Below are 63,601 nucleotides of genomic sequence, written 5' to 3' on the forward strand. Positions count from 1 at the left end.
TGACTTGGGGTCTGGGAATGAGGGAGTCTGCTCACCACCACAGAGGAGGAAGCATCCTACCTCGGTGATGTAAAGAGAAATGGACAAATAACCAAATCCTGGTCGTAGTAATTAAAAATAACATCCTGACACAGGAAATTAAACCTCTCAGAGCACCAATGAGCTCTGTGAGCCTGATTTACAAAGGAAAAAGGGGGGGTGGGGGGAAAAGGAGATGCTGTGTCAATCACAGACTCAGAGTCACTGGGTTGGAAAAGACCTTTAAGATCATTGAGTCCAACTGTACCTGTCCTCTACTAAACCACATCTCTAAGTACCTCGTCTACCCATCTTCTAAAGACATCCAGGGTAGGTGACTCAGCCCCTCCCTGGGCAGCCTGTTCCAGGCCCCACAACTCTTTCAGGGAAGAACTTTTCCCTCACATCTGCTCTGACCCTGCCCTGGTGCAGCTTGAGGCAATTTCCCCTCATCCCATCTCCTGTCCCCTGGCTGAAGAGACCATCGCCCACCTCTCTAAGGTGGTCATCTGAACCGTGGGCACTTCTTGCTGTGCCTTTGGACTTTGTTCATTCCAAGATTCCTCTTTCTTTTGGGGTTCATGTGTCAGGAGCTGTAGGAAGCCTTTGATGGCCCAGAGCACTCTGGGCTGAGTGATGCTATGGAAAGGGAGTGGATGTGGGTTCCCGTGCACTCTGGTGCTCATCCTTTCCAGAGCTCCTTTCATAGCTCTGAGTGACTGCTTGGGCTCTAGCTGGGCAAGCCGAACTGCTGCAGAGCTTGTTCTGTCTTCTAAATCACCTTCCGTAGCTTAATGTTCAAGTAGCTTAACATCTAAGGAGAAACATTGCTTTGGGTTTTTCTGATCATGTCTGGGGACACACATCCCCCATCTTCTGGATGACTCTCTCTGGCATCCTTTGCCTGGTGGGAGCAGTGGCCAGGAGCCCATCCCAGCGTTGGGGAGGCCTGCAGCTCCCGATAGCAGCCGGAGGGGTCCCGCAGCAGGGCGCGGGGGGCAAGGCTGCGAGTGGCTGATGCCGATAAGCGGCAGCCCGGGGGTGTGAGGGAGGGAGATAGACATGCACGGGGTGTTTTGGTGGCTGTTACTTGCTCTGGCGAGGGCAAACTCAGAGCATGTGTCAGGGACCTGGGGCTGCAGCTGGAGGAGGGGAAGGGAGTGATTTCCCAGTGGGCACAGAGCCCTGCAGTGCCTGGGAAGGAGCTGGTTCTTCTGGGTGTTCAGCTCCAAGCAGGACTGGTGCTCCACATGTGATTTCCAGTTGCATCCCATCCCAGGGTGAGGCCAATGTGAGGCTCTAACCCTCCTCTCTGTGCAAACCAGACACTGCTCTCACACCCAGCACAGGTCCCTTTAGAGAATGCAATGTGGGCATGGGGAAGAGTGGCGGTTGCTGTGCTGGCTCCCACCTGTGGATGCTGCATCTCAAGTAGAAGCAGCCACGCACAATGAGGTGTCCTCAAATCTGTGCTCTTGCTGCCAGTGTCGGCTCTGACCAGGACACCTCGGCTGTTCCACCATCAGAGAAGCAGGGATGCAGAAGCAGGAGGGTTAGGGCTCTTCGAGGGGAGCTGACCCTCCTCCCTCGGTGCCCAGGGCAGGGCTTAAGAGGATGCTCAGTGGGCATTTAGGAGGATGCTCCATTTAGGCAGGGGCATTGCCCTGTCGCTGTCCCGTGCCCTCCATACCCACCTCCTGTAGCCCTTGAACCCCGGAGGTAACGAAACAAATGGCCTTCCTTCCCTTTTCCCTGGTTATTTTGGGTCTTTGTGTCATTTTGCAATAGTAAAACAAACAAACAAAAATAATAACAATAATAAAAGAATTACCAGCCACATCAACAGCAAAATGCAAAAGCCTTGAGGTGCTTCCAGTGCCTAATTTTACCTAATTGTGCCATCTTCCCATAGCAGAGGCTGGTGGGGATTAAATTGGCAAAGCAGAGAGGTGGGACGCTGGGGACCGGCGTTGCTGAAGCAGGAGTGCAGGGCGATGCTCAGCACCCCAGTTTGCTGTCATCCAGCTGCTCAGGCTCTTCAGGGCTGGGTTTGGGCCGCTCCTCTGCCAGGCTGACTGCGGCGGCGGGTCGAGGAGAGAAAAAGACATTCACAACATTAATGAAAGCTTTGACAAAAAGGAAGTGAGGGGAACTATTGTCTCCTTGGCCTTACTCTCATAACGTCTGCGTGTAATAAGCCTTTGGGTTGTGCTTGTGGCTTCTGTGACAAAGCAGTGATTTAGGGGGCTGTCTGTGCAGAGGCAGAGCTGCTCACACGGGCCAAAGTGCTGGTGAGTAATATTTTACCACAAATTGGTGTAACTGGAGCCTGACAACGGCAGCAGGAAGGAGGGTGGGGGTTTGCTTTTGATTTATGAGATGACTTAGTGCGATGTGCAAGGGGGAGCTGTGTGCTGGCACAGCCGTGGATTTGCAGATCCTGCAGTGAAAGTCCCTGCAAGTGGAATTGGGGGCAGGAGTGAGGGGGTAGCAAACCCTGTGCTTGGCAGCCAGAGTCCCTGGGGGTCCCCAGGATGGGCGGGAGGCTGTGAACCAGCTGCTCCTTGGCACCTTGGGATGCGCGGGAGCCTTTCCGGCGCCGCCGGTGCCGCATGCCGATAGGAACCAGGGTCCTGTCCTTTGAAGTGACATCAAGTCTAAAATCACCCCTCTGGGCAGCAGTGCTGGCTTTCCCAGCCTTCAAACCGAGCCAGAAGCTTAGAGGGATGTTTTCTTGAACCTGACCTGTGAAGGCTCTTGAAGATGAGCTTTAAAGAGGGAGGAAGGCTGCTGCCCGGGCTTGCATCACTCACAGAATTCAGGTCATGTTTACTACGGGCAGCTGGAAAATGATGATCTCAGATGCTAACCAGTAACATCTGAAGGGAAGCCTCAAAACATCCAAGCTGTTTTGTAAGCACCTAGTTTATATTTTTCCCCAAAAAACCCATTTAGCTATTTTTAAAGCTCCATTTGTCCCATTAAGTACCTGATGCCCACTTATCCCAAGTGAAAACAAACAAGAGATTAACCTTCCTCTTCATTTCAAATGGAAAAAGGGGTTTGTCCTATTGCTGTTTGGTTTGGTGGGTTAAAGACCCCAAAACAGCAAACCAACCCTGTGCTCAGCTTTTCTCCTCCAGAGGGGACAGATGCCCAGGCTCTGAGGGGCTGATGTCCTTCTGCAAGCTGACCTTGTGTAATTTCCTTTATTTACACTGGGCTGGCACCAGCCTCATTGACTGAGAGTTTGTAGAGCCACTCTGGAGAGGGATGCAGAGGCTTGCACAGTGAGCCCTGCCCTGTGCTGCCCTCCTGCCTGCTCTTACAAAGCACATCTACAATGCTGTGGATGAAACAGAATTATTCTGACTTAATTGTGGCTTTAATGTCGTTGTACCAGGGTAACAGAGGGGGTTTAATTCATTTAAATGAACTTTAAAAACTGGAGAAAATGACTCAAAATTGTCTCTGTGCAGGGAGATGGGGTTATTCTGCTTTTATTTATGTGAAGGGTGTGCAGCCTTCCTAACCCTGCTTGGTTGGGGTTTGTTTTGGGGGTGGGGGTGGGGGGGTGTTTTTGCAGAAGATGTTGCAAATGCTGTTTGTTCACTGCTGTGATTGAGCCAGACTCCGATGGGGAGAGAGATTAGCTTCCCAGGACTTTGGTATTTGCGTTCAGTCTGCGCCGCTCGCCTGTGTCATCACCTCTGATCTGGGACTTTTGCAACAGGAATGAAAACAAACCCTGAGCTGATGTGTATCGGTGGTGGGATGATGCCTTTTCCCAAGCAGCCCCCTCACAAGCCCCCTACACGTGGGGTTATTGGGCATGAAGGATTACTGCAGCATTACTCCTGGTAGGGATGGGTGATGCTAGGAGTTACAAGCTAAGTGATCAGAGGGCTGGAGCAGCTCCCCTATGAAGAGGCTGAGGGAGCTGGGCTTGGTCAGCCTAGAGAAGACAAGGCTGCAGGGGGATCTCATTGCAGCCTTCCAGTCCCTGAAGGGAGCAGAGAAACAGGAGGGGAATCAACTTTTAAAAAGGGTTGACAATGGCAGGACAAGGGGGATGGATTAAAGCTAAAGGAGGGAAGGTTTAGATTAGATATTAGGGGGAAGTTTTTTAGAGAGAGAGGGCTGAGGGGCTGGAACGGGCTGCCCAGAAGGGTGGTGGATGCCCCATCCCTGGAGGTGTTCAAGGCCAGGCTGGATGGGGCCCTGGGCAACCTTGTGTAGATCGAGGCTGGAGGCTGGTGTCCCTGCCTGGGGCCTGTGTTGGGGTCCCTTCCAACCCATGCCATTCTATCATTCTATGATTCTGTGAAGTGAGGAAGGGCGTATCTCAGCCGGTGTAGAAATAAATAAGGTTTGAAGGAGAGAAAATTGCCCTTTAATACAGCTATCCCACCATTTAGTAGCTCAGTTCCTGATATGGGAGCTGCCTAGCCCAGAGAAAGTATTCTGCAATTCCAGGATGATAAAATAATTACATGATTGCACACTTATCCTCCAAGACATGAGGAGAACGTTCCCAAGTGCCACCAATTCAGTCCCTGCTCAGCCTCAAAGGCTCCTTCTAATCAGATCTCCCCAGGGAAGTGTTTACAAGTACCCTCTGGGTCAGCACTCCCCAGCTTCCAAACAGCTCCTTTGGAAGGATGCAGGATTGCTCCATGTGCAGGGTAAACACACTGCTTGAGGCTGAAGCAGCAGCATGTGACAGGCATGAGCCCTTTAGAGGGTGGAAGGTGGGGGGGACACAATGAGTGCCTGGTCCTAGGGATGGAAGAGTGAGAGGAGGAAAAGTTTCTTTGTTGTCTTTATTATATTTAAAAAAAAAAAAAAAAGTAAAGTTTATTGCAAAACTCAGTGTTTTTAGAGTATTTCCAGAGTCCACAAAGTACAAATGCCTGGGTAAATCCTGCTCTGAAGGCATTAGAGCCTGCTCCTGGGTCCTGTGCGCCCACACACACACACGCACTCGCTCCCCTGCTCGTGCCACAGAAACGTGAGGTCAGTGACTCAGGGATCATTCAGTCTGTACTGGAAAGTGGTGTATTAAAAAAAAAACAAAAACCACAACCCCAATAGCAAAACAACATCAAAAAAAATGGGAAAAAAAAAAAAAAGAATTCAAATTACAGTAGAGCCTCGCAGAGGTGCAGAGCAGGGAGCAGCCACACACACGCAAAAACCTGGCGGCATCATTCCACTTCCAAGCAGAGTTGTAATAGCAAAGTGCTGTAGTGAGGTCTCGTATCGCAAAGACTCCAACAACCTTACAATTACAGGCTACAGAACATTGACCAGACAAAAAAAAAAAGAGAACACACGGCTTGAAGTAGCATAAATTAACAATAAATTATTAAAAAGAGAAAGTGTACACCTTGAACGCAACAGCCTTGTTTGATCGTTTACTCACAACACTCTCAGTTCTCTGTATGGGGTCTTCCAGTCCTGGGTGCAATGCAGAGAGGTTCTGCTGGCTGTGATAAAGTGCTGAGGGAGAGGAAGGACACAGAGGAAGGACACAGGACCACAGGTCCTGGGCAGTGAGGATGGATCGCGCTCTCGCCATCGCTTGCAAGAGTGCCTGGTGCTGTGGGGTTTGGCTATTTGGGACATCTAAGACAGGGAAGAGGGGGGGAAAAAACCCAACCCAAAACCAAGCACCTTCCCAAAAAGTTGGTTTTGGGGGAGTTTTTGTTTATTGATGTGTTTAAGATTGTCCCACACTGGTATGGCTGGCAGAGGAGAGATGCAGTTAATGCACGGTGATGCCACTTCCACTGAAATACACAGAGATGCTGGTTTGGGATGGGTTTTTTTTTCCTCTCCCCGCCCCTTCCCAAACCAAAACACTTGTATTTGTCCCCCTGAGTTGCCTAGAGGCTTTAGGATGCATAAAGGTGGGGTAAGCAAGCTTGTGTCCCAGGGAGCACAACACACTCCCCGGTCAGACTCAATGACCAGCTAGCACGTTGCCTTTCATTGGCCCCTTCACTGCAGCCTCCATCCAGCTCAGGTCTCAGGGCAGGTCGCACCCAAAACCAGAGAAGAAACAGCCTCTCTGACTTTGGGGGAGCTGGGGAAAGGAGGGGGGTTACAGCTCAGACCAGCCACCCCATGGCCCTGGCAGATGCAGGGAGCAGCCAGAGTTGTAGTGCAGCGATGCAGCTGGGGTTTCCTTGTGCACCTGTGAGCAAAGGTTTGGGGTACATTAAGACATACTGGGCCAAATCCTGCCTGGGGCCTGGGCTGGCTGTGGCAGCAGAGCTAGGTCCATGGACACCAGCCAAGGCCTTTTGGGAAGAGATGCTCCATCTGCAGTTTTATTCTTTTTTTCTCTTTAAACAACAACCAGGTTACTTAAGACCTACCTATTAAAAACAGCTACACTTAACTCTTACAGCATAAAGTTTCCCCAACAATTTCACAAGCTAGCAATAGAAGATGGGTACTGGAGAGATGGATGTAGAGACAGCTTTCCGGTATGCACAAAGATGATTTCTCCTCTCCAGTTATTTAAACTATGCTTAACAATCTGAGAATAAATTAATAAATACTACTTAAATTAGAAACAACAGATCTACCAACAGAAAACAGTTCTAAGGATACTAATTGGGAGAAGAAAAATTATCTTCTGTGTGCAGTAATAACTGGCCATAAAGACATGTGGACATATTTCCCAGCATTTGTGACGTTCAAGTTAATAAGAAGAATATTAGCAATGGTTTATGTCAGCCATCTAGCCTAGCCTCCTCCTCAAAATCTAAAAAGACATGAGTCCATGTTATTCCAGACGATTCAGTTGGCATCTGGCAGCGTATGGAACGCTCACCTCTAGTTCGTATCATCGGTCTCTGGACCTTGTGGAATTTCAGTTGGGGATGGGTGAGGACAGGCAGAGGCTGAGCTGCTTCTGCTATTGCTGTTCTCAGCTCTTCTGGGATCAGTCGAGCCTTTACCTAAGCTTGTTATCAGGAAAGCAGGAGTGTGCATCACATCTTCATGCTAGACAGAAGTTACTCGTATGTGGCTATCAGTATTTTCTATGGAGCTTTCCATTGGTGGTTAAAAAAAGTCCCTTCTAGTAAAATTAAAAAAAAAAATAACTGGTGGTGGCAACTGTTCACATTTAAAATTTCACATTCCCTTTCCAATGTAGTTTTAAGAGGTGGAGCCGACATCTTCCCCTTCTTGTGCCGAGTAGGTGAGGTGGAGGAGGAACAGGGATTCTAAGACATGTTGGAACAGCCTTTTCCTGAATTTTCTGCCTTTGTGATATCCATTTCGATAAAGTCATCAGGTAAGTCCAGCACGAGCTCTGCTGCCGCTGCCACGCTCTCCTCCGGGCACTGCGGCTGGCGGCGGCACAGCCCAGCCTTGCACGGTCTCACCAGGGACAGAAACACAGCACCCAGGACCATGCCAGCAGCACAGGAGTAAAAGGCTGAGCTGTAGTTCTGTGTCGTATCCACCAAGACACCTAGAGGAAAACCACATAGACAGCAGTTAGCCACAGCTGGCTAACTCACCCTTTCCCTCACCCACCCACCCACCCACCCCTCCTATCAAGCTGGGTACCACTGCATCATTTAGTTAGCAAAAGACACTCAAACAGATGCTTCCTCAAAAAAAAAAAACCCTACAAAACCACAGCATTTGGGGGTGTGCAGTGTCACCTTCAGGTAAGCCAGACCCCTCCAGGCACCACAGGATGATCAAGCATCTCAGCTGCGATGGAGGCGTCACCCTTCCACAGCACGGCAGGAACACAGGCACAGCGACAGCGAGTTGTTCCTCCCGCTCGCTGGAGCCTGAAGTGATGCCAGCTTTAGGTTTCTAACGGGAGCAGGGGAGTGCTGCAGTGTTTCCCTTACTCCGAGGTTCCTCAGTGGAAGCTACCGCATCGGTGGGACTCTGCAGAGCTGCATTGCAGCAGTCTTTGGCTCTCAGAGTCTCCTAACACTAGTTGCAAGGCTTTACAGGATAGCACTGTGGTTAGTGCTGCCAGCACACTTTCTAGACAGAGATCAGCACCTGCAGCTGTCAGGCACACACAGGAAGGGAAGCCGAAAGCTTTAAGGTTACCTGCAAGGGGTGGTCCGGCCAACCCAGCTAAGCTCTGGATGAAGACGTAGACCCCAGCCGCAGAGGACATCTTCGCGATGCCAACCACGTCATCTTCTGCCAGGAGGGGAATATGGGTGCCCGCTACCGTCCCGAGCATGAACCCAAAGAAAATGCTACATGTCATCAAGCCCCAGAACTCCGAGGCAAAGGGGAAGGCAACCAGCGCTACAGACAGCAGGATGACACAGATGAGCTCGATGTAGATCTTGCGGATGGGCTTTTTGTTGAGGACCCAGCCAGCTGAGACTCTTCCAAAGACCTCGGCGATGGCCATGGCAGACAGGATGTACGCAGAGCGGTCCTTGCTGATGCCGAGGCTGAGGCTCAGGGGGATGATGTAGAGGGAGGGAGCGAAGAAGCCCAAGGTAGCAAACAGGCCAAATAATGCATAACAGATAAAGCTATAGTCTTTCATCACAGAAAAGTCCAGTAGTTTGGTTTTTGGTTCTGGAGGGGTGCTGTTATTTTCAACAGGTATCCGTACGTGTTCCTTTGGTTCTTCACTTTTCGGCTCCGCTTTGGTTTTTCCAGGCACATTGCTGGGTGAGGTAGTTATTTCTACTCCTGAGTCTATGGACTCTATTGAGGTGCGTGTTTGCTCGTTTTCAAGCATGTACTTTGTCTCCGTGGGCTCTTCTGGGGGCTGCGCTTTCACTTCTTCTTGCTCCTTGATGATGATGGGTCGCAGCAGTGACCCACAGATGACGATGCTTAGCTGTAGCACCCCAACAGACAGGAGGCTGTATCTCCAGCCAATCTGCTCCTTCAGAGCAGTAATTGCTGAGGGAAGAGAGCAGAACAAGAAAGCATAACTAGAGAAGCCATAGTTACACCAAGACGCCATCTGAATTTACAGGGGGGGAAGGAACCCGAGCTGCATGACTGGAAGGCCCCAAGCACCTCTGCTCTTTCAGGCACTGAGGAGGGGTCCCTCCCAGTCCATCCTGCCCAGGGGTCTCACGCTCACCTTCTTCCCACCAGCTGAAGCAGACCAGAGCTGCAAGTTCAGCTAAGCCATCCTCTGGGTAGCTGTTCTGAGGTCCCAGAGCAAGGCTGGGATGAGCAAGGACTAAGGTGGTGTTATTTTTAGTGAATGAGAGCAAACCCAAGCTTCCTCTCACAACTGACCCCACCCTGAAACCAGCTACTAGAGGAAGTGTCTTCGCTCTCCTCAAAGGTGCTGTCACGGCTTAAATTACAAGCCTTCATCTGCAATCAAAGTACCACTGCGGTGGGTCTTAGCTGAAAGCACACAGAGCAGCAGGCAAGGACAGGGATGTGCTGCCGGGGGACAGTTCCCCAAAAGGCTGGAGTGGTTCTTAGCACAAGCCCACTAACCTTTAGGAGCAGTTCTGTGTACTGCTGATGTTTTTAAATAGCTGAAGCTTCTCGGTCTTATTTTTAGCCTGCTAGATCTATATAGGGAACCTGGCAAGCTGTGTATCAGCGAGGCACGTCCTGCTCCAGCAGCAGTGCTGGGCAGAGCTCCGGCGCTGTTAGACCGGTCTCTGGGCTTATTCGTAACCCTGCCTGCCAGGCACGAGTGCCACAGGCATGTGAACAACCACCCATCAGCTTTAGCAGCTCATGGAAAGGTCCACGCTGGTATCCATGGCCTTTGGCTCTTATTTGCTTGGGCAAAGGAGGAGAGCAGCAGAGGGATTTAGGCACGTGTGTGTATGAATGAACTCACAGCAATCGGGCACTGTACCTGGTGCAAAGGAGAAGACAGCAAAACATTCCCCTGTGGATGCCACCGCTGTGACCAGCGAGCGTCTTTTGTCAAAATACTGTGATAAAATGGTGACAGTCGGGAGGAAAGAGAGGCAGTATCCCAGGCCTGTGAATAAATGCCAAAAATTGCCATAACAACAAGTAAGGGAGGGGGAAACACCGACGGGAGAAGAGGTTAAGGCGGCTTTCCTGGTGGCGACATTACAGTATCATTTCGGCCAACTCAGCAAGTCACCCTGGAAGAAAATCATTGGGGAAACCAGAATGTTATTTTTTGTTTAAATTGGAAGGGGGGGAGAAAAAAAAAAAAAAAGTCAAACAAGAGACCCAACCTCCCAAACCTGCTAGGTAATAACACCTTCTGCTCCCCACAGCCAGCGGGGTCCACTTTGAGGACCTCATCTGCCTAGGGTTTGTGCCCGTAGCAGCTGCTCTCCTAAGGCAAGCTCTTGGCCATGGATGCGAGGAGGACATCCAGGCCGGATGGCAGAGGAGGAAAAGCATCAGGGAAAACAAACAGAAGAGACAGAGGGAGAGGTTAGAGGATTTGATGCCATGAACAGAGCTCACATCCCCAGCAGCCCCTGATGCAATCAGTAGAGCTGCACTAGCACAGTGGTCTGCGGGATCAAGTCCTAAGGTGGTCCCCAGGTGAGTCAGGGCAGAAAGCCAAGCCTGGAGCCCAGGTCATCCCTTCTACCAGGAGGGCAAGGACAGCTCAGAAAGGGCAGCAGCGTTTCTCTCAAGCACTCCCAGCATCATGGGGAACAAACACCACCCCCCCACCCCCCCCTCAGAGCTGCACTTGAACAGAGAAGCAGAGAGTTTGGGAGGTACAGGAGTAGGACGACTCACCGGAGATGACACCAATTGTGACATACATGTCCACAACAGTGCAGGCGAAGGAGGCAGTGACCATGCCGGTGCTGATGAGCACCCCTCCGGCCATCACCACGAGGCGGTGACCAAAGCGATTGCTGAGGACCGTTGACAGAGGAGCTGGGTGGGTGGAAAACACCTGAGTCAGCAACTTCTGGCTACTATCTCCTTGAGATGCATTTCTCATACCCCTGCCTGGGTCTCCGTAACATACCACCTCCCCTCCTGCCTGCTGGCCTCGCACAACAGAGTATGTCCTCAGAGCTCACAGCACATAGGATGTGCTGACAACATTGTAATAGTCTAAATCAGGAGAGACCTGCAGCAACATCCACAGAAACCAGCGGATTTCTGCCAGACTCAGGCTCTCTCTAATCCTTGTTGCTACAGTCAGGTTTCCAAACTCTCGGCATCACCCCTCACCAAAAAGAGCTGAATGGCCAGGCTGGGGTTGGGTCACAGACCACATCCCCGTGCCACACAGCAAGAACCGAGATGGGGATCAAAGGGACTTGTGTGCCATCACAGGCACTTCTTGGTATTTCAGGAGCAGGCAGCCCCCTGGCTTTATGGCCGTTACTTACACGGAGCCATCGGACATGAGAGTCACAGCACCATGTCCCCGTATGCTGACTCAGCAATACAACTACCCCTTGCACTCACGCCAAACGCCTGTCGCTCTCACCTGTGAAAGTCTGTACAAACACACATATGGATATTATCCAGGATATCCTGCTGTTGGTTTCGTCAAAGCTTTCCATCAGGTCGTTAAAGAAGACACCGAAGGACTTTATAATGCCATAGGTGAGAGCTTCCACAAAGAAGAAAGCAAAAGCAATTGTCCACCCCCATCCTCCATCAGGCACTTTAGTATAAACGTTCGGAGCGGTGCACGGCATCTTTACAGCTTTGACAGTCATGTTTTTGATCTGGAAACGAGGGGAGGAAGAGTCTGGAATCATTATAAGATGAATTTTGCTGAGAGGCAGCTGTAACACCTCCTAAGGCACTGCCAGCCAGTGCTGCTGAGGGATTAACACGGGAGTTGGGCTGAAGTTTCTGCCTTTGTCACCCCACGGGGCTTGTTTCTGTTGGTGCCTTTGAGCCCAGGACCAGCAACTCGCTGCTCAGCACCCGGGTGAGCTGTTCCCATCGACACACCCCAGCCTGGGTGCTGCCATCTGGATTAAGGCACACGGGGGCGGATGGATGGATGGATGGATGGATGGATAAAGGGATGGATGCCGTTGGTGAAAAGATCCACGGTGGGACCCAGCGCCAGCGCAGGATCACAGAGCTGCAGGGACACCCCGGGAGCACCCATCCTTCCCCACAACACCCTGCTCGGTGCCTGCCGTTTGCGGCCAGGCCAGCCGGTACAACCCACCGTCACGTCGGAAGCCCGTCGAGCGGACAGTCCTGTCTCTCGGGACACACACACGGAGGGGGTCAGAGCTCCTCGGGAGCCTGCCCGTCCCCTAAAATGGCTGCTCCGGGACTGCCGTAACCTGGCAACAGAGGTGGGGCCCCTCGCACTGCCCCCGGCTCCTCGCGCCCTTCCCTGCAGCCCCCGGGGCACCGGCCACACGGCCCGTCCTCCCCCGGGCGGGAGGGGCTTGGAGCCGCAAGGCTACTGGGGGCCGGAGGAGGTCACCCCGAGCCCTGCTCCCTGTCACCCGTGGGTGCGCTGGGGCCGTTTGTCCTGCGCGGGGCTCCCCGCAGCACCCCGGCATCGCCGCACCTGCACGGGGATGGGGGGGGAGCAGAGGGAGGGGACGGGGCGGACACGGGGCCGGGCCGGGGTCGGGCCCCGGCTGCCGGTCCGGGAGCGGAGCGGGAGGCGGCCGTGGGGCAGCCCGGGCGCTGCCGGCCCCCCCGCGTTCCGGGCACGGCGTGAACCTGCGGTTGGCGTTTCCTCCCCGCGCCGCCGTCCCCCGGCAGCCACCAGGCATTTCCCTCCTCCATTTTATACTCCCATCCTCGGCAAGACTTCGGCGGCTGAGGAAGCCCGAGCGGCTCCGGGAACGCTTCCCCATCCCACGGGGGAACTTCTCACGGAGGACAAGGCGAGTGCGTGCGCGTTCCCGGCGGCACCGGCACCCACCGGGGACCCGGGAGCGGCCCCACGGGAGCCTGGCTGGCTGGGAGGGGGTGGGGTGGGTGTGCAGCAGTGCCGAGAGCGGGGTGGGGGGGGCTCAGCACCTCGCTGACCCCTCCGCGGTGCTGCACCGTGGGTGAAGGCTGGTGCGCGGCTCCCTTGGGGGCTTTTCTGCCGAGGGATGGGAGCAAGGCGTGGGCTCCGGCATCCCGCCGGTGCCCAGGCTCTGCCGCAGCCCAGCGGGCCGGGCCAAGCCGAGGGGCAGCCCGGGGCGGGGGGGCGCAGGCAGGACCACCGGCGTATGCCCAAGCAGGAGTTGAGCCTCTCCCCAAAGTTTGTGGGAAGTGCCTTGGGTACCCCCCGAGAGAGGCACGGCGCCCGCAGTGAATTCCTGTGTCACTGCACAAGGCACGGAGAGAGATTAGATCAAAAGGAAGCACGCTATTTAGAAACAACAACAAAAAAAACCCCAAACCAACCCCCCACAAACGCCGGCGTACGTTACGCGCATTTCAAAATTTAAAATAAATTATGATGGGGGGGTGTGGAAAAAATAAAAATTAAAATGTCAGAGCCGAGGGGCCCGGCGCGGCCCCCCCGCCCCTTCCCTGCATCACTTTCCGAACATTTTCAGACCTGATTTCTGCATTGCCGCCGCCGCACCGGCTCCTCGGCGGGCGCAGGGGCCGCCGGCTAAAAATAAAGGGATGCGGAAAAAGGGAGGGGGGAAGGCGGGGAGGGAAGGATGCCAAAAATAATAATTAAAAAAAATTAAATTAAATAATAATTAAGACCCAAATGGCAAACAATGCCCCCCCCTCCTCCTCCTCCTCTTCTCCCCCGGAGTTACCGGGCGGGAGCCCACTCACCGGGCGGCGCTGGGTGCTGCGGCGGGACTAGGGGCTGCCCATGGCCAGGGCGGGCGGGCGGGCGACCCTCGGCGGCGGGGCGGCGAGAGAAGGCGGCCCCGCTGCCCGCCGGCCTCCGGCCGCTGCTGCTCCCGCTGCCCGCGGCGGCGGCTGCTCTGCGCTCGCTCCCAGCCCTTATATACCGGCTGGAGCCGGTCTCCGCCGGCGGCTCCGCAGCGCCATGTGCGCGCCGGGCCCGGCTCGCCCCAGCGGCGGCGCCGGCACCGCGTGTGCGGCAGCGGAGGGGCGGTGCTGGGCCGCCCCCTTCCCCCGCACCCCGCCCCGCAGCCGGGGCCGGCACCGGCACCTGCTGGAGCGGTCCGAGCTTCTCCCCCCTTCCGGCCAAGCCGCGGCCCCGCGGGGGAGCGAAAGGAGGGGGGGCGGCCGGGGCTGGAGCGGCGCCGGGCGCGGCAGGTCCCCGCCGGTTCGGCCGAGCCGGAGCCGCGGCCGCGCTGCGGGGAGGGCGCCGCTCGCCGGGGGTCTCCGGGCGGAGGGAGCGGGGGCAGGGCAGCGGGGGCAGAGTCTCTGCCGGTGCCCCCGGCGCTGTGCTCGGGGAGAGGCACCGGGAGCCAGTTTGGTGGGGGGGGGGGAGGGGTGAAGGGGTTGTGGGGGGTGTGCGCGTCTCCCAGACGGTGGGGGCTCTGGGACGCCGCTCCCGTCTGGTGCTGAAGTTTTGAGGCCTCTGCAGGAAAGGCTTCGGTGTGCTTTGGGGAGAGGGGTGGGGTACGGGGGAGTGGTATCCCCACGCCTCTGTGGGGCAGCATGGCCGGGATGCGGTCGCCTGCCCCTCTCCTCGCCCCCGCAGCAGCGGGATGTAGCGTCCGGTGCCTCCCGGGCTCAGGCTCGCAGTGGAGCAGGCGGCGGGCGTCCCGTCCCGTTTGCCGTGCGAGGCGTTGGGGATGGGATGGGAGCAGCTGGGATGGGGCTGAGCCCATGCCAAAGCCCTGTGTGTGCCGATTCTGGGGACCCCGCTCTGTGCCTGTCCTTTCCATGTCCTGGTGCGATGGGCAGCATGTGATGTGAGGGGATTTTGGGGGGGGAAACATCTCTCTTATTTAGGGAGCTTAGTAAGTAATGATTCATGAGCCAAACTGGCTGACCCACCACTTAAACATATGGAGGAGGAAGGGAGTGCTGGGGGTCAGGCATCTGGCATGGGGAGCAGGGGACAGAGGTGCCTGGCAAAGGGGGACGAAGCTAAAGCGATGAGTGCTTTAGGGTTTCCCCATGATTTCTCTGAAATGAGAAAAAAAGAGGAAAAGGCTGACAGTGCTGCCTTTCCTGACTCACCGTGTGCCAGCTGCTGCTACGGCTGCATCCCGGTGCTGGCTGGGATGAGCTGGGTGTGGATGGACGCTGCTGGGGAGGTTTTGGAACCTTGAACCATTCCATGGAGCTCGTGGGCGAGTGGCTTTTGCTCACAGGTAATAGTAGAGCGCTCAGCCTCAGCATGGGGCAGTGACCGTACCCCTCCCCATGCCAGCCCAGGACCCCGCTAAAGGTTGCTGGGTTAAAGTGGGACCTGATGGTTCTGGTTCATACCCCGTGGGAAAACAGCCCAGGTTAAAATGTGCCTCACCTGTCAGCAAGCGCCGTGGCCTTTGGTTTGCCAGGAGTCTCCTAGGTGACTTCGGGGTTTTGACACAATGGGCAGGGCTAGTGGGACAGCGTGGGTGAGGGGCGCAGGCAGCGGGGGCCAGACGTCTCCAACCTCTGATAAATGAGGCAAATGAGCTATTGCTTTTGCTCAGCAACGTTAAGAAAACTGCCAGTGGTTTCTCATGGCGATACTGGTCCCCTAGCCACTGCCTCCAGTGAGCTGGGGATGCTCTTGGCCTTGGGGTGAGATTTCAGCAGCTTCGCCCCATGAGCTGCCATCCTAAACAAGGTGGAATCCAGGCTCTGGGGCCAAAGGAGAGCGGTGGGGACTGCGCCCTGTGTGTCCTTGGGAGCCTCGTGTTGCCTTTCAAGGGCACAGAGAAAGGTTGGCCACCACCTTGCCTGGTCTCAGAGGGCTGACATCCCGTTGGACAAGCTTTTCCTTGAGAAGGGGCCACCCTCCCCAGCCCTAATTCTTCCTGGCAGCCTAGTGCAGGTGGTTATGGGACAACAAAAGAGGTCTGTGCCTCCAGGGGAGCAGTAGGAATGCAGATATCTGTGGCATGAAGAAACAAAGGCGATTTACTCCTTGGTATTTCTTGTCAGTACTTCGCATCTGTCTCCCTTCACCTTCTCCTTTCATCTGGAGTTCCCAAGCGCAATAAGGCTTTGGGTTGAGGGGGGGCGTTGGGAGCTGCAGGGGCTCTTCGGGAGCAATCTTCGCAGCTGGGATGCTTTTCCCATGTTGTTAACCCACTTTGAGGGGATTTCCCCTGCCACAGCCCGGCCTCGGGGAGGGCTGCATCCTGCCGGGATGCTTTGCCCCAGCACATCCAACGCGGGTCTGTCCCGTGCCCAGCAGCTGCTTGCACTGGGATGTGCTTCTCTGTGTTCCTGGGGACTTGTGCTCCTCTGGGCTCTGGAACCCATCGTGAAGGAGAGCAGTGGGCATAAATCAGCCAGGAGCTGGGAGACAGGGCGGGCTGCAAGGGAAAGGGAACATGGGCCCCCGCTCCCCGCCACCGGATGGGTCAGGGACTTCCAGTTCATTTATTCTGCTGGGGTTCACCCAGCCCTGCTCAGCATGTGTAATGTTTGCTCTGAAAGACTGAGCAGTTATATGGGTGAAAAACATTCTCCTGTCTCAGGAACTGGCAGGAATCCGAGCAGATCTGCAGAAGTATGTTTTCCTCCGTGCTGCTTGTTCTGCTGGGGAACTGGTATAAACTATTCCAGTAGGAAACCTTTTCCTGGAATAAGGTCTTGACTCTGTTCAGAGCATTGTCAGGACAGTTGTACCAGGAATGGGGCTTTGCTGGTAGACATGCCGGCACCGAGGAGGCCTGACAGGGTCGTGCACCTTCTGACCCATGGATGAACTCCTCACAAGGCACCTGCTGCCTTTTGGGGTGCTCGAATCAAAAGTAAAATCTGGCTGAGGTTTAACTGGCAAACAAACCATGGGTTGGGTTTTTTTCCCCCCTCTCCCCTGAAAGCCTGGCTGTCCCTGCTGGGATGTGCCCCTGTCCATCCCCTCCCGGCTGTGGCATTCCCCCATGGGGTCAGGGTCCATGCCATGGGGGCACATCCCTATGCTGTGGGGTTGGCACACAGCTTGAGCGATTGCTTCTGCTTGCCTGCCTCAGTTTCCCTAACTCCTAACTCCTGATGTGAGGGGTGAAGCTGGGAGCCCCCGGGGCGTTATCCTGAGCCCACTCCAGTTTGAATTTCTCATTCCCTGCTGTGTCCTTATCTCCCCGCAGCTGGGATGGGGATGCCTGCCGGGGCTTTTGGCAGGAGAACAGGTCTGCCTGTGCGAGTTTGGGCTGGAGATCAGAGCCTGGGGTGGCGTGCGAGCCCTGCGTGCTGGCTGGGGACGTGCTTCAGAGGGCGGCAGGTTTCCCTGGGCTCTGGCTGCTGCTCTGCTCTCCGGGCAGGCGTGAAAATGGGGAAGAATGTGAAAAATGTGACAGGGATTGTGCTGGCCCCGATTCCTAAACTTCTGGTTAATGAGTAATAAATACACAGATACTTCCAGCACCCGGTGACCCAACCCTGGCTGCTCAGTGGTGGCATCTCCCCCCCTGAGCCCTGGAGCCAGCCGCCTTGGGGTGTCCTGAGCAGCACTGGTTGGGGCTTTTTTGAACTGGTTTATCTGGTTTCCAGTCTTTCTGGCAACTGCCTCCCCTGGCTTGCAAAAATGCACTTTACTGATTTTAATTCTGTACAAGGTGGGTGCTGTGGTGCCCAGGAGCTCAGTGTCCCACCCGAGCGATCCCAGCCGGGCGCCCTGTGTGGGGGGAGCGTGGTGCTGGTGCCGGGAATCCCAAGGTGTTGGGTGCGATTTTTTTCCTTGGTTGCTCAGTGAGCTGCAGCCACCAGTGCAGCATTTCCTGTCTGACACGGTGAGATGCCACCACAGCTCCGTTCCTGCTCTGGGGAGATCTCTGAGTCACTTTTTTTTCTAATTCTTTCTGGCTTTGTTTCACAATCGGATGGTCCCTCGGCTCTGCTGCCTCTGGCTGGAGCGCAGCTGGGGGCCAAGGGAGATGCTGCTGAAGCACAAGTTGTGGCTTGGTGGAGAGCAGGGTTCATCTCAGGGATGCTCCCCACAAAGGGGTGAAGGTGGGCTCTGCTCCCCTGGGTTTTACTCCGTTTTCCTGGGTGGCTGTAGGTGTCATCGGGGGGTTTCTAGTGAGTGGTACAGGACCCTCTACCTCCTGGGGATAGGATGGGGTCTGGCATGGTGCTGCATGGAGGATGGATGCTCAGAGAGGCTGAGGCTCAGCATGGAGACCACACTCAGCCTGGAGAAGGGGCCCGGGAACTGCTGGACACCAGCGGAGGGGCTGGAGGGGAGAATTTGGTGGTGTGAGCACCACTCGCCCTAGGCATGGCTCAGCTGGAATGGTTACATGGGGCTCAGCTGAACTTTGGCCCTTTATCTCTCCCTTAAAACCAGTTCCAGTGCTGGGCCATTGCCTGCTCCATCCCCGGACAGGGGACTGAGGTCACCCTGGGATGCTCCTGAGTTAATCCATGCTGCTCCTATGAAGTTAGTGGCTCAAGTCCTTGTTTTTCTCAGTCCAACCAGGCTCAGCTCCCTCACGGGGGTGCTGGACTGGAGCAGGATGCTCCTTTCAAGCCCCTTCCCAAAGAAACACCAAAATCTTTCCAAAGAAGTTGGAAAGGGAGTTTTTTAATGGGAAAACAAAAGTCACTTTGCTGCCACAAGAAGTGTCCTGATACCTCAGCTGGGTTCTTCTTGCTGTTTGAGGTTCAGGGTTGCAGTTGGGGCGCAGAACGGGAGCCGGGGGCTGGTGTGCTTTGTTTGGGCAGAGGCATCCAGCCTCTCCCACAGCCCAGCCCACCACATCCCACACCGTTAATTAATGTACCGAGAGCTTCCAGGCCCTTGGATGGATGTTTATAAATTGATGCTCTGGGGTATGAATTATGGATGGATCCACATCCCTGCTCACTGCAGTGCTACGTCAACAGCCCTGAAGATGCTCATCAGAGCGACAGCCCATAGCTTTTAAGATGGGAACAGTGAAACCTGGGAATAACTTGCTTTGCCAGCTACAAACCTCTTGGCCTAAGGATGGTTCTGGTTGTATTCCCCCTCCTGCCTCCTCCTGTCACTTTTTCCTCTTTTTGCTTCCCAGTATTCCTCCTGGCTTGGCTGTGTGGATATTGCCCTGCTTGCCCTTGTTGGCTGTCCCATGGCAGCTGTGTCCTCCATGGCTTGTTCCCAAGGCTGCTGGTACCAACTGGGGACATCTGCCACAGTGCTGGTCCTGGCTGGGTCCCACGGGTCCCCTGGCAATGCCCACCCAGGCACAGGTCCCCACACCATCCCAGCAAGGGTCTTTGGCAAGCTGGGAGGGAGCAGCGCTGCTCCCCAGGGATGTCAGTGCCACGGGACCCATCCCAGCTGCAGCAATGGGCGCGGGAAGGGGGTGGTTGATGTTTCCAGTCCTTCCCAGTTGAGCTGGAAAACACAAACTACAATTTGAAAGGTGAAGTCTCGTCCGTTCTGCCCCAGGCCATGGTGCAGGAGGGGTCTGGCGGGTCCTGATTGCGTCTTTTCTCCTTTGCACAGGGGATGCTGCAGCCGTGCAAGATGATGGATGGACTGACAGCCGCCCAGCAGTTGTTTATCCACCTGGAGTAACTTACCCAGCACCTCAGCAGAGCAGCTCTGCAGGGAAGGGGTCGTTTGTCAGATCCAAAGACCCCTCGGTGCAGCGAGGGGAGAGGAGCTCCTGCTGCTTCCCCCCCGTTTCGGGGTGAAAACGCCTCTTCAGCTCCACATCTGATTAGATGTTTACCAGGAAGGAAGGAAGGAAGGAAGGAAGTGAAAAATAGGGTGACAGTGACTTCAAAGGGTGGGTTTTGACTTCTAAGAATAACTCCGCGACTGGCGTCGACTGCAGGAACAGCGGCCGTGCCTGGGTGTGAGAGGAGCCGGAGGGGACGTCGCCACAGCCAAGGGAGGGAGCCCAGACCTCCCGTCCCTGGCCCAGAGCTGCTGAGGAGGGGACATTCCCATCACTGCAAAGGCTTCGGGAGAGCTCGGCTGCACCCACGGGGACCCAGCGCTGAGAGCTTGGGGAAGGCAAAGCCACCGGTGGCCCGGCGAGGGTGGGAGGGGACACCATGGGGACCCCCTCCCCACGGGCGGTGCTGGTGCTCGCCGTGGCGCTGGCGGGGCTCTCAGCCCCCCGAGCAGCGTGCAAGCAGCCCAACTTCATCGTCATCTTGGCAGATGATGTGGGTTGGGGGGACCTTGGGGCCAACTGGGCAGAGACAAAGGAGACCCCGAATTTGGATGAGTTGGCAGCTGCAGGGACAAGGTAAGGTCTGTTCCCACGTCCCTGGCCCTTGCCAAGCATCCCTGGTTTCACTCCTGCAGGGACCAGCGGGTGAAGGGGGTTTCACTGACATGGTTTTGGGTGCATGAGGAGTGTGTCCAGAGCCCAGCACCTCGGGGTGCAGCTTCATCCCTCCCCACTGGGACCGACGTGCTTCATTCCCCGCTCCAGACCCTCATCCCTAGGGCAGAGGGTGGGTGTGTGCTGGGGGGCAGGGAGGGATGGGGCTGTGTTAGACCATGTGGGGGGCTTGTGAGTGACAGGGTCCTTTTCATTTTCCAGGTTTGTGGATTTTCACTCTGCTGCCTCCACTTGCTCCCCATCCCGTGCCTCCCTGCTCACAGGGCGTCTCGGCGCACGCAACGGGGTGACCCACAACTTCGCTGTCACCTCGGTGGGCGGCCTCCCCATGAATGAGACCACCCTGGCTGAGGTCCTGCAGGAGGCTGGGTACAGCACCGGGGCTATAGGTAACACGCACCATGCCGAGGGGGTACCCGGGGGCAGGAGATGGGATGGGGGACACATGATAAAGGTGCCCGTGGGGAAGAGGTGCAGCAGGTAGTGAGGTGAAACACTGGTGATTAAAGTCTGCAGGGCCACATGGAAGAGGTTTTGCACGTTCCCCTGGGTTTTCCAATCCCAAACTTTAAAAATCCTCCTTTCCCAGTGTGTGGAACTGCCTGAAGTGCAGGCACAGCCCAGTTCTCCCCTTAAGCTCTGACTGCTCCACCTCACATGGACCGTGACGGGTTTCCTTTGGCAAACCGGGGATGCCACTGGTGCTGGTGCAGTTGGCACTGCTGGCCCCTGTGGGTCCCCCCGACAGCCCCAGCTGTTTGTGAGCCCATTGCACCCTCAGCTCCTGTTGCCTTTGCATAGAAAAGCCCTTGGTTTCTCCTTTCCCCCTTAGTTTTTGGAGTTCTCCATCTTGGATTGTAGCGTTTGGTGGGAGCAAGCTTGTGCCAGAGGGGTCAGAGGATGGAGGTGGTTGGTTGGGAGGGGTTAGAAAGTCATCTTCTCTGAAGGCCAGTGCATGAAAGAGCCTTGTAAGGCTGGAAGCAGTTGGTTTGCACAGCCATGAGATACCTTATGTATTTTTTCTGAGTTTCTGCCAAAAAAGGCACTCTGGGCCCGCCCGCAGCGCACCCGAGGAGCTTTGCTGTTGCAGATGAAAGCCCCCAGCGCCTCAGGCACCTCGTGGGTGATGGCTGGCAGAGAGCAGAGCTGCCTGCGCCTCTGACATGGTGTTTTGTGGCTTCCACACAGGCAAGTGGCACCTGGGACACCATGGCCACCATCACCCCAGCTTCCGTGGTAAGGACTGCGCCGGCAGGGACCAGCCAAGCATCCCGTGGTCACCTGGTCCCCACCAACACCCTCCCTTGTTCCACAGGCTTCGACTATTACTTTGGGATCCCCTACAGCAACGACATGGGCTGCACGGACACCCCTGGCTACAACCACCCACCCTGCCCGCCCTGCCCGTGGCACGGCGCAGCTGCCAGGTATGGGGATGCGCAGGGGGTTCAGTAGCTGGCACTGGGAGGTGGGGTTTTGTACTGGTGTTCCCAGCCCTGAGAGCTGCCCTTCGCTGTGGTCCCCTCCCCTTATCCCCCCGTTTTGTCCCCTGCAGCAGGGTGCAGGTCGTGGAGGCGGGTCAGTCCCCGCTCTGGTGACAGACGTGGGGTGGCTTCTTCCCAACAGGGTGGCACGAAAGGGCTGCTACACAGAGGTGGCCCTTCCTCTCTTCGAGAACGTCACCATCGTCCAACAGCCCGTCAACCTGAGCAGCCTGGCAGCGCGCTACGCGGAGGAGGCGGCACGGTTCATCCAGCGGGCAAGGTGAGTTGCTGTCCCCTTCACAGGGAGAGCTCATGAGTCACCCCAGATGTCTTCTGCATCGTGTCGGTGGGGTGCTGGGGTGGGAGGGGGGCGGAACAGGTGTTGCCCTGTGGTTCTTGGAGGGCAAATCTGGGGCCTCTATGACTCGGTTTCCAGCCGAGGAGGTGGAAGCCATTGAGGTTCCTGCTGGGCTTGCTGTGGGAGCCCTGGGACGTGTCTCCTCTGAAGGGATCATGTGTTGTTGAAGCCACTGTTTACAAGGGAGGGCAAAGCCTGAGCTGAGCTGTGCCTCTGTCCTGGGGGAAACAAGCAGCAAGACCCCAGCCAATGGGGACAACAGGGAGGGGGTGAAGAGCAACCACCCCTCTGTCCTTCATCCCTCTGTCTGTGAGGTGGCTCTGCCGGGCTGTGGGGAGCCCGGGGAGGGGGAAAGCTGGTGGGGGTGCGGGAACAGGTGCTGAACGTGTCTGAACCTACCCTGTACCTGGGGTTTGCTCCGTTTTGGGGACATAGTGCTCTGGAAGCCTTCAGGGTGGGCACAGGGAGCCTGGCATCCTCTTGGCAAGGAGCAGAGCGGCTCCTCCGGGACCACGACCCTGAAGCTCTGCTGACGAGTTGCATCATTTTAATCCCTATTAGCAGTGGATTATGAGCTGTGACTTTGCAAAACGCCTCCCTGCAGAGGGGAAGAGCTGCGGGGCAGCCGTGCCAGGGCCCATCCCATGCCCGAGCCCATCCCATGCCCAAGCCCATCCCGTACTGGGGCCCATCCCGTACCAGAGTCCATCCTGTGCCTGCATCCAGGGATAACTCAGAGCTGGGGAAGGGCCACACCGGTGGGGCCTGCGGGTGTGCTTGGGGAGCAGTTTGTGTAATGGGGGGGGGAAACGAAGGGCTGGGTAAGGAAACGGCTCGTTATAACCCCGGGATGGTTCCACATGCACACTCCCTATGGTTTATCCCCTTTGAGTACCAAGAATTGGCTGGGGTGTGGCCCAGCCCTGCGGCCAGGATGCAGTCAGGCTGTGTGCCCATGAGGGGGCTGGAGGGTACATGAGGGCCAGGTTAAGGGCAGCAGCGATCCCTCCTCCTGCACAAAGTCCTGGGCTGTGGAGCCGTTGGGAAGCTGGGAAAGCATCACTCAAACTCCAGGGTAATGGGAGAAACCTTTAAACTCCCAGTGGCATTTGGGGTTATCTGCATTCCTGAGGATGGGATCAAGCAGGTGCCTGGCTCCTCTCACCTCCTGTGTGGCTCATTCCAGTTTTCCTGGAACACCAGATTTGTCCCTTTGGTGGTTATTTAACCAGTTGTGTCAAGGGTGAGTGATGGGAGGCAGCGAGACTCAGCTCTGCTTGGAATGCTGTGAACATGTGAGCAAAAGTCAGGGGCGTTTGTCCTCAGTTATGGATTAAACCTCCACTCAGGTTTCCAGAGAATTCTAAAACTGAGCACCGTGGCCATGAGTCCACCTGGGTGCCACCTCCAGGCTGCTCTCCACCGCTGCCAGGTGGGATGTGAGCCAGGGGGGAAGCATCTTTCCCCTACTCCAGCATCTCTGGCATCCGAAGGGGAAAGATGCTACGCAAGGGGCGCGTCAGCATTTGGCAGGGGCTGGGAGCGCAGCCCTTCGTGGGGCTCCAGCACTGCTGGGGAAGGATGCGACAGCTCCAGTTTGGGAGGGATTTGCTCATTTTCCATCCCCAGGTGGGTGACAGGCAGAGGAAGGAAGTGCTGAACCGCACGTCGGAGGGGCCCTGAGCCATTTCTGGAGGCAGCGACCGGGTGGCCGGAGCTGGGCGCGTGCGCGGGCTGGGGCACGTCCCTGGGATCCGGCTCCTCCCCACCGCTCACCATCCCACCCTTCCCTTCAGAGATCCCTGAGGAAGAGCGGGCCGCGTCGGAGGAGATAAATATAGCTGTAAACAAGAAAACAGGACATGTCCTCCAATGATTGGAGAGCAAACAGGCAACAGGGCGAAGCATGGCGAGCGAACGTGCCGCACTCCTTGTCTGGGGCTGCTCGGCAGCACCGAGGTGTCGCTTGGGGTCGGACGGATGTCCTTCTGCTCCTCATCCTCAGCTGAAGTCCCCATCAGGGCATGAGCACTTGTTGGGGTGGGGAGAAGGGACCAGAATGGGACCCATGAGTGAGGGGAAGGAGGTGGCTGTGGGACACCAGGAGATGGAGGAAGGGGCAAGCCCGTCTCAAACGGGAAGACAGTGGGCAATGGGAAGAGGCTTAGGCAGGAGCCAGAGGGGCCAAGCATCCCCCTGCAAGGGAGGAAGATGCCTGGAGGGTTTCCTCTGGGCGTTGCAGCAGCAGCAGGCTGGCTGGGGAGGCTCAGAAGGGAAGGGCCACCCCTCTGTGTCCCCACCCTGGAGACTTCCAGCTGCCCCCTTCCCTGACCCAACTGAATGTGCTCCCCCTCTTCCCCATGCAGTGACAGCGGACGCCCCTTCTTCCTCTACCTGGCGCTGGCCCATATGCATGTCCCGCTGGTGCCCCCACTGCCCCCCACCTCGGGCAGGGGCATCTACGGAGCTGCCCTGAGTGAGATGGATGCTCTGGTGGGACGGATAAAGCAGGTCAGCGACAGCCACGGGAAGGGCAACACGCTCCTGTGGTTCACAGGTACGGCTGGGAAGCAAACCGGCATCCCTGTGCTTGGGTGGGGGATAGAGGGGAGCACACCCCCTCTTTGTGCTCTGCACTGGATGCTCCCAGCTTCTCTGTGGACAAGGAGCTGCCAGCAGCTGCCCAGCGCTGTCACATCATGGGGACGGGGGTCCCGGGCTGCTGTGGCTGCTCAGCTGGGTGCCCACCCCGCCACCCCCGCTTTGGCCACCGGCCTGAACTGGCAAGGCCGGCTTAATTAAACCACAAATCCTCACTCATTAAGAAGCCCAAATCCGCTCTGGCTGAGCAGCCTCCCTAATGAGGATGCCTGACGACAGGAACAGCTCCACTGCTCATTAACACCCGAAGCTGGTGGCAGCCGTCCCCACCCCGCGCCCCAGCCCTGTTCCAGCCCCTCACCCGGCTCTTGGGCAGCCCTGGAAAATAAACTTCTCCCACCAAAAACAACCCAACCCACTGCTCCTGCTGGTGTGGAAAAGCATCAGAGGGGTGGGAAGGAGGGATGGAGGGGGTCACTTGTCCTCCCTTGCTTTGACCCCCCAGTTGTGGAGGTGCCTCCCAAAGCACCCCAGCCCTGATGTGGCTCACAGGGACGTTTCTCTCTCTTGCAGGTGACAACGGCCCATGGGCACAGAAATGTGAGCTGGCTGGATGCCCAGGACCATTCGTGGGGGCCTGGCAGAGGCAGCGAGGTAACCTGGCAGCGTGGGGAGGGCTCCCTGTCCCTGGGGATGTGGTGGGGGGTGCTCCACAAAGCCCTTCATTGCCCATTGATGGGGACACATGGAATGTTTCATAACTCCCCCGCCTTTCTGCTGGCTGCCACCCCATGCTGAGGTACCTTGGGTACCCCCCAGCATAATTTTTGTCTTTCAAGCAGGCAAATTTCCCCCTAAAACTGGTGTTGTGGGGTAGGCTTGTCTGTGCCCCCCCCAGTCCCTGTTACCCTGGAGCTCCACATGAGCAGCCCCTGGCTTTGCAGCCGGATGCTCTCACCACCCCAGTGCCAGGTCCATTGGCTCCATCAACGTCTCACAGCCCCCATCCCCCCACCAGCAGCGATCCCCCCATCCCAGCCCCACCAGTCTTTGCTTTTCTTTTTCCTTCTCTCTGCTGTTTGGTTGGGTTTTGTTGGGTTGGGTTTTTTTTTTTCCCCTGCCTTTCCTCCTTTTCCGGCCAAGCCATCTGCTCGGTGGGTTCCTTTCAGCCAGAAGCACGCATGAGTCAGGCGTTTCCCACTTCTGCTCGTGTTACGCAGTGTCAGTGCGTGCTGGGCTCAGTTCCCCTCTCTGCTCAGGGTCAGGAGCGGTGCTGGAGAGGCCACGGCCGGCACCTCTTTCCTCCTCTGCTTCCTGACACCCGGGCCGTGCAACCGTAGCCACTTCCCTGGGCAAACACTACCCTCCGTACTGGCTTGCCTTCCTTCCCCTTTCCCAGAGCCCTTCCTTTGGCTGGCCCTGGGGATGAAATCGTGAGCTTAATTTATTGTATTTGTTTGTTTTTTTAGTAAACAAACCCTGCTGACGGCCTGGGCTGCTCTTGAGCAACCGCGAGTCACAAGCCGGAGCAGATGGTACAGGCAGTTCAGGAACAAAGCTGGGAAAACACGTCCCCTTTCCAGCCCCTCACTGCCCGGCAAAAACCCCTGGAGCGAGCACTGGCTGTGGTGGGAGGCTGGGGAGGAGGTCGGGCTGGCAGGGCTCTAGGAGCTGGCTGTAAGTGCCACTGGGAAGGATGGCTTCCGAAATCCCTCAGCTGGCTCTTGCAGGGATGTTTGGAAAGGCAGCCCGGTGTTACTGTCCTCTGCCAACACCTGCCCCAGTGTGGGCTGGGTGAGCAGGATGCTTGGCTATCTCATCCTGGGGGTATCCTCCTGTCGCTCATCCAGAAAAAGCCCTTTGAGGAGCGGGAGGGCAGGGAAGGATGGGCTGCTTGGTGCTGGGTGTGTGGGATGCTCAGCCATCCCATCCTGGGTGTATCATCCCTCATCCAGAAAACGCCCTTTGAGAAGTGGGAGGGCAGGAAAGGACGGGCTGCTCAGTGCTGGGTGGTGGGATGCTCAGCCATTCCATCCTGGGAGTGTCTTTCCATCCCTCATCCAGAAAAATCCCTTTTCCAGGGAAGGCTGGGCTGCTGGGGGCTCTATAGGTGTTGCATAGCTTGGTGTTTCCTTGTAGGGTCCAACCCAAATTCCAGGGGTGTTTTCCGTTGATGTTGGGTGTTCGCTGGGGTTGCTCCTCCCTGACAGAGAGCAGCACATCCATGTGTGTGCCTTCCCTTCTCTGCTCAGGGAGGTTCCTGCAGCCCCCAGCCCACCCCAAAAGCCTGTCTCCTGCTTTGGCACCAAGATCCCAGTAAAGGGGTGCTGGGATGGGGATGGACGTTGCAGGGGTGTGACACTGGGCAGGTTTTGCAACAGGTTTGGGAGGCTCCAGACCTGGTGTCCCTGTGCCAGGGTCCTGCTGTGCACAGTGGGATTGGGACCAAGGATTCCCTCTCAGTACAGGGATGCTCAGTTCAGCTTTCCCAGAAAGCTGTGGGCTCCACAGTCCCTGCAGCATGGGGGAAATCCCTGGTTGGGCTTGGGGTGTTTCCACCCCTGTTTACTACCCAAAGTGTTAACGAGAGCTCCAGCATCCTAATGTTCTGATGTCCTGGAGATCCTGGGCTGCTCATGGCAAAGCTCTTGGAATGCCATTGCCTCGTTGGGAGGACAAGGTATCCAACGCACGTGCAGAGATGGGGATTGATATTAATTACTGTAATTGCCATGATTCCCTAGGGTGTCTGAAGGCAGAGGAGGTGCCTTGCTTATGCTGTGATGCGTGCTGGGAGCACGGTCAGGTGTCCCACAGCCACGGCAGATCCCAGGGCTGGCTGTGTCCCAGGAGATGTTCATGGTGGGGAAACACCAACGGGTGGGAGAGATCAGGGATGTGCCTGGCCCGTGCTGGCAGGATGGGCAGAGGGGTCAGAATCCTTTTCCCTGGACTATTCCTCATTTCACTGTCACCTTACGTGTCTCCATGGGGGGGTGGGTATGGTGGCATCGCTTGGGAATGCCTGGAGCATGGGGCAGTGACTCCCGGAGCAGCCGGGCTGGGATGGGGACCGGTGCTGGGGCACGGAGGAGCGTTGGGGTGGCCGTGCCACCGCGGGGATGTCACCTCTCTCTTGGCTGTGCCCGGAGGAAATGGCTTTGGGTGAGCGCCGTTGCCATGCGCACGCTGAAAGGCAGGAGGACAAAGGCTGCGCCTGGGAAGTTTGCTCCGTGAATCGGGCTGGGATTTTCTGTTTGCCCCATTCCCAGCCCCTTCCCCCCCCCCTGCAGCTGCCTGGGGCCCTTTGGGCTATGGCCAAAGCAGAGGCTTTCTGACACCCTCCCACCCATTTTGGCACTCAGCACCCCCATTTTGATGCTCAGCATCTCCTTTTCAGTGCTCAGCATCCCAGGTGGAGGAAGGGACCCAGCAGCTTTCCCACACCATACATCCCAAACTCTGGGGCAGAGCAGGAGTGTTTTGGGTGATGCCAGGGACACAGCTTAATGGGTTAATTAGCTGTCAGGAGGGTTATCAGTGGGCTGGGTGTTTAACGATGTGGGTATCTGGTGGGCTGGGTGGCTGTCCATGCTGGGTGACTGTCTATGGGGAGGGCAGCAGCCCCATCCGTGTACATTCCTGCATCTCCCACCTGCTCCCTGCTCTTGCCCAACATCAAAAGCAGATGGAAACGTGGCAGCTCTAGCTGTTGGGTGTTTCTCATCCCTCACCGGAGTGCAGGAGAAACACAAAGCAGCCCCAAACTGCACCCCATTCCCCCCCACCCCCTTTCCCTCTCTCTTTTTAAAAACTCCTGAAACTCCCTAACCCATCTCCATCTTCAGTGAAACCCCCTTCCTTTGGGATCATCTTTACTTCCCAGTGGCCCCTTTCCCAGTGCAGCTCCAGACTCAGGAGTTTATCCCATCAATGCAGAGCTCCTGGCAGTGGGATGCTGAGCGCTGCCCTTTTCTCTTGCAGGCGGGAGCTCAGTGAAGCAAACGACCTGGGAAGGGGGGCACCGGGTCCCAGCGTTGGCGTACTGGCCCGGCCACATCCCTGCCAACCGGACCAGCCACGCTCTGCTCAGGTAGGAGCCCAGCCAGATCTCCCCTGGGGAGCGGGACAGCCCCTCAGTCCCAGTTTGGAAGGACACTGGGACCCGGGTAGTGATGGGGATTTTGGCAGCACACTGGTTATCACCCTCCTGGTGCCAAACACCGTACTTCTGTCCTCCCCCAAGCCCCTCAGACTTAATGCTCGGGCAGAGAGGAGCTGAAAGGGCTTTTTGTGGAGCTGGTGGCTTGGCGTTAGCAGCCGCCGGGCTCCGTGTGCCTCCTGGCCGCGGCGGCCGGGTGCCTCCTGGTAATTAAAAGCTGACGATGTTCTCTCTCTCCCCCGAGAAGCTGGCTTAGGCTTTGTGGTTTGTGAATGGCTTTATGTGGAGGAGGGTGCGGTTGTGGGGAAGGCTGGCCGGAGAAATGGCGCTTGCAGTCAGCACAGGATGCGGCCGGGCTGGGAGGTAGCGAGTGACTTTTGCTGTTTCCGGCGAGAGCGGAGGGGAAGGGATGCTGCCTGCCCACCCCTCGCCTCCCTGGGGCACACTGTGCTGCGGGGGGGAGGAGTTGCACCCCAATTTGCAGCCCTCCTTGGTAGCAAAAGGCAGCGCAGGGGGTTCAGCCTTGGCTGGGGGGTGCCCAGGCGCCTTTCCTGCCTTTGATGGCACATGATGGTGGAACTCAGGGTGGTGGGGCTGTGGTAGACATGAGAGTGGTGGGGCCATGGTGGAGCTCAGGGTGGTGGGGCTTGGAGCCTTGCTTGGCGCTGGGCAAGTATCCCAGCTGCTGGAAGCCAGTCTGACTGGGAGGCCCTGGGGAGCACTGGATGCTGAGATAAGCTGGAGCTGCTTGCTCCTTACATGGCCTGAGGGCAGCTCTGGGAGTTGGGGAGTGGGGAAGGTTGAAGGCATGAGCTGGGGCACTGACATCTTGCGAAGGGGACGGGATACACGCAGCACCCCTTGGTTTTACCTCCTAACCCTTCCCCTCTGTGGCTGGGTGATGGGCCGACAGCTGGGCCATGGGGCAGAGCTGCCACCCCACGCCCGCTTGAGCAGCCAGGACAAGGCGGTGCAGGATCCGTGCCCATCCCCATCCCCCTGTCCCGCCAGTGTCCTCACCCCCCTACATACTGCAGCCCTGCAGCCAGCCCAGGCATCCCGTTTATCTCCTCGAGGACCTTTATCTCCTGCATTTCCCAGCTCTGGTCTGGCAGGTCAGACAGCTGGAACCCTGGGAAGCCAGTGGTGTGGGGTGTGCTGTGTGCCGGCTGCTCCGAAAGGGGCTCTGCGGCTCCCTGGGAGTCACAGCGCACACGGCACCCGGCACCCCCCACACAGCCCCACAGCTGCTGACACAGGGTGATGCCTGGGTACTGCAGGGTGATGCCCGGGTACCGCAGGGTGATGCCATGGCATCAGGAAGAGAAAACCCCAGTTTGGGGACATGCTCAGAAAGTTGACGCCACAGTGGCCTCAACCACAGCCTGAAGTTTTAGGGAGGGGCTGCAGGGGGACAGAGCAGGGTGCAGGGCAGGGGCTGCTCACTACTTGCAGTGCCGTGGAGCGGGCAGCTTTTCTCTCTGCCCAGAGTCACTCTTGGGGACATCCCTCCAAAGACAAGCGTGTGCTGGGTTAGCTTCTGGCTGCCCTCATGAAACAGGGCAGCTGAGGACTTGCACCCCTGGCTGATGCAGAGTCCAGGGAGGGGATGAAATCTCTGTGCAGATGTGGCTGGGAAACCTCTGTGGGACCTCTGTGGGACCTCGGGCTGGTAGGATGCTTGGGAAGGGCAGGCATTAACTGCCTGCACGAGCATCCTTCTGCCCCCATGGTTTCACAAACGCTGCCAGTGTTTTGGGAGAAGAGCCTGCACCTCTCCTCTCCTCGGCATCGCCTGGCTTCATGTCCTTCCCAGCACAGGGAGTGGAGGAGCGAGCGGAGGTGAACATGCCCAGGGGGCCAGGGAAGCTGAAGCCAGCAGAGAAATGCTGATGCATCACTGGGGCCCTGCACCTGCACGCTGGTGTCTGCAGGAAACTGCCTCGTCGGCTTTTCTTAATTATATTTAATCATCGGAGCCGCCCACCGAGTATCTGCACTTCCCTGTCCCAACCTGCCAGAGAAGTGGGGCAGAGAAGAAATAGGTCAGTGGGGTGGCAAAGGAGAAGCGAGTTGCATCATGATGCTGGATGTGCCACAGCCGTGGGGCTGGGCAGGCTGGGCACACCAGCTGTGCTGCCGTGGGGCTGGGCAGTCTGGACACGCTGGCCATGGTGTGGGGAGTGCTGGCTCAGCTGCTGGCACCATGGCCTTGCTGGAGCAGGGCAGCACTCCCTGCTGCTGCTGTGCTGGGGATGCTGGGTGCCCACACAGTGCCCTGGGCAGCTTGGTCCCTCAGGGTGCAGGCAGGGAGCTGCATGTCCCTCAGCCCTCCGATGTTCAGGGTGGCAGTGGGATGCTGGAGTGGTTTTACACCTCTCTTGGCTGGGGCAGGGGGTTGGCAGCACAGCGTCCCCCTTCCCTGCAAGCCCAGCTTCCCCAGGATGTGCCTGCTCTGGGCCCTTCACTTTGATACCATCTTTGACCAAAATCCCATTTTTTCACACCTTTTGCTGACCACCTTTGCCCTCAACCACATCATCCTCACTCCTTGGTACTGGTTTCCAGTGGTCCTGTCCCCTGGCTCTGGACCTCTCAGTGCAACCACACGAGCATCCGCATGCGCTGTGCTGGGGTCCAGATCCAGAGGGTGCTCAGCACCCATGGGACCAGGAGTCCACTGATGGGGTTCTGCCCCACTGCGGGTGGGCTTGGGCTGCCCCCAGCAAGGTGCCTACAGGGGTGTGCCCTGCCTGGGGCACAGCGGGGAACCAGGGTTTGTTTCTCCTGGGCACTGGGGCTGCCTCCACGAGCTCGGTACAGGGGCTGCCTCTCAGCAGTGTTTGTTCTTATTTGTTCTCTCCGTCTCTTAGCAGCTAAATTAAAACTCGTTGAATGGGAGAACCGGGGGCCCTTGAGCCCCGGGCGCTTTTCTCTCTCCGCTCACGCAGCCGCTGTCACACACCGGGCGGGAGCGATGTGGTGGCAGGACTGTGGTGACCGGACCGCAGTGACAGGACCGCAGCGGTACTCTGTGTGCCCCTCAGTTGGGGGACTGAGTGGTTTGCCACCCCCACCTGTACGGCAGTTTCCCAGCCCCAGCTGTGCATTGAGCTGCCAGCACGGGGGGTTTTGCAGCTAGAGGGGTGCAGGATGAGACCCCAGCAGCTGCCTGGTGCTGGTGGCTCTGCCAGCTCCTCAGCGCCCATGCCATGGCTTCATCCCTGGGGAGGGCAGTGCTGTGACGGGTCACTTGGCCACACGGACGTCCCACTGTACCCTTGGGGCTGTGGGACACCCCCAGTGTGGGGTGGCTCCTTTTAAAGGTGTGGGGTCACAGAGGAGGGATGCTCACAGTGGTGCCGGGAGGTGTGTGTGGATGCTTGTGCCTCATCGGAGTGGGATGTGAGGGTCTGACATGGGGGCTGCGAGACGGAGCCAGAGAGACATGGGGTGACCCACTCATTCCCTGCGTACCCTGCACTGGGAAGTGACCGAGGGTGAGCCCTGAGCGCTCCTCTGTGGCTGAGGCCCCTGAGCAGCCCGGGAGGCTGTCGGTGGAAATGCTGACAGGCGCTTTGGTGGGAGCTCACGAAATAATAGCACCGCTCTCATGTTCCATTCTGGCTCGTGCTGCGCCATGCAAAAGCGAGACCACATTTTCCTGGGGCGACGGGATCTGCTGTCATTGGCGTAAAAAGTCCCTGGGCCAGCACTTTCTCTGGAGGGTGACCTGCTGCCTGTCCCACGTGTCCCTGGCGGGGGACGGGAGGGTGGGAGGGGGCAGCCCTGCTCCCCACTGTGCCCCTGTCTGGGTGTGTGGGCTTTGCCAGGCATTGGGAATGGCAGATCCCGGCTGAGCCCGCGGTGCCTGGCAAGCTGCTGGCGCTGGGGTGGGAGGTGTGGGATGTGAGGGCTTGCCAGGGCCGAGTCGCTGCTTGAAGCCAGTTTTAGTTGGGATGGGTGCTGGGAAGCAGCCAACCCCCCCACCCCGCAAGGTGCTTCTGGTGCCCCTGGGTGAGGAGTGGTGGGGTTGGGAGGATCCTCTGTAGAGGGGCTTCACTCTTTTGCCTCTTTCCCCAGCATCCTGGACATCTTCCCTACGCTGGTGGCCCTGGCTGGGGCTGCGCTCCCCCCGAACAGGCGCTTCGATGGCTTGGACGTATCCCCAGTTCTCTTTGGGCAGTCAGATGTGGGACACAAGGTAAGGCAGAGCAATCCCCCTCCTGACAGCAGTTCCCACCACCTCCGAGCTGACACAAGGAAGTGGGGAGCAGAAAGGCTCAGAGCTGGGACATGCAGACCCCTGGGAGGGGGAGGAGGAGAGCTGGAGCCAGCTGAGTGCTGGGCCAGGGCTGGGGGTTGCTTGGGCTTGTCCCCCTCCCCAATTGCAGGAGGTACATGGGTGTGGGAAGGAAAAGCCTTGCCTGTAGCCGTATTCCCTTTATTTATCTTGCCAGATCAAGACATAATGCAGCCCTCTGCCTAGCTCCTGGGCCAGGGGACGTGCCCGTTACTGGTGCCCATGTGGGGCAGCCCACCCCGTACCCTGCAGCTCTCCATCCGTACAGAGGGAGCCACCAGCAGCTCATTTAAGCCTGGAAACCACAATTAACAGACTGAGCTGTGTGGCCCTGTCTTTTTCTTGGGGTTGCACAAGATTTTTGCGGAACCAACAGAAAAAGAAGGGGAAAAGAAAACCCAAAAAATGGTTTTACCAGTCCCACAGATAAAGCCTGGTGTTGCTTTTAAAGTCCACCCTCCTGCAAGCACCAGGAGCCAGCTCCCAGCAGGGATCCTGGAGTTGCTTTCTGTGTCCATCAGGGGTTTGGTATTTGCTCTGTATTTATGGAACCCGCTGCTGAACCCTGAGATGAAGCAGGGAAGTGGGTGGGATGTGGCCAGTGCGTTCTGTGTGCTCCTCAGGATTAACCCTCTTCTGCAGGCACGGCACTGGGAGGGGGGGGACTGGTGGCTTGCTGGGAGCAATGGTTTGCTGGGAGCAATGTTTTGCTGGGAGAAATGGTTTACTGGGAGCAGTGGTTTACTGGGAGAAATCGTTTACTGGGAGCAATGGTTTACTGGGAGCGATGGTTTACTGGGAACGATGGCTTGCTGGGCCTCCTGGCGTAACCTTGCTTGGCGTCCCAGCCCACGTGTTCGGCACTGGTACAGCCTGTGACGGGGCTGGGGCGATGCCAAGGTCCTGCTTCCAGCGAGGGCTGTTTACAGTGAAAATAAACACATCCTCCTGAAGGTATCAGGGTGCCCGTGCCAGACGGACACGTTCTTCCCAGGAACCTACTGGCAGAGGGGTGTGTGCCAGCTCCCTGCTCCCCTATGTAACCAGCCCAGAGCTCCGAGTTTGGGTGCTGGTTTCCTGGGAAGCAAAGCCTTTATTTCCCCCTTTCCTTTTTTTATATTAAAAATAGCAAAAGCACGGATCAATAAAAGGCTTCCAGCCCTGGAAATGCCTCTTGAAAGGGCTCTATCAAAATGAGCTCTTTAATTATGCAGTCAATTAAAGAGGCTTTTTCTCAGTGTGGGGGTTTCTGTGGCAGTTTTAGGTTGGGAGAAGGGGAGGGGAATAAGAGCCCTAATGCTGGACGGCAGCATCCTGGCTGTGCCACTAACAGAGCGAGTGAAGCTCTAAGGCTGGATGTGGGTGAACTGGTTTGGTTCCCAGTACTTCGGCTTTGTGGGGCCTTGAGGAATTGTGGGTTTATCCATTGGAGCTGGTTTATTCTGACTGGGGAGTGTTGGCACAAGGGGACCCTGCAGTGGGGCCAGCACTGAACCCTCCCCCTCCCCACTTTTACACCCTTAATTTCTTCCACCACCCCTTAAAACGTGATTTTTAAACCAAATTCCAGAGGATGGTTTCTGCAATGGAGGGCAATAAAAGGAAACCAAGAGCATTTGGAAATCACCCCCCGCCCGGAATCCTGGCATTTCTGGGATGAGTTACCAGCTGTCCCCCCCTTCTCCTCCTCCTCCTCCTCCAAGGCAGCGGCCGCATCCAGACCAGGCAGCACAGGACCAGCATCTCTGGGTGCCCAGCAGCACTGGGAGCTGGGGCAGGGCTCTGCGCCGGGCACCTGCTAAGACATCTCTGCGCTCATCAGCTGCAAAGGCTGTTACTAAACTTGGCACTGCAGCTGCCTACAACTCCAGCAGATGTTTCTCATTTTTAGCACAGTGGAAATTTCTTGAATCACTTTTAAACTCGATTCCCAGGGAGGAAACCTCGAGTGACTCATCCCTCAATGGAGCCATTGGCTCAGCAGCAGAGATTGTCTGACGGGACCAGCGCCGCTGAACTGTCCAGCTCACTTGTCTTCTCACCCCCGTGTGCCAGAGCAGCCATCCCATGCCCATCAAGTGTCCCAAATACCGCAAGGAAGGGACCTGACCCACGCTCCCCTCTCTCCTGACCCCTGTTCCCTGTGCTGTTATTAGGGAAGGGAGCGCTAGCACAGCGCAGACAGGCTGGGGGTGTTGTCCCAGCACCTCCCCTACCCTCACACCTGGGACCTCACCCCCTGCTTTGCTCACTGCTGGCCATAGGCAGTGATTCGGCTCCCTTGGGTACCCGTGAGCTGAGCTGTGAGCACAGGGATGAGAGTCCCGTCGGCACAGGGCAGAGCCTGAGTCCGTCCCGGCTCCAAAATCCTCTGCCCTGCTCCATGGAAAGCTGCCCCACCATCCCCATCCCTTTGATTGCCATCGAGCTCCGCTGGGGATGTAAATTTGGAAGGGGGGAGGTCCTGCACACTGGGCCAGGGAGGCACGAGGAAGATGCTGTTTATTCCAGTGCCCCTTTGCTGTCAGCCCACCCTTCAGGAAGCACAACTCAGTTGGTCACTCAGAGTCTGGTGGCTGAATGGTGCATGGGTGGGATGTGGTCTCATCTGGGAGGGTGTGGGTCTCAGCTCTGCCATGGGCTGACGGGCATTTCTCTGTTCTCCTTTCAGGTTCTGCTCCACCCCAACAGTGGGGCAGCTGGGAAGGACGGTGCGATAGAGGCACTGCGACTGGCGCAATACAAGGCGTTCTATACCACAGGTACTGCCACCCTGCTAGAGATTATAAAGTCTGGGTAAAAAGCTCCTGAATCTCTTGGTTCTCTGCAGGTACAAAGCCAAAACAGGCTCAGGTTCATTCAACCAAGAGCAAACTCAGCGAGGAGTAAGTGTGTGCCCCGCTGCGTCTGTGTGATGGGGCTGCTGGTTTTGGAAGCACTCTCAGAGTACCAGTGGGACCCAAGTTCCCAAAGTGGGATGTGGTGGGCCTGAGCCATTGCAGAGGGGTGAGGAACACAGAGGTGCCTGGGCAGGCAGCAGTGTGTGTTTCTCTCCCTAGGCGGGGCGATGGCTTGCGATGGGAGCATTGGGCCAGCCGAGCATCACCAGCCACCTCTCATCTTCAATCTGGACCGTGATAGGCAGGAGCAGGAGCCTTTGGATGTGGCATCCAGAGAGTACCAGGCGGTGCTGCCCGCAATCAGCAGGGCTTATGCCCAGGCTCTGGAGGACATCGCAACGGACAACATCTCAGTTGCAGATTACTCCAGAGACCCGAGCGCAGCACCTTGCTGTGATGTGCAGCACGTGGCCTGCCGATGCCAAGCACCCGGCGCTCACACAGCCACACCGGACTGCAGTGTGGAGAGGAGAGCAACGTGGCTCCTTCTGTAAGCAAGTGATTCCTCAGGTTGCTCCTTCCCCCGAGCCTGGTTCCTGCCAAGGGGGCTGTTGGTGTGGGCAGGCACCCGGCTGGAGGCTGCTGTCCTCTCTGCTCGTCGCTGTGACACAGGGAGGTGAGTTGGTTGTGGGTCTGCATGAGGGTCACCTTTGCTGTGGAATAGGGTACGGGGTGGCTCTGGGCATGGGGAAGGAGCTGGTCTTTTTATGTAGGGCTCAGTTGAGAAAGAGCCATGTCTGGGATTAAAACTACCGTCTGTGGGGGCAGCTTCTGGTGAGAATTCCTCTGTGAAATCTGTTTGGCTTTCCTCTACAACTGACCTTGCTGGTAGGAGGATGGGGCACAGAGCAAACATCCCTCCAGTTGCCAAGACCCTGGAAGTCTGGGGCTGCAGAGAGAAAATTCCTGACTGGCATGAGGTGAATGCTCTGGGAACCAGAGCACCTGCCCTGTTGAGTGAGGTTTATTTGGGGGGTTACGGCAGAGACCCCCCTGTGGAAGGGACCAGCGAGTGCTGCCCTCCTCACAGGCAGGGGGCTCCGGTCGGCCTGTGGCTGCTTTGTGTAACTGCCCTGAGACACACATCCCAGTGCCTGGAGATGGCTTTTCTTGAGAAGCTGTGTGGGAGAGCTGTGCAGCGCCGGGTCGGGGTAGCTGTTCCACCGATCCCAATGCCAGGGAGGCAACCAGGGTGGAACAGCTCTTGTAGGGCAGATGCAGAGGCCTGGGGAGCTGCAGAAGCAAATTTGGAAGGGGCGACTGGAACTTCAGAAGCCACTAGGATTTCTCAGCAGCTGTGTGAGGGTTTTCTGAGCCAGTCTCACGCTCCGATTCACACACCCAGAGCTTTCTCCAGACAAACCCTGGGTGGCTTTGTGTAAGCTTGGCTTGGTGGGTAGCAGTCTTCACACCAGCTCCCCCCACCCCACCCCAAAACCCACTCTCCCACTCATATAAGTTAATCAAGGCTGACATCTTTAGGGCCCCACGAAGAACAGCAGGAGCACGGGCAGCGGGGTGCTAGGGACAGACCACGACTTTATTCTGTCTTTACACGTAGCAAATGGCATCTTCTCTGCAAAAATACTTTGCCTGGGTAAAATAGTATGTATATACTGTACAGAGACATAAGTTTAATATATCTTCCTATACGTACATTTATACACAGGAACCAGCATAAATTAGAAAAGGGACCAGTGGGTTATGTATAAAATACTGGTTACAAATCTGATTAAATTAGCATTTACATTGTTCTAATGTAAGAGTTTGTTAAATAGAGCGATGTGCATACAGTACATGGACACCCCACCCAGACACATTAACACAAGGGCTGTCAGGGCCAGGTATTCAGGTGAACATACAAAAAGCAGTGGCCCACCTTGGAGAGAGAGAGAGACAGAGATATATAGATATATATATTATTTTTTCTTTTCTCATCTTGGGGAACTCACAAATCTGTTCTTCACAATTCCTGGCTTTTCCAAAGCACTTCCCAGCAGCTGCTCCTCCTCATGACCTCTTCGCTTTGCCCGGCTGACTTCCACGGCACAAGATTATCTACCAAAATCAAAACAGAAGGGCCTTACTTTTCCCAGCAACGGGCTGTGTTTGGGGTTGGTTTTACAGACGTGGGAGGAGAAGGGGGAGGGATGTCCTGCAGGGTTTTTACTTTCCATTCAAAGGCAATTTGTGAGCGGTTCATTTATTTATTCTCCCCCTCCCCAAATTTACAGCCCTGGGGACAGGAACCGGCTGGCTTGGGGCTAAGTGTGTCCTGCCTCGCTGGCACTGGGCTGAGCACAGCCGGGCTTGCGGGACTTGGGGAACTGGGGCTCAGGTTTGTTTGCCTGGCTAAATCCTCCCAAAGTTCAGCTCCCAGCATGGTGGGAGGGGAAAGGAGTGTGCCATGCATCACCGGAGCGTGCCGTGCTCCACCACATCCTTCCAGGGTCTCCAGATGGAGCCCAGAGTTAAACACCTGCATTGTTAAGCAAGGGGAAGCCTAAGAATCAAGGGAAAGAGTAAAGCAGGCACAAAGAAGGAACCAGCAGCAGCCAGGACCCTGAGCCACCTCACATCACATGCTCGGCCACGGGACGAGGCTGGAGACATTGCAGATGCCTCTGTGGACACTCACAAGCCAAGGTCTCCCCTTCATCAGCTCCAGCCTTGCCAGACGTGACCCGCGTCTCCCCGCTGTACGGGTGCAAAGTCCCCAGCCCCAGCTGCAGGAGGGTCTGTGCAAGCTCCACCTCCTGGGATCCGTCTCCACGGGCTTCAGGACTGTCACTTGGCTGCTTTTGAGGCGCAAGATGTAGCACTGGATTGTGTGTTTCAACCTATTGATAAGCTGGGCTTAATCCTGCAAGTCCTGACTGCCTCAAGTGCCTGTCTGAGCTGTGAGTGCAGAAGCTGCTATGAGGAGGCTGGTCAGGTTCTGACAAACTGTCATGCCCCACGACACATGATCACCAGTAGAGATCTGCTGCACGAGTCTATCACTGGTCCTCTGCTAACAGCCAGGAAAAAGGCATCACTTGAACTCTTCAGCGCTGTGGATGTGCTCAGCAGAGCAAGGGAAACCTTCCAGCAAACAGTGAGGAGGAACCTGGGCAGGTAACGGTCCCAAGGAGCCAAAGATGTGTCGGCAACCTGGCTGCTTGTGGTGGGATCCATGGTGTGGAGCAGGAGGGATGTGTGCAGACCCCGGGCTTGTGTACCAATCTGGGGAGGCATTTCTTTCCCCCTGCAGACAGCAGTGCTGCCACGGTGGGGTTGCTGGTGGAGTTGCCCAGGCTGCTGGAGCTCATGGTCCTTCCAGGGAGCAGGCAGGAGTGGGAGCTGCAGCGAGGAGCTGCTCAGGCCACTGCTCAGTGCTGGGGGTTATTCCACCCTGCGCACCCCATGATGAACGCTGCAGGCAGGAGCCACGGGCACACACGGGCAGCAGCATCCTTTGGCAGCACAGGCATGCTGCCCAAACAGTTTTGGAGGTAGCCAAAGATTGACGTGAAAGATGTTTCTAAGACTATCTGTGTATCAGCGAGGGGAAGCTTGTCTTTGAAGAGCTGGCTGCTGCATGCAATCTATCCTGGCTTAATGAAATGGCTCTCCTCATAAACCCTTCGCATCAGCTCTGGTCCCCAAGCTGACAAGCTTCAGCGTGCAGCCAAATGCAAGATGGATTGTGTATGCCTGGGAAGGCACCAAGCAAGCTGCTGGAAGAAATCACCTTTCAGAAGCTTCTTCTTTCAGAAGAATCTCAGAAGATGCCCTGGAGTGCCCTCCTTGGGTCCACACAGGCTGCCTCACTAGGATTGCTTCTGTCCAACCTCACAGCACTCCCCCAAAACTGTTCTAGGAAGAGCGCCTATGGTGGCTCCTGAGACCAGAGCTGTGCCCTGCCTGGCCTGAAGCAAACATCAACACGGGTGGAAATCTCACTGCCACCGATAAACCCACAGGGAGGCGGTGGCAGGTAGCCAGCAAACAGCTATCATCATCCTGGGTTTGCTGTTCCCATCCCACAGAGCCCTGTGACCAGGCAGAGCAAGGGTGATGCAGCCTCCTCCCAGCATGGCTCAAGCACAGCACCTTCTCTTCGCAATGCTCTGGTCCTTTCTGTGTCAGACCTGAAAGTGCCCAATCTATGCCTCAGCATGAGCAAGAGATGTCACTGAACTCACTGAGCCTCCTGCTGCAGGGTCCTTCAGCTTTCCTGGCACGATGAGTAGCAACATCCACATTCGCTTTTGGTGAGGCCACTTTTTCTGAGCCTTCCTTGTGCTTCCCATCTCTTCCTGACCTGTCCCTCCTCCTTTTTAACAAAGGGGCCGTTTTCAACAACCAGCAACAGATTTTCTGTTAGGCTGAAGCTGCTTTTCCTCACTTCCACAGCTGAGGCTCTGGACTCTTGCTTGAGGTCAGGGGAAGGCAAGATGTTTCCAAATGGAGAGGAGCTGCTGTTTCTCCAGAAGGATGCCGGAGTTCAAAGCCGTCCTTGTGGCGTGGGCTGCGGGTGAATATTCCATTTTGTCACAAGTTTTGAGGTTTTTAAACGTCTTTTTTCTTGCACACTGGAAGACAAACAAAGCCCTTCCCATGTTTCCTCAATGCGGAATGCTGTCAAAACATTTTTGTTGGATCAGGTCAGGTTTTTCTCTCCCTCCTTCTCCACACTGAAGGGACCGATGCCTGAAACCCCCCCTTGAACACGTCATCGAGACCCAACATCTTGGCTGAGAAAACAGCAGAGTCCAGTGAAATCCAGAGCATCCAAACATCCCAACCAACTCTCAAGCTCGCACGCAGCGGGAGCCAGCGCCGCACCGGATCATGGACACAATGCCAAAGACATTACTGTCAGCAGTTTTGGGGGGGACACCCCAAAGTCCTGGCTGCAGGGCCTTTACCTGGCAGCTCCAACTGCTAAGCCACTGTTTTGGGGAGTATTTTGGGAAAGCACCTTCCCTCCCATGCCACTGCCTCCCTAAGATGACCCATGGAAGATGCTGTCAGGCTGATTACAGCACAGGATTCTAACAGATCACAGTTGGTTTAATGAGGCGCCTGCTGTTGTACAGCAGGGGAGAGGGCTGCTCTTATACCACACAGTCCCAGCAGGAAGGCTCACGGAGGAGCAGCAGGATTCCTGCTCACTGGCTTTTACTTGTCCCCAAACCAGGAGCAGGTTTGTCAAAGGGAAGCACAGGATTTCTCTCTGGTCCTGCTGCTCCTTCCCGGGGCCCAGGCCACCAGCTTCTCTACAACTCTGAGCAGAGGAGGGATGTTTTAAACATCCTTCTTGCATAAAGGAGCTGGGCAGTTAGAGACCTCTTGGTCTCAGTTTGCAGCAGGTTATGGTGCAGGTAACAACACAGAATGGGTCTGAGGTTAGCATGGCTTAGAGAGTTGGATTTAGGCAGTGGTGTTCCAAAAGGAGCTGTGAGCTGGTGGCTGTAGATAAGTAGCACTATCTAACAGCTAATGGGAAGGGGCCTCAGCACACAGAACAAATCCTGGCATCCCGATAAAGCTTCTACTTCCTCTTTCCCAGGCAAAACTCCCAGAGCAGGATACGTGAAACAGGAGTAAGGGACTCAGGTCTGCCAAGCCTGCACCTTGAAATCCACCACAAGACTCTGCTGCACGAGGGCATTATGAGTACCAAGACACCGCTGATTACAGCCAGATTATAGCAGGTACCGACATCTGTCCACTTAGGGGTCAGACACTTAACACGACAGATACGTGAGGAGGAGGAAGAGGAGTAGGAGAGACGCTGCCAGGCTTAGGTTCGGTTTTAAGAAGCCAGTATCTCCTTCCAATGGTAACTGAGAAAGTGCCATGTAAAGCTCATGAACCAGCTTGAAGCAGTTCTGCCTTTCATCTTCGTGCTTAGAGGAGTTTCCTTTTCGGTTACCTTGGAAATGGAGAGACTGGGGAGACTCAGGTACGTCCCAGTTGCATTCCATAAACTAGTACAACTGATTGTAACTGCAACAGGGAGTATTAAGATTTTATTTCTAAGTGAGGGTACTGTTGGAACTAAAGCTGTTCCTAGGAACACTAGAAGTCTGCGCAAGGCACAAAGGTCACGCCTGGACCTGAACATCTGCAGTTCATTCAACTGGTTTGCTCAGATCCTTCTCTAATGATTAGGTTTGATCAGCTTTGCCCCATCCCCAGCTGCCATTTACCAGGGGGGGTAAATTTTCCTGGCACTGTCCCTATACCTTAATGAGTTATTTTAGGCTTCACAGTGAGCTGGGACAAGGTGGGGGCAACAGTATCTCTTCTGTAAGAGGTTAATACTTTCTTCTTAGCATGAGGACTGAATTGCAGTTTTAGGGGTCCCGAATGCTCACAGGAGGAAACTCATTCTCGTCATCGAGACACACTGGTCCAGTTGCAAACTCATGCTCTGGGATAACTTCTCCTCGCAGGGCACCGCCGTCCTCTGAGTAACCTGTCCAGGTAAAATACAAAACATCATGGATAAATGGCTGGAAGGAGGCTGGGGACAAGGAGCAGGGACACTGTGTTACCATCTTTTTAGCCTGGCACTGGTTTCTCTTGTTTTTTGGCAGAGCTCTGTGGGACTGGAGCAGGTAAAGGTACCTCAATGGACATGACAGATTAGGGAAGGGACTGCATAGCTAGCTCCTGTGGCTCCCACCATGAATGTAAGCACCAATTCCAGAATAAGTTTCACATCTGTATAGAAACCTCTGGACTCGGGGAATATAAGGAGTCACCCAGCCTTCTTCTGCCACAATTTAGTGCTGGGTTTGTTAGGGTAAAATGTATCAGGTTTAGAGAATCCGTAGTGGTCTTGCCATAAAAATAGCAAGATCTGACTCCTACACCCAAGGTTTCAACTCCTGGAAACCAGTCTGGTAGCAGCTGCTGCCTGCACAAGGAGAAGCACTGGCAAGGGGCTCCAGGAAAGAGTAGAAAACACTGGGCTTGGTTTTGGAGCAGGGGCTGAACCAGGTGAGGTCCAGAGTCCTGCTGCCCCAGCCTGCAGTGCTCATGTGGTGTTTCTGGTTGAGGCCTTGGAAGCTGGGAGACCTTCCCCTTTGCCCCAGGGTGCTTTCTTGCTTCTGTGTCTGAGGAAGGGCAGATGCGCTTACCCGGCATGGTCGAAGTTGAAGGCACTGTACTTTGTCTGGCTACAGTTGCTGCATAAGATTGAGGTAATGGAGGCTGAAGGTCATTTTCTTTGTTCTCCTCCATCTTTCCTGAGCCAAGGAGACTAATTGTACAGGAGGAAGAGAAGGAAGAAGAGTTAGTTCTGATCCCAACCATTCCTCCCCCAGCACCACCACACATCCAGGTCTTCTGGAAGCACATCACCCGTCCACATCGTTGCACACTGGCTCTGCCTGCAGCCCCAGCAGCAGAGGAGAGCACTGTGCTCCCCAAGGAAAGCAGGGGAGGAAGCAGAAGATAGGGGAAGCACTACTTCAGCTAGAGGACAATGCTGGCATGAGAACAGAAGGGAACAGATTGACCACAAAGGCTTTAGGTTACAAAGGCAAACAGTGTTTCTAATCACAGAGGGGACTCCAAAGGGCTTCCAACAGGAGCGGACTAGATGGGAAAAGCAGCACTGGCTAGTTCAGGGCGGTGTTTGAGCAGAGATACAGTATGATGTAACATAACTCATGACCCAAGGGCCCTTTTCAGGCCTCTGATGCTGAGAGGAACCCACATACAAAGCTGTGCTGTCAGCTCTGGACAGCCGCTTCGGGACAGGAGCGGGCGGGCGTCAGCAGTGGCCGAAGGCGGCCAGAGCACGCTGGACAGCGCAGCTCTGAAGTGCTGTGGGTGGGTTTGTGGCTTCTCAAAGTCTGCTGGCATTTTCCTGGCTGTCAGCCACCTCCCAGCTCAGAGCACATGTTACATCGCACCCCAAAGGCTTCACATCTGGAGCCAAGCTGCCCAGATGTGTGTGTGTGTGGGGGGGGGAGTTACGTGCTTAATCACATTTGCATACAAACTGAAGAGCAGCTCAGAAGATGCTGCTTTGGTGCTGGGTGCCTGCAGGCATGTGGCTGTGCAGGGCTTTGTTTACAGAAGCTCCCAGCATTGCTCCACACCATCCCACCCCACAGTACCAGCTCTCCAGCCTAGAGAAGGTGCTCTGCTCTCCTGCCACCACAGCGGTCAGCGCTCTGCTGCCTGCCAGAGGCATTGCCCAAGACACAGCGTGCCCACTTCTGCTCTCTAAGCTGGGATGTACTGCTGAAGGACCCGAGATGTCTCTGCTTTCTCCTGCAAGAAGCCCCACATCTCTGCCTGCTGACGTGGTTCCCACCCACGTCTGTAAGATGAGGCAGCTAAAATCACCAAGTCGGTTCTAACACACTTGCTCCTACAGCTCCATTCTGAGCTTTCAGGTGAAGTTTCCCTTGATTTTTTTTTTTTTTTAGAAGATCAACCTCTGTATCAGATGTGTCTGGAGGTAGAATTACCTGTGTTTCTTAATTAAGACACACTCCCCTCCGTCTTGCGGGTCCAGGTTATAGATATAGAGATGTCCGTCTGATGTCGTCACCAAGAGTCGAGGCAGCTTCTGAATCCTGATGAGAAAAGCCCAAACAGCACTGGCACACAGATACAGCACATGCTCGTGCTCTGCCTGCACGGGAGCAAGATAAGGGGCAGCAGGGGTGGTGTTCTGCAGAGACAGTTGTGTCTGCTCACAGCCCGGCCTGGAAAATACGTACGTAGAGAGGGCGCAGATGTTCCTTTGTCCAGAGATATTCAGGCGGACAGTGGCAAAGGCTCGATCCTGGTTCATCATGCCTGATACCTGAGCAGGGAGGTAGTTGGTAGCAGCCTGGAACATCTTTCCCATGTAACCACTCCAGGTTGGAGGCTCTTCTGGCCGGCTGAGGGGGTCACAAAGCAGCATCAGTGAGGCTACCACAATCAGGCATGACAAAAGAGATCAGGAACAGCCAAAACAATCCCCATCTTGGATACATGAAGGCTTTCTTTGGAGCACCTGCACATGCTGTGCACCAGCCTAGCTGGGTACACGGGAAGGAGGCAGGTGACAGTGGCAGCTGCTCATGGCAGGTATGTGGTGAGGAAGAGGAGGCCAACTGTGTCAAGGCAGACGCCTGAAGCAGAGACACCCCTGGGGCAGGCAGGTTAAGTCAGGCTCACCCCCTCACCTGTCAGTGAGATGCTCCAGTTTAAAGATGTGCACTGTCTCCGTGTTGCTGGAAGCACAGAGGAACTGGGAATCCATGCTGAACACCAGAGAGCTGATGTTCACATACCTAGGGCCAAGCAAAAGTGAGACTGGTCATTTCATGGCATAGTGTTCAATGGGAACTGCTTGGTTTTGCTCACAGAGATGAGGATGAGGAGGAAGAAGCCCCACACACGGCGAGAAGCACCCTGCCTGGCTGCTGCTGACCTGCGGGCTGGCTGACTGGCGTTTCCCTTCGCTCAGCAGAGCTGGAGGTAGCCTCAGATAGTGACAAACAGCCAGAAATGTGGAAAAGCCCTTTCTCACAAAGCTGTCTGTGGAGTGAACATCTGTGCCTGCCTTGTTACGGCTTCTGGTACTGCAAAGGCAAGGGAGGATAGCTACAGAACTAGGCAGCCAGATACATGCAGCATCTCCTTCTGCACAGGTTTGAGCTGGGCTGTCCTGGTCACAGCAGTTTTTGTTCTTGCACAAGTGGGTGTAAAATCAGAACCAGGTCAGGGATGGAGAAGAGGGAAAAGCCAGGAAAAACTGTACAGAAAATGTTTGAGGGAGGTTGCTGAAGGGAGCCACAGCCCATGGCCACCGCCGAGACTCGGGCTCTGCACAGAAAACCTCCTTTGAGAGGGTGAGAGTTGGGCTGGTAACGTCAGGGACTTAATTATTTCAAGTAAGAAACAAGGAAGGACAGAGTAAAGGGACAGAATCCACCTCTGTTCTCTGCAATCACCCTGCTCTGTGACACACTGAATTGAATCACTAAACTTGCCGGAGGCAGCTGGGCGCAGCGTGGCTGGCTGGCACAATGACACTTCTATCTGATATGCTTGCTCTTGTTTTCTTTCTGCAAAAGATGCCAAAGCCACCAGGATCTGATGTTGCCCTATCCCTGTGTTTACACTGCTGCTCCTGGAGCCCTCTGTGTACTTGTCACCAGCAGAAGAAGGAACTGACCTTTTCATCCCTCGCCGGAATTCGTAGAGCTTTTGCCCACCAGGAATGGAAAAAACACGAATGACTGTGCCCTGCAAAGAATGCAAATGGAAAGATCAGACAAGAGCAGGGCAAAGAGCATGAGCCCTTACTCTGACACACCCAGCAAACTCAGGACGTGCAAAGGCACCTCCTGTTTGCCAGCTGAACCTGATACGCTGGCCTCCAACGAGTCAGAGTCCTTTCAGTGCCCCTCCTCTGTTAGCCCATTTGAGAGCAGGCAGCTCAGAGCTCTCCATGCTCCCAGCAGCTGTGCTGGCTGGGATGCCTTGCCAACGGCGGGCAGAGAGCACAGGCAGCAGGGAGGGGGCCTGCAGCAGCACTCACTCACTTTTTCAGAAGCACTTGCCAGCTTGGAGCCGGTGGAGTTGAAGGCGAGAGCAGCCAGAGGCCCGTCGTGGGCAGGAATCGTGCAGGCTGTTTTCTGTAGGGCAGATGGTAATGTGAGTGCAAGGAGACATGTTGTAAGGGCAGGGCGTTCCCTGCCTCACACCTTATCCTTATCCTTATAGGGATTCAGATAGGGATTCACGGGATCCTATCGCACAGTATCCCTTCAACATCCTCATCTGTTTCTTATCTTTGCCCTGCCTTGAGCTCACTTCCCACCTACTCTGGCCACAGTGATTACAGCAAGCTCATTTCAGGGGCAGAGGTCCTTAGCTCCCCATGCCTCCAGCTGGTGGGATCCCAACAACAGTGTCTCTCCAGTCTGGCATTCCTCTGTGCAGGGACAGAGCCAGCTCCCTGCAATGAGCTCAGCTGTACGGTGAATCCTATGGCAGCGATACCACCCTGATGCCTGCAGGGAGCCCAGGCCCTCACTAGGACCTCTCACAGCAGCCGCATGTTTTCCCCTTGTGCTCCGCTCCTCCCCTGCTGCAGATCCTTAGCTCCCTGCACATACAGAGCGACAGCCTTATGCAATCCAAAGCCCTGGCATAAACAGCAGATAATCATGACCCTGCTTCCAGGCAGAGGCAGATTTCCTGAGAGGGGCTTTGGATACTTCATGCTCTCCATGACTTAGGGTCCAGCATCCCTTCCAGCTCGTGGTGTGACAAGGCAGCTGCTCCAGGTCCTGTGCTGTGCCTGCAGCAGCTCAAAACCCCCCTGAGCCACCTTGGTCACGTCACCCCCATGGGATACCCCGCTGAAGCCCCTGTAGGACCCCCCCTCTATCAGCCTGACAGCAGCCCGCAGGGTAACTGGTCACATTTCCCTATATATCCCATACTGGGAGATGGATGTCCTGATTTCATGGATGTCCTGACCTCAAAGAGGTTGCTTCGTATGGCATCCTGACAAGGGAGATGGGGAGTGTGCCTGCCCCAGGCAATCCCCTCGCAGTCTAGCTTGGTGGAGTGTATTTATCCATCCTTCCCAAAGGCCCCACTGGCTTTGCTGTGGTGCTGTTTGTTTTCAGTCCCTGACGGTATCCAAATGGGCGAGCTTCACACTTACCAAAGTGTTTCCATCGTAAAGCACGATCTCTCCACTGGTCGCACTGCCGGGATAAGCCAAGTAGGAGTTGGCATGGTTGATCGAGAGAGCGCAAAGACCTGGCAAGGAGAGAAGGATGCAGCTGAGGCTGTTTGCTGGTGGGGGGACAGAAAGCAGAAACACGGCCATGGACACCATAGGGGGTTCAGGCTTTGTCCCATTTTGGGGCAGTGTCCAGTGCACTCCAGCTGCATGCTGGCAATGCCTCTGCCGTGGGGACACCTGCTGGTATGGCACAGTACGGCTCCCTTCTCCTGGCCACCAACCTCCCCCAGAGCCTGCTCAGAAGGATCCCAGGTCCTGCTCTCAAGCACAGTCTTGTCTTCTCCTCCTTAACCATATCCTTTGGCCTTCCCAAAGGACATCTTGGTCTCAGGGCTATAAGGACTCCAGTCCTTACACATCTGGGCATCTCCAGATGTGTGCGGAGTGCAGATGCTGGGGCAGAAGCTCAGCTGAGCAGTGTGGACACAGCCCTGGCATGAGGGCTGGCACGGGAAGGCAGCGCTGTGGGGCTGTGCAGCCCTGGTTCCTTTTCTCTGAACAGAAAAGGGAAGCAGAGAGACAAAGCAAACGCCCCAGTTGTGCAGGGAGTTTCCGGCTGATGAGGAACTTGAATGTTGCTGTGTTGTAGCTGGAGGGGGAATTCTTCCCCATCACAGCCATCTGCTTCTGTGCCAACACGAGCATAGAGGTTCCCAAACACCCCCTTCAAAGTGAGCAGGAATTACGGGATGAGAGAGGGATGGATGATGGGTAGATGGATGGATGTGTCCCTTGCCTGCCCCCCAGGTGACCTCAGCAAAGAGCATCTCTTCCTGCCTCTCACATCACCCGCTGGCTGAGGACCCATCCCAGTGAATCCTGTTGCACACAGAAACGGGTCTTGCTTCCTGCACCATGTCCGCGTGCTCACAGTCCTCCCAAATCCAACTCAAGGCTTCAGCATGACCTGAGCTTCCTGGACACGCTGGGGGATTCCCACCTCATCCCATACGTGGAGGAAGCCGCGGGGTTAAAGGCTGCTGGGGATCCTGCCATCCCACCCAAACAGGACGCCCGTACGGACGTGCGCACACATGCCGTGCAACCTGTCATGTCAGGACACGGCCCTGGCCCCGGCCCAGCAGCGGGGAAGGAGCGGCTCAAGCTCTCCTTTTAGGTCATTGTTTATAGCTAAACAAAGAGACCGCAGCAGAGCCAGGAGCTGCAGGATCAGCCAAGGGCCTCGGGGATCCACTCCCTATCAATCAGAGGCATTTACACCATGCCCAGGACACCGTGCAGGGGCAAGAGGCGTAGCAGCAGCGAAGTGCAGGCAATGAGAGTGCCCTTCAAGAGGGAGAGATGGGAGAAAGGCAGAGATAGCCAAGAGACTTTGTTCATGTTGAGAGAAGCAAGGGTGTCCGTTCAGGATGGTCTTCTCCTGGCCCAGGCAGCCCTTTCTCTAAGCAGAGTATCTAGAGAAGGCTCAAGTTAAACAAAGCAAGCTCTGAGCGGCTGGTGTGAGTCACCCGCTCCCTCTGCTACGCGCCTGGCTGGGACAGACAGACGGGAAACCAGGCCAGGGGAAAACACAGATGTGAGTGTACTGGGCTGACCTCTGGGACACACAAAGAACAAGGATCACAAGGGACATGAGCCGCCTTTGAAGATGCTCCTCTGTTCTCGGCAGCCCCAGAGCCCTGACGAGGGTCGGTGCATGCGGTGGCAGGCTCAGGAGGGAGGAGGCAGGCTGGTGCTGCTCAGCATGGCAGCTCTGGGAATGCCACATCACAGGAGGTTTCCCTGAGCAGCATGGAAAAAAGCTACTGCAACCAAGAAGCCTGGCCTTGCCCCCCCAGCCAGCAGGTCCAGGTGGATCTGGGGTTTGGGGGGAGCCACAAGAGATCCTTCCCAAAGCTGCAGTTGTCCCTGAGGTTTGTCCTCATGGCATGGACGTCTGCAACCTCCTCCAGGTGCAAATCCTGCTCCATGAGAAACTACATGTTTGAGCACACATGAAAAACAACAGGCTGGACTGGGAGCCGAGGTCCTGGCCAGCAACAGCCAGGGATCTCATGGGGACTGGCCGGTGGGTGTGCAGCACATCCCAGTCCTCACCACGATGGTGTTACCGTGCCCATGGTGAACACCCTGGGGAGGTGACACGCTTGCTGTGCAGTTCTACACCCCCTCAGCACAGATCTCCCCCTCCAAAAAGGGTTGTGCAAAGAGCAGTGAGGCTGGACTGCCTCCACCTCCTGAATACGTCATCCTCGAGGTCAGGCTTGGGACCAAAGCAGATGGTCCAGGGCCAAAGGGAGCACGCGTGGCACAGCACTTGTCACTCAGCTCGTTTCAGTGACAGCTGCTGTGGTAACAGGGCTTGAAAACATTAAGCCCCTGTGAAGTCCTGTGATCTGCAGCATCCTAGTCCTGGTGAGCGTTGACTGCTGCTGCTCTTAAAACACGAGCTGATGGCTCAGCCTTGCTGCAGAACAGCTTCAGGCCTGGGTATCCCTGCCCTTCCTGCTGCTGCCGGGCTGTCTCGGGAAGGTTTTAAACTTTAATTATATTTGAAGTGTTTAGCATGTTTAATCCACATGGAGAGGCCATCTGTTGAGATCTGAAGTAGGTCAGGGGAGCTGCCGGAAAGCATCCCTTGAAAAGCCCAGAAGCCAGGCGTGAGCACATCAGCAACTTCCCACCCACCCACCCCTGAAACAACCGGCCGGGGTATCACAGCACCGTGCGGCAGCGCTGCCGCAGGGCACTTGGCCAATGTTCCCTATCCGGGGCTAAAAATAGCTCCTCTGCCAGGAGCAGGAAAGCTGGATTCACCCCACGCTGCAGAGAGAGGATCTGTTCTGCAGCCACCCGCCCTGCCTCTTGGGTTTGCAACATATATGGAGTATCAGGCGGCAGCCCAGGCTCCTGGGAACTCCCTGGCAGGGAATCAGCGTTCTGCCTGGCTGTGTTTTCTGCCCTGGGTCATCTTTACAGTGCTAATCACTCTGGGATCTGACCCCAAGCCTGTAAGGAATCACAGGAACTTTCTACCTTAGGGGAGGAGCACGTGTCCACGGCCAAAAGAGCCTGGGTTAACCACAGGTCTGCAGGGGATGCTGAGCCGCTCAGCATGGTGTGATGGGGAAGCAGGGCTCCTTTGTCCAGAGAGCAAAACCACTGCAGGACTCTCTGACGTGGGGCATAGGGAAGGAAGGGCAGGGAGCCCCAGAGGGAGAGATTCAAGTTGTCCTATATGTGGAGGGACACTCGAGGTCCTGGCCTGCCTCACAGCTTTCTGCTTGGGAAGGAGAATAAAGGCACACAGCACGGACATCCCACCAAGGGGCCAAACCTGGGAGGTGAAGTCAAACCCCACTGACCATTTCTGCTCTCCTTTGATGTGTTTGCTCAGGGCAGAGCAGGGTTTCTGCTCTCCCAAGCCTAACCAACAGCTTCCACCATGCATTTCTGGCTTCTCAAAGCTGAATTAAGATACACAAAACCCCAGGCTGGTTTCCATTCTAACATGAGTGTTGTGGGTCTGCAAAGCTGCAGGGCTGATCTCTCCCTTTCACACAGTTTTTCTGTGCTTACCTGTTGTATTTGGAGGCGTATCCAGAATAGTCTTCAAAAGCTTCATGTCCTTAATGTTATGGATGTAAATTGACTCCTCCAGACAAACAACCAGCCTCTGCAAGGACACAAGAGACATGCACAGAACCTCACCAGCACAGGCATGCTGCCTCTGTCTGCTGCTCCTGCATCTCACACACACAGATGTTCACTGTTAGGGAGGCTCAACAAGAGTTTCTCACACACTGACACACAACAGAAATGTGATATCTTCTGCTTCTCCATCCCCTCCCTTGGCAACCTCCTGGTCTTGCTTTAGAAAGCAGATCAAACATTGTGACCTCTCTGCTGCTTTAAGAGCTGATCTTCCACACCCCCAGCCCCCAGGAACTGGAAGACCCATGGGGGTTATACCCAAGCCATGGAGCCTTGACTGCCACCCATTCCTCCCCCAGTTTTTCTCTGCAGTTCTTTTCATAGCAAATTACTTTTTGATCATCCAGACCGGGCAGCAGAGCGGCTGCCAGTGCTGCCTGTCAGTATCCTACAGCCAGGGCTACATGCCCCTTGCCCTGACTCCTTCCCTGCTTTGGGAGCGAACATTTAGGTGATGGGCCTCCTGTGGCTGCTAAACCGAATCCAGCTGTTCAGCAAATGGTTTCTTTTCCCATTGGGCAGCAGCAGAGAAGACTCTGCTCTGTGAGCCTGGAGTTGTGCAGCAGAACTGCATAAAAACTGGGCTAGGAAACCCTTGTTTAGGGCAGTCACAGGGGCTCATGTTTCACACTGAGTATTTTCACCATCCTGGCAGAGGGACAGGGTGGGTCCAAGTGCTTGTACCTCCTCTGCTGAGCTCCCAGAAACACCCACCCTCCCAGTCAATAGGCAGGTGCTGAGAGAGGAGCTGCGAAGCCATGGGGAGAAAAGGCAGAGAGGGAAGAGGAAGCCCAACGTTACAGCCTTAGCACTGGGCTACCATCTCCATGACCACTCAGCTTTGTGTCTCTGCTCAGGCCAGATCTCCACGTGTTACCACAGAGACATTTTGCAAAGAGGCTTTTTTGGGACCAGGCTTTGGATCTGGCTGAGGAGTCTGGAGAGCACACAGCTCCACCTACATTAGTGTCAAGTGTCCCAAAGTGCTGAAACCATAAGGCCAGGCTCCATCCAAGCTCCTGAAGTTGGAGCACCCAAATCCATGCACAGGAAGCCTCCACCTCCTTAGAAATGAGGCCACTGATTTAGCATCTAAATGTGGAGCTTAGTCACTAACTTGAGACACCCACATTAGAAGGTCTTTGCCTAGCTCCACCATTACTCTTAGATCAAACTCTTTCCCACTTCTATTCCTGCTAACCACAGCATCTGGGGCTGTGTCAGAGCCCTTCTGCATTTCCAGGAAGACTTTGCCTTCTCTACAGTAACAGCCATTAACTGCAGAGCCCAGCAGAGTATTATTTATACAGCTGATTTCAGCAAAGCCACCATGTGCTTTCCCAGAACTTGGAAAGCACCCTGCTGCTGCTGCTGCACAGGTGAAGGGAGACAAAGCAACAGCAAGAGCTGCACAGAGAGATGCTGGTACCAACAGGGATGAAATCCAGGACAGTGACAGGTGTGGGAGGGGAACTGATGAAGGAAGCCTGGACAAGCTCCCCATGAACTGCAGAGGGATGGTTCTCTGCCCTGCTTTCCAGGCAGCCCTGCAGCCCACGCTACTGCCAGTGCAAAGCCTGTTGACATGAGGAATGGGCTTTACTCTGGCTGTACACCCAGGAGGAGCCTCAGGGGTGTTACAATGGCTACACAGGGTTCAGGGCACCACCTTGAGTACAAAATGTTACCACTCACTAGTGCTTTTCTTCAGCACTTCGCTTCCACACAGAGCCAGGTTAGGGGAGCTGTGTGTTGAGAATCTGCATGTGTTGGGCACAGACACAGCCAGGGAGAAGTACCAAACCTCTTTGAAGAGTTTCAGCAGTGAGTACAACCCAGGGAGGTTGGAGGAGAGCTTCTCAGCATGCCACAGCACAGCCTCACTCCCCACTCTGGCAAAACCACCGTCTGCCTTAACACCCTTGAGCTGTAGTGGAGCCTGGAGAGAAGAACTCCCGTGGATCAACAACAGCCAAGGGACTCGCGCGTTCGCACCACGAGGACTTTTTCACTGAGACAGCAAATTGAAACACGCAGCATTTCTCTGAGACCTGCTCCTGGTTTATTTGCCACCATGTTCCTCTGTGAATGCCTTGTGTGGGATATGGCTTTCTATGGCTTTTAATGAAGGGCAGCTATCAGACAGATGCCCAGGGAAAAGGCACAAAGGGCACAGCCTGTGCAGAACCCAGCTGCTGCCAGTTTAAATCTTGAATGTAGGTAGAAACTGTGATTACTCTTGTGTCTATCCAAGTACCTGTAGCACCTTCCTGTCTCTCTCAGTTTGTCTGTGTTACAGCCCAGCCTGGGATTTGAATCCAAGCTCATAAAGCAGCCAAGGAACATGGATGCCAAGCTGGGCCTACACATCATCTTCAGGCACATCTCTGGAGCAGCACGTGAGGAAAAGCCTGGACTTCACTGATTCTCACACCAACCTCCCAGAGCTGCTAAGCAGAACCTCCCAGTTTATTTTTATACACATACACCGATCTGCCATTTGAAAGGAGTTCTTGCTTTGCCAGCTCCATTGTAAGTTGAAGTGAAAAAACTCAATTTAGGACAGATTTAATTGGAGCACAGGAACTTCTGGTCAAACACAGCTTTACTGGAAACTCAGCCCAGAGTTCCCTTACGGGAGAGCCTTACTGCAGGACTCTCTGTTGCTAACTGAGGAGAGGCTGATTATATACAATTAAAGAAACTGCTTATTTCTTCATTGTAAAACATCCTCCACTTCTTAGGGCACATATTTGGTAAAGAATTATGGACAAGAAGAAAATAATGGCTTTAAATCCTCCAAAAGGGTTCAGTGTTGCATGAGGCTGTGTCAGGCCAAAGAATCACATTCTAAAAGCTTTATTCTAAGTGGCCTGAGTGTTTTCTGTACCCTTAAAAATAAAACAGGGCTGTGCTAGCAGTAGGTGAAGCAGCCTTTGCCTCATCCACAGAGTTCAAGTTACTCCTGGGTTTTGTTACCACCTCTGAAGGTCATTTAGAACCAGGATGGCAGAGGCGGGCCTGAAGTCAGGATGTGGAATTCCAGGGAGGAAAGAAAATGAAAAGGTGTTTTTTTGGCAGAGCTGTGTGCTGAATAGGCAAGAAGGGAGACAACAAAAAGCCTTTGTGTAATTGCTACGAAAACAAGGACTTGGCTTCATTTTATGGAAGCAAACTGTTGCAGCAGATGATCTCCATGGCACTCAGAGGTCACTGAGCCTGAGGTGAAGATGGTAGCAGAGGACAAGTGCCTACCCCTCCAGTCCCACTCCACAGCCTCTGTGCAAACCCACCCAAGGCTGCCAGTGGGGTCCCAGCTGGAACACCAACACCAGCAAAGAGCCAGAGCAGGACAACCCTGGGTAACTCCCTTGCCCAGCTTCTCACCTGACGGTTCAGCCGGATGGACAGTATGTTACTGGAATAGCTGTAGTTGCAGATCTCTGTCCCTTTCTTGAAGTGGTAGACATTCATTTGCTGTGGCTTGGCATGACTGACCACAACCACAAGGCTGCTGGAGAACAGACGCTCCACGATGTAAACATCTGGGATTTCATCTGGGCACAGAAAGCAAGCAAGACAGAGTCTTTAGGGTCAGGGTTGGCTTGACCAAGCAAGACTCAAGAAGGAATTGAGTTGGGGCACCCAGTGCTAAGATATTCAACATCTGCTCTTGTTAAAAATTTCTCATACCTGAGAGCATTTAAGACAGAGCAGGAAGGGGTTAACAAGCCCTCCCCTGAAGGCAGAATTTAAGCCAGCCCCTCTGCTAGTGCTGTTGTGCCTCTCCTGGGCAGGGCCCTCCAGCTGCAGCTAATCCTTGACAAGGGGATATAGGAAGGAGGAGCTCACCCTGCTCAGTTACGGACTTTCCATGAGGGAGTGAACAAGTGAGGGCTTACTGAGGTAAGGAACAAGCTGGGTGTAACTTGCTGTTTGTTCTGTTGGTGCCTGATTCCTCCCAGCCTCCTTAGGGAAGGCTGCTATGTTTAAGCCGTCACTGGGGCTGTGAGGAGTGGTGGTGTGGTATGGCTTGCAGAGGCTGTGTTTGGGGTGACTCCTGTTGTGTTGAAGAGGCACTGTTACAGCATGCCTAAATCATCAGGGACTGAATGGAGCTCAGTGCTTGAGTTGCCCTGCACTGGAGCTACAGGGACCACCGGTGTCTCTGCCTATCTCCCTGAGTGTCATCAGCAGGGAACCTGTTTCTCTCTGGCTCTGGGGGAAACCTAATCTCCTAAAGAATTTTAAAATAAGTCTATGACTTGCTGTGATGTAACAGCTGAGAGATCCTGTGGGGTAAAGAGGAAAAGGGCCTGGACTTTCAGCCAGGTGACACAGTGATGTCTGGTTGCTGCAGCTCCCTCTGTAGCCAGTGGAGAGACCCTAATATCTCCCAGCTCTGAGACTGATCTTTGGTGCACTTCAGCTGAAACACTTCTGGCCATGGCCTGAACCAGACCACAACACATGCTCCATGAAGCTTGACTTGTTTTGGGCTGCTAAGCACATCACATGCTGCTGTGAGCACAGCTAATAGCTGAAAGCCTGCTGTGAGTGACCTTCTTACACAGGAAACCTGCTAAAAACATCTTGCCTGTAAATACTGTGCTGGGCTAAAAGCCTGTGAGTTGTGCAGCATCTGTGCTGGGATTCTGCAGTCTCCCATCCATATATCTGAAACATACTGGTTGTGAGCTACCCCTGAACACTGGTTTGCAGGAGAAGCTGCTGCTGTCACACTGACAGCAATGAAAAACAAGCTGGACTAAATTTTGGGACTCTTTCAACCTTGTGGATGCACTGCTGAGTGTTCAGTGGTTTCTTAAAGGTTGTAGCTCATTCTAAAGGCTTCTCTGCACAGGACAAGAACCAGAACTGTTCCCCTCCAGACAGGGGTAGGGCAGAAATGCTGTCGTGTGCAATGGCAGGGAATGGGATCACCCCCTCAAGGCAGACTGAAGTGCTCTAACCCAGGTAAAGTCTGTCAACTGACACTGCACCCAAGTGAAACAGGAGACTTACTGCTTTCATGGACCTGGTCCAGTTGCTCCACAGAACTTAAGGAGAAAAGCCTGTATCCAGTTGTTGTTCCAATTGCCAGGGAGCTGCAAAGACAAGACAGAAGCTTGCTAGTTTAGATCTTGTGGCTTCAGGTGACAGTAAGAGTCCCTGCATGTGGGGGAAAAGGAGTAGTTCCTGGTACAATGACCTGTGATGGCACAACTTCAGTTTCTACTCTTGACCTAAAGCATATGGGGTAACACACGTGAGAAGCCTGCTTTCCAGCTAAGGCAGCCTACAGAAAGCAAGTTTTCCCGGTGAGACTGCAGACTAGCCACTTGTATGGTCCTGTGGCTGCTGGAGGAACAAACAGGTGATATCTACCTGGGAGGCTGTAGTCAGGGCCTTTGGGATATAAAAGGGGACAGTTTCCTAAGGCAGGAGCTGATCCATCTCCATGGACACATTGACTTGGGGGGGCTGTGGAAGCTTTGCTCTCCCCGCTAATGGCAGCGGGCACAGGCAGTGTGAGGTGCTGTCCTGCCAAGCGCTGGCTCTGCTCAGCTCCAGATATAGTAAGCAGCAGCATCTAGGGCTTAAATCAGCAGCCAGCCCAGAATACCAGCACACAGCGTTTGTGGCGGTGGCCAGCGGGTTCACGTCACCGCCCATCAAAGCCGGCTTTGTTCAGGCGCAGCAGATACACGGCAGTGCTGCGAAGGTAACGCTGCTTCCAGGTGTGAGACCGGGATCTGCCATCCTTATCGGGTACTCCAACACCTGGGCTGTGGCTACCAGGCACCTCGCTGCTCCGGGACGTTTGTTGTCCTGCTTGGAAATGGTTCTTAAATGGCTGGTTTTGAGCGGGTAAAGCAGAGGTTAGGAGTGGCTCCAGGGGAACCCTCCGCTGCCAGAGGCGGGGATGGGGCCGTGCTTTGGCACAGGCGGCTGCTCCCCGACGGCCTCTCGCCCGGGCAACTCGGCCGCACACAACGTGGCAGCTCCCCGGGGAGCCCCTTACCCGCCAGCGCTGCCCAGGGGACGTGACAACCAGCCAGCCCTCGGGACCGGCCGCCGCTGGAGGCCCAGAGACCTCACCCGCTGCCCCCGGAGAGGGAAGCTGGGCCGGGGGATGCCGCGGGGGAAGAGCCCCGCGGAGCCGGACCCGTGTGGGGAGTCCCACGGGGGTCACCCCTATAAACCCGGCCCTGGCGGGGGTGCCGCGGGTCCGGCCCTGCTCCGTGGGGGCTGAAGGACCGGACCGGCCCCGCTCCGGGCCGCAGGGCGCCCTGGGGCCGGGCCAGCCCGGCCGCCGCGCTGCCGTCGCCCCCCCGCCCCGCGGCGCCCGCTCCGCTTACGTGCAGTCCTGGTTGTAGGAGAAGCAGCTGAGCGCCGCCGGCCCCCCCGAGGCCTCGGCCGCGGCCTCCATGGAGCGGGCTCGGCCCGCTCCGGCCCCCGCGGCGGCCCCGGCCCGGCCCGCTCCGCGGCGCTGGCGGCGGCCAGGGGCGGTGCCGTCTCCGATTGGTCCGCACCCCACCACAGAAGCCGCCTTCCCCCTTGATAGATTAGCATGGCGACCTATCGAAGAGGGGCGGGCGGCATAGCCCCGCCTCCGGGCTTAGCGGAGCCGGCTGCGATTGGCTGGAGGCGGCAATCAGCTGTGCGTGGCCACGTGGTGATGTTGTGGTTGCATCAGACGCGCCCGGGCAGCTGTTGGGGGGGGGGGGGGGGGGGGGGCACATCTGGGCCGCTCGTGCCCGCGGCGGTACGGGGCGAGGGGGGGATGCGGTACGGGGGGGTCAGCATCAAGTGGCTGCGCTGGGTCTGGCCTCGGGGGAGGAGGGGGCGCTGGGATGTAGAAGGGCTGAGTGATGCGGTGATGTCAGCGCTGTGTCTCTGACGGCAGAAGCCGCCGGCACTCGGTGCCGCCCGGGCTGGGCAGCGCACCGGGGCTCTCGGGGTCCCTTCACAGGATTACACGTACCGCGCTGGGGTGCGGGACAGCTCCGCCCACGGCACGAAAGCTGCCGCTACCTCCTGGGGTCAGACGGGCCGGGGAAAGCTCGGGGAGGGGGGTGCGAAGGGGGGAACCAAACCCCGAGGCTGGGTACCGAATGCCCAACGTTCTGGAAGTCGCTGCGGTGACACTAACAGTGCGCGGAAAGGCAGGGGCAGAGCCTGCAAACCCCTCATTAGATGAGTAATCCTCATGTGAGCGCTGAAGTCATTGGCCCTGCATCACTTGATGTGCGCCATGGGCCTTCTGGAGGAAGAGCCACATGCAATACTGTCTGAATGAGGCAGAGCCCACACAGACGGGTGCATCTGCCTGGATCAGTCCCCCTTGGCAGTATGTGGGCCTTTGGGCACCGGTAGTGTTCCCTGATATGGGGTTTAAAACCTGCACCTGCGAAGCGGATTGATTTTTGGGGAGGAATAATGAAAACAGGGCTTCAAAGCAGCTGGGAGTGGGGCTGCTGGCAGATGGGGCACAGTGTGAGAGACTGTGAAGGCAGCGTGTTTTGGGGGAAAACCTCGCCCATTCTTAGGGGCCTTCTGGGAAGCTCGAATAAAACCCCCAAGTGAAACAGAAGTGCTGGGTTTGAATGCCCTGAGGCTGGCCCTCTGCATCAGCACAGCTGGATTTTCGAAACAGGGATGTCAGATGGAAAATGGGGTTGCAGAGCAGGGAAGAGTTTAAAGATGAAACAAACAAACCAACCAACCAAACAACCCAAACCGGGGACTCGGGGCCTTGTATTTCAAAAACCAGTTTCTGAGCAACTGCTGCAGTCGGATGTTTGCTGCTTGGGCAATCACCCTGAGCTGGTTTTAAAACGAAGCCTTGATAAAGCAGAGCCACTGAAGCATCCCAGACTTGGGCAATGCAATTATTTTTGTATCTTGACTGTTGCAACCATGTTGGTCAATCTGCCTTTCAGCTAGCAGCTATTTAATTAGCAGAGGTGGGAGAAACAAACAGTTCTTGTCCTCTGCTATGAGGTGAAGACCTTTGGAGCAGGTGTGGCTGTGGAGTGCAGCCATGCCCTGGCTGTAAGATCAGAGCCAGCATCAGGGCAAGCTGCTCCTTGGCTGGAACAGCTTCTGTGTGATGGGGAAGCCCAGCCTTAGGAATCTTTGGGGTGTGCACTCTGGCCTTGGGCTTTGGACATGGAGTAGAGGCTATGATGCTGGGTGTGGACATCGTGGGTCTTCCTGGTAAAGAAATGCAGTGTCTCTGATGTCTAAATGAGATAGTTAAACTGTGTTTTTTATGGGAATGTGGCCTTTCTCTGGCTCAGTGTTGAAGCTCCAGCTGAGCTCTTTCCTCTCAGGTACCAGCCTGCTCCTCCTGATAGACATTTAGTACAGGAAAATAAAGGTCTTGGCATGGGCTGAATCTGCTAAATACCCTTCACTGGTATTCACATTAGGCAGAGATGAGAGCCTTGGTGGGGGAAATGGGCAGGAGGGAAGAGGCAAAAGGTGGATGGCCAGTAGGAATAGCGAGGAACCCGTCCTTTCTGTGACAGGAGTGGGGAGAGGTGGCACATACACATCACCTTTGCTCTTCTCTCTTCCAGTGCCCTTCCCAAGTGGTGTCACGGTCATCGAGGAGGAAGAAGGAGCTGCATGCAGCTCAGCCTTTGGGACCGTAACAGTGGGAGATGTCAAGCCCTCGCCAGCCGGTGCCGGCTGCTCCCGGCAATAAATGCCGCCATCTGGTGCCCTGTGTCCGGCTGCTCGCAGGGTTCGTGCCGGCGCAGCATCTGTACGGGCGACGCTTCCACACGGGCTGTCCCATGAGTAGCACAGAGAGCAGCCTTTGCGTTATCCCATGGGATAACTCTCTGTGTTACCCCATGGATTACCTGTGCCTCTGCCCACTTTCCATGCTGATGTCGGGAAAAGGCACTGCCAGAGTCGAGTAGGGCTGCTAATAAAATGCTGTGGGAAGGGATGTGGGATTTGTTAGGGTGCGTTCTGCTCTTGTTTTGATGAGTTGCTGCTTGGTTATGGCAGGACAGGGAAGGTGGGTTTATTTCCCTCTTACACAGTGGGGAAATGAGAAGGAAGCAGAGAGCTGGGCTGTGTGTTGGGGGCCAATCTGAATTTGGAAGAACCCTGATCTTGAGATCTAGATGCCAGGGAAGTCATTGCTTCAAATCCTTTTTTTTTCCCCTTTTTAATATGTACTGATTTCTGTATCAAATATAGAAACATGGGAGAGAAAACCCATGGACAGAATGTATTTGTGACACTCACCAGCAGAGTGACTTCTCTTGCTAAACTGGGCAGATGCCAACCTAGGCTGGGGAGGGGAAAGGGGACACACTGGGGTACATGTGTGCCACCTGTGTAAATAAATCTCATTGCACTGTGTTGAGGTACAGAGGTGAGCAAAGACACGTCCAGACCTCAAGAACTGTCTGCTGGTGCTTCCATCAACCAGGGGACAGGAGGACAAGAGAATCGTGTCTGGCTCCACAGCCAGCCTGAACATCACCAAGGTTTTGAAAGCTTTGCTTCTACTGCTTCTTCCTTTCCAGTTTCTGAGCCAGATCCTGCCATTTAACAAGTGTTGTTTGTGAGCAGCCCTTCCAGAAGTGCTTGCCAAGGTCAGGAAAGAGCTTGCAACCTAATGCTGCGTTTCCTTGTAAACTGGATTAACACTCCTTATCTTGTCCTCTCTCTGGCAAACATCCCATTTCCCCTGCGAGGATTAGGACATCATGCTTACCCTGGTAATGGATTATCTCACTGGAGGCTCTTGGGAATTGGTTTGACACGCTGCTCATGGGAGTGGTACTGGCTGGTTGATCTCCATGTCCTTTTGGGGTACTCACTGGACTCTTTTAAGTGCCTTCAGCTGAGAATCATTAAGATCTGCACCAGAAAGCAAAGGTGTGAGAACTGGAAGGGGGAGAGATAAACTTCTGCTTTCCCCTGCACTCCTGGATACAGCAGCAATTGTAATTCCTCTGCAACTGTCTGAAGATCAAAGGACGTTCTGATGTGAAAGATCAGAACAAGTAGTGTGGAGGGAATGGAGCCTGGGAGCACGTAGAAGTCCTGTCAGGTGGGGAATGTCGGGTTCCTGCATGTCCTGGTGTGACCAGAGCAGGAGAGCAGCTCTGCTTAGTCACGCTGTGGGGGGACAACACTGGGGGAGACAGGATCACCACCCAAACTCCTTGCGTGTAAGTCTCGTGACCTGAGTGATGCTCTCCCCTTTGGTGCTAGAGGAGACAAGGAGGGGCTTTGAGAAGAAATGCCACAGAACACTGGGATAACACATTCAGAGCAGAAACAGTCTGGGTCTTGTTCAGTCAGGGAGGTATCCCACTGTCTGTGGGAGTGTGGTGTACACAGAGCCCCCGTAACTGTAGCTATTGCTGGCTGTAGCCTCTAAGTTCATGTGGATGCAGCTTTGTGACTTCTTCAGCAAACCATACTGAGACAGTGCTCTTGTGACCAGCTTAAACCTCACTCAGGTTAAACCACCAATCCCTTTTACTGGACCTAACTGCAAACATCTCATGAGCTTGGCTCTGCCCTGAGCCCAGGAACTGCTTTCATCCTCGTTCTGCTGGGGGAAGCGGGGATGGAGTGAGGTGAAGTGACTTGCCCAGGAGAGGCTGTAAATCAGTAGCAGGAAGCTAAATCCTATTTCTGCAGCATGTGTGCCAAGTGAGCCTTAGCTGACATCTCAAAGACCTATTGTTTTCAAAATGGGTTCTTTCCATCTGGGAAAAACGTGTTATCTTGGGGGGAGGGAGGTAGAAACTTGCATCAGAGATTGCTTGATTCTGTCACCAGCTTGTTAGACGCCTGTCCGGATGTTGTTTGGATGTCAGTCCAGACCACAAGTAGTGGATCTTCCTGACTGTGTGATGTCTTTACTCTGCTGTCTACTTTCAGAAACCAGCACGCAAGCAAGTGGCTGTTTCTAATACTTTTATGTGTGCAGAGCTTGCAACAGAGCTGTGTCACAGATGATGCTGGGAGAGGGAGCTTTCCCCAGCCCGCTACTATGTAAAGAGCATGGGAACTGAGGATTCTTTTCAATGGGGGTATTTGCATTCGATTACAAAACAAACACTGGTAGTATTTCACATGGGTTCTCGGAAGAGAAGTCAACAGTGGCTGCAGGCTGCCTCATGGCTTTTTAATTCAGTTTGCATCAGATATTGTAAAGCCAAGAATCACGTTTGCAGATGCTGGGGCAGCCCAGGAACGCTGGGGCAGCCCAGAAGTTGTGTGAATTAACAATGCAAAGACGGTTTACATCTGAATTGCAGGGGACGAAGACCCGCTGCTCTCCCATCTCCTCCCCTCTCTCTGCAGGAGCCTCACAGGGTCTTTTTTGCAGTGCTTGGGATGCTGTTTTCCATCTCCTACTGACACGTGGCTGTGTGTGCAAAGCATGATTTAACTCTCAGACATAAATCAGTGCTGACTCTGGGTGAAGGAGCCATACTCAGTTAACAAGAGGGACCTCAGGCTGGCATCACAAGGCTCCTTTCGAAAGCCTGTCCTGTTCCCCTGGCTGCACTCCTGCCTCACCATCTGCACACTCTGGCTCCAGAGCCCGGGAAGGGATTGCATCAAGAGCACGCTGCACAGCGCTGGGCTTGTTTTCTTAATAACGTTGCAGAACAGGTTTTACGTATGGGTCTGATCTTTGTTCCAGATGGGATCTGTCCCAAACCAGCACTGGGACCTGTCCAAACAAGGAGGAGTGAGATGTGACAGTTGCAGAAAGGAGAGATAAAAACACCCAACAGAGGGGGATGCTCACAACTTCTCTGCAGTGTCCGGTTACAGAAGGAAATACTGTGCTACCAGCTAGATTTCGTATTTACTGTCAGTACCTCACAGGTATTAATGATTCCTTGCAGCTCATGTTGAGGTGGGATTGACTTGTAAAAGCTCCAGTGTCAGGAAACCCCAGCCCCTGGCTTCTAATTAACCTGTAACGGAGAGAAGCTATCACTCATTTCAAGGATG

General features: G+C 55.4%; 3 protein-coding genes across 3 annotated transcripts; 1 reads left to right on the forward strand and 2 right to left on the reverse strand.

Moving 5' to 3' along the window:
- Positions 1-4,823: 4,823 nt before the first annotated feature.
- Positions 4,824-11,820, reverse strand: SLC16A6 (solute carrier family 16 member 6). Its single transcript, XM_084273346.1, has 5 exons — positions 11,456-11,820; positions 10,747-10,890; positions 9,869-9,997; positions 8,116-8,937; positions 4,824-7,510 (listed from the first exon to the last, which is right to left on the reverse strand). The coding sequence occupies exons 1-5, from the start codon at positions 11,730-11,732 to the stop codon at positions 7,260-7,262; spliced, it is 1,623 nt and encodes a 540-aa protein (XP_084129472.1). The 5' UTR covers positions 11,733-11,820; the 3' UTR covers positions 4,824-7,259.
- Positions 11,821-20,037: 8,217 nt separating this feature from the next.
- ARSG (arylsulfatase G) lies at positions 20,038-36,896 on the forward strand (the record flags this gene model as incomplete). Its single annotated transcript, XM_084273775.1, has 11 exons — positions 20,038-20,234; positions 20,535-20,722; positions 21,522-21,569; positions 21,649-21,760; positions 21,960-22,097; positions 24,542-24,732; positions 25,350-25,430; positions 28,761-28,869; positions 33,022-33,142; positions 35,913-36,003; positions 36,301-36,896. The coding sequence occupies 11 exons, from the start codon at positions 20,038-20,040 to the stop codon at positions 36,633-36,635; spliced, it is 1,611 nt and encodes a 536-aa protein (XP_084129901.1). The 3' UTR covers positions 36,636-36,896.
- A 734-nt stretch (positions 36,897-37,630) lies between these two features.
- Positions 37,631-58,069, reverse strand: WIPI1 (WD repeat domain, phosphoinositide interacting 1). The gene is made up of 13 exons (XM_084273776.1): positions 57,949-58,069; positions 56,612-56,694; positions 54,974-55,143; positions 51,452-51,548; positions 47,828-47,925; positions 46,695-46,787; positions 46,325-46,395; positions 45,330-45,437; positions 44,877-45,041; positions 44,622-44,729; positions 43,278-43,399; positions 42,510-42,610; positions 37,631-38,199 (listed from the first exon to the last, which is right to left on the reverse strand). Exons 1-13 carry the CDS (start codon positions 58,017-58,019, stop codon positions 38,152-38,154), a joined length of 1,335 nt encoding a protein of 444 aa, XP_084129902.1. The 5' UTR covers positions 58,020-58,069; the 3' UTR covers positions 37,631-38,151.
- Between the last annotated feature and the right edge of the window lie 5,532 nt (positions 58,070-63,601).

This window comes from Gallinula chloropus, assembly GCF_964237585.1.
Source record: "Gallinula chloropus genome assembly, chromosome: 20".
NCBI lineage: Eukaryota > Metazoa > Chordata > Aves > Gruiformes > Rallidae > Gallinula > Gallinula chloropus.

Coding starts and splice junctions, on each gene's coding strand:
- SLC16A6 (XM_084273346.1), bottom strand. CDS start 11,732: ATGATTCCAGACTCTTCCTCCCCTCGTTTCCAGATCAAAAACATGACT. Junction 10,891..11,455: donor GTTTGTACAGACTTTCACAG/GTGAGAGCGACA, acceptor CCACCCACCCAG/CTCCTCTGTCAACGGTCCTC. Junction 7,511..8,115: donor GGCCGGACCACCCCTTGCAG/GTAACCTTAAAG, acceptor GTTTTCCTCTAG/GTGTCTTGGTGGATACGACA.
- WIPI1 (XM_084273776.1), bottom strand. CDS start 58,019: ATGGAGGCCGCGGCCGAGGCCTCGGGGGGGCCGGCGGCGCTCAGCTGC. Junction 55,144..56,611: donor GGACCAGGTCCATGAAAGCA/GTAAGTCTCCTG, acceptor TTCTGTGCCCAG/ATGAAATCCCAGATGTTTAC. Junction 43,400..44,621: donor GTCTTAATTAAGAAACACAG/GTAATTCTACCT, acceptor CTGTACAATTAG/TCTCCTTGGCTCAGGAAAGA.